The sequence below is a fragment of the Ylistrum balloti genome, unplaced genomic scaffold (assembly GCF_031769215.1).
Source record: "Ylistrum balloti isolate Yb309-2 unplaced genomic scaffold, AGI_CSIRO_Ybal_v1 Utg371360, whole genome shotgun sequence".
In the NCBI taxonomy this organism is placed as follows: Eukaryota; Metazoa; Mollusca; class Bivalvia; order Pectinida; family Pectinidae; genus Ylistrum; species Ylistrum balloti.
The window spans coordinates 70,217-142,305 of NW_026782721.1; the positions used below are offsets into that span (position 1 = coordinate 70,217).

The following is a 72,089-nucleotide window of genomic DNA, read 5'->3' on the forward strand; positions in this document are numbered from 1 at the left end:
ATTTGACAGGTGTTTGCTATATAGATTGATGGCCTTATTAGACAGGTGTTTGCCATATAGAAGGGGCTTTATTAGACAGGTGTTTGCTATGTAGAAGGGGCCTTATTAGACAGGTGTTTGCTATATAGAGGGGGTCTTATTAGACACATGTTTGCTACTAAATAAAGATGGTATTTATATGAACTGATCTTGCTACATGGAGGAGGCCTGAAGGTCAGGTTCAACTGTAATAAAGCAAATTAATGTTTGATAGTGCCAAAATGATATTGTAGTCAAGATAAATTGATTGGTATTTCATTAAATATGGGCTTTCTTTGTTTCAGTGACACATATTTGAAAGGAACAGATTGAGTGGTGGATGGCCCAGATGCATTCCTACCAACATCAATATTTGACATTCCTACCTACCTATGGACCATTAACACAATCAGATGGAGCCTACCACATTTGCTATTAACTTTATAAGATAAATTAACTACATAATATTACATTATTTTCCTGATCTTACGCCATCAGACTTTCATCTATTTCCAAAATTGAAAAAGGCCATTTCTGGTACCCACCTTCGGTTAGATGTCGACATCCTAAACGTTGGAGAAAAGGATGTTTTGAAAAGTGACATTGAGGCCTTTAAACATTACTGGTAAAAGGGTATAGATATTGAAGGGGATTATGTTGAAAACTAATGCAATATGTCTGCCATAATCAAACCCTTAGGTATGAGGCTCATATTTATCAATCAGCCCTCGGATGTGCTATATAACTCTCTGGATCATATAAAGTAGAATGATGAAATCAGAGACCTTCAGTTGACTCAAACACATGAGGATTGATTACCAGTTACTGAACCAGGTGAGATCAACAAATGACCTTGAACTGCTTTGAAGGTTACATGAGTAATATTGATTAATTATTGATGTTTTAGGATTAATGTTAAATAAAGCTTTTATATTGTTGGTACATGAGGAGCTAAGTTTTGACTCTGAAAGTCTCAGGTGTATTCAACAACAAGTGTTAGATCCGCATGAGAGATTAGTATAAGCTGAAATAACTTGTTTCACAATTATTATAAAAAAAATCAATAAAATTTAAATCATATCAACGTAAGTAATATACTAGCTACTTTGCTATCTAAATATCTATATATGTATTTATATTTTAAATCTTACATGCTTCCTACTATCACTGTACACAATGTATTTTGTGCTTTTGATATTTTTTTTTAATTATTTGAAGCTTATTTGTCATATAATTATTGAATTTTAATCAAAGTATTAATTAAGACAGTTTTAACAATATTAATATCTGTTGATTTTAAAATGAACGCTTTCTTTTTTACTTCCAATAAAATGTATACATATTTAGTGTCTTTTTTCCTTTCTTATCACAAATTCGGCACAGACAATATTATACCAAGAAACGTTTTATTTATATCTGTCCAAAATGCTGATTTTCATACCTGATGCCTTAAAGAATAAAATATATATTACGACTAGCCTATTTCGATTGTCAGGTTGTTGGGTTTATCGCCCTGACAACGGCCAGGTCATTTTAAAGTGACCTTCAATGATGACTCATAGCTACCTCACTGAAAACAAAAGGCCTGTGGAATGCCATCCAGTACAACTGTGGTAATGTGCAATGTCTGCTCAAGGACACATCCATCTCAGCACAGACCGACTTATTACTTTTCTGCATGATTTACCAAGTACTGTTCAAGAAATAATAATTAATATCTCAATCTTGTCACAGTGCAAAACAGCTGGCCACCTGATACACATTTTGTTTTCCCAGTAGATCCAATAACTGAAAACCTTGGGAAACAAGCATAATGAATATGAGAAATATACATCAAAGAAATGCAAGACTGTCAAAATCTAACACAACCATCTGTTGACCATTGTTTGTTATTTTCCTATCAGTGACCAATATTTAACAAATGCATAGCAAGGGATGAAGGAAAATAAAAATATCAAATTTCAAATGGATCCATCCAATATTTCTGATGACAAATTTTAAGTGTTCAAATCCAAGATGCTCACCCGTAAGACCATTCCAAAATTTAATCTATTTGAAATCTGAGAGTGAACCATCCAGTGCTTCTCAAACAAGAGGCCCATAGGCCTTAAGGGTTATCTGACTGCAAAGACCTACATACACAGAAAAACATTGTTGGTTCATCAGGACATTTTCTGCAAACTTGAAATCATATTCTTTATAGATGTACTACACAAATGTTGTTACTTCACACATATTGCTTGTTGAAAAGGTAAGCTACAGACCCTTGGCCTTTCTTTTGTTTAGAAGTTTCTTAAGTATTTCAACACCCTGGGCCTTTTGGTTGTTTTGAAGAAGAATTTTTAACATTTTAACACATTTGACCCCTGTGACTTTGAAAGTTGGTCTAATATCAGCAACTTGGGCATTTTGGTTAATGAGTAAAAGTCCTTTAATGATTTTAACATATTTGACCCCTGTGACCTTTGAAGCAGATCAAGGCCATTTAAACTAAGTAGGGGTCAAATCAACCTTTTGAATTTAAGAATTGATTCCGAATTCTCCGTGATGTTTTAGACTAAATATGGTTGAAATCCATTCAAGCATGAAAAAAAGTAGCATTTTAAAGCAAAATCTTGCCTTACTTCCTCTTCTTGTCCCTAAGTACCTAGGGGCAAATCAAGTTTCTGAATTTAAGAAATTATTACTCTCACCAAATGATGCATCGGACCAAATTTGGTTGAAATCTACATCGGTATAAAAGAGGAGTAGGGTTTTAAAGGAAAAGTTTACACAGGATGCATGGCGGATGGCACATGATGACTGATGAAGCACGATGGCTATAGGTCAAGATTGATGGTGAGCTAAAAAAACATACAAAAAGTCATTGTTGAAAGTTGCGTTTTTATTTCATAGGGAAACCTGCTTCAAATATATGTTTATATTACATGTAATGAAATAAAACACTGATGATGCATATCATGCGGGAAAAAAAATTCACATAAAAAAACGATGACATATTCCTGTAAGACTGACAGTAAAACAAGAAATGACATATTTACCATTCAGACCTCTTCATTTTGTATGTTCAAAGCATTTTTTTTTTACTTATACACAAATGTTTATACATCAGCCATACAAGACACAGTATATTGTCTTGGCAATTCTGAAGCAAGTGATAAAATCAGATATAAACACTGTTTTTTCAAAATACCTCAAATTATATAAGCACTGACTGTAACTTGTATGCAGTTACAATCCGTAGTGTTACAGTAACCAAAAAGAAGTATATGTGAAATATTTTTTTAAGTATGTATGGTATGAAATTACGATAAAATTAAAGATATCTTTTACATTCGGCAATAATTCACTACTAAAGACTTATTTAGCAGATAATTTTTAATGAAGCAAAGACAGTGTTATGTTCTTAAAAAATTTCAAATTATGCAGAAAAAACGTATCATTAACACAACTACAAAATTGTCAATATCATTGGGACAATCGTTTTAAACGTTCTTCCATTGGGACAAATGTTTTAAACGTTCTTCCATTGGGACAAATGTTTTAAACGTTCTTCCATTGGGATAAATCGTTTTAAAAAATTGGGATAAATCGTTTTAAACGTTCTTCCACAAATGTTTTAAACGTTCTTCCATTGGGACAAATGTTTTAAACGTTCTTCCATTGGGATAAATCGTTTTAAACGTTCTTCCATTGGGATAAATCGTTTTAAACGTTCTTCCATTGGGATAAATCGTTTTAAACGTTCTTCCATTGGGATAAATCGGTTTAAACGTTCTTCCATTGGGACAAATGTTTTAAACGTTCTTCCATTGGGACAAATGTTTTAAACGTTCTTCCATTGGGATAAATCGTTTTAAACGTTCTTCCATTGGGACAAATGTTTTAAACGTTCTTCCATTGGGATAAATCGTTTTAAACGTTCTTCCATTGGGACAAATCATTTTAAATGTTCTTCCATTGGGACAAATTGTTTTAAATGTTCCTCAAAGAAAAAAAGAAATAACTAAATAAAAAGGGGAGACATATTCTAAAGTATTGAAGATAGCCTACAGCCTTAAGGAAATATTTGAATTTACAGACACAACATTGCTCTGCTAACTACAGTGTATATAAATTGCATCGAACGCCCATCATACTGCTCTCCCATACACACAAAGTATCACAGAATTTGTGTATAAAAGATAGTAAGGAATAAAAAAACATCCAATATTTTCATAAATGTAATAAAAAAAAGGGGGAACGTACTGGACGGAAATCAAAGTAAACTGAATTAATGAAAAATTAATAACACAAATGATGGGAACAAAAAAAGTAGAAATTATCCTTACAGAGGAATTCAATTTATCTATTGTCCTCTATAGAGTGATTTATACCAATAAGATTTGCACTTTATGACTTTTTTTTACCTGGGTTTGTCTCTATAAACACCACAATTCTCATGTCATACAAAACAATACAAAATCAAGATAATTTTTCAAAGAATTTGTGGTGGAGGTGTTTCGATTAAAATCATTTCAGTTTGTGGCAAGGTGTATGAATGAGAAGTTATCACATACATTCTAACCACCTGTGTTGATCTAGGTCAGAAATCTGTCTTTTGAAATCATGTTTATAAATACATAATGTTGGAAAAATTATGAATTTGACAAGCCTACCATACAGATTTTCTGCCTTTCTTACAAATAGTATTTTATTAATGTTATTTACACCTGTCATAAGGTTATTTTCAAACAAAATTCAACATTTTATTAGCAATTTCATTTCTACAGTTAAGAAAAGTTTGACAAATGACTGTTATACAAACTACATCAATAAATATTCCTCCTTTAATAAATAGGATATCTATGTACATGACTTGTCAGCATGTGGAATGTTAACTATTTGAGCACTACAAAAATGATTTGTCTGGAAAATATTAAGACACACTCATAATAAAAGTTTTGATATGCAAAATGAAGACAGCATTTTATGTCACAAGATCTACATTGAATGTATACTGGAGCCATTATCAGTAGGAAAGTACAGTGAAAAGTTATTTTAATTCATTATTTAATGCAGCCCCCCTCTAAATGACCCTGAATTTCCCCACTGAAAACATCCTCTCCAAACTTATTGACATTATACAGAAACAAAACTCACACAACCAGCTGTCACAAACATATTCAATAGCTATACATTTAATATCAAGATATTCCCAATTTTGGAAGTAGGTTCATGAAAACAAGAAAACTACTTAGTGAATTTCAAAAAAAAAAAAAAATTCTCAAACCCTTGGTCAAGTTTTTTATGATGTGAAATTCTTATTAAAAGAAAACAAAAAAAGAGGATCGAAATAAAGAAGCAAAACAGTCAGAAATAAAATATCTTGTATGATCAATCAGAGGGATTTCAACAATCAATACTTTCAGACAAGACTAGTTGTGTATAGGATAGCCCGCTGCTTTTGTATTAAGAATAGCTGGCATACATACTTCAATGTTGGCATCACTAAGTGAGAGCCATGTGAATAAAAATGCCATACTACTGTTATCAGTAAGCCATGAACACCCCTCTCCTATGAAAATCTGCTCAGAGATGTTCTCTATGTATTACATTGAGTTCGAACACAATGAAACACAACAGAGCAGACTTGGGTAATACTACATGCCTCCACAAATGGTGGGGTCATGAGTCATTTAATCTTTTAAAGCAAGGCAATTTATACAACACTCGGAAAGTAATGTACATCAGTTCAGTATAATGAAACATTATAACTTCAATCAAATGGGAAAAAAATTGAAATGTCTTCAAATATTTGTTGAGAAATACTTCTTTTGCAAATAGATCTTTTAAGGTACTTATAGAATAGATGTTGATCATTGCTGTGTATATATAATCAAGGACCAATTGTAACACTAAGTTTTAAGCCAAGTGTTTCTAGCGTATGATAACAATTAACATGCCTAGCCAAAAACAAATGCTGCCCTAGGTGACAAAATATCAACACACAATTCAAACACACAGTACGGTGGTGTATTCTTATCAAAGCCATAAAATGCAGTACCTGTCTTTATGATTATCACAAAAAGCCAGTATTAAAAAAACAACATGGTAATGTCAGCCTGTATAGCTGAGTAGCTAGATATAAAAATAGTTACCACTAATGGTAATCACTTACAAACTCATAACAACATCTTGTACTTATATCTCTCATTTATACACTGTTAAGGTCTATTTCAGTAAAACATCTACCCTACACAAGGACTCCAGGTTTTGTTAAGGTCTATTTCAATAAAACATCTACCCTACACAAGGACTCCAGGTTTTGTTAAGGTCTATTCCAATAAAATATCTAGCCCAGTCCAGGACTCCAGGTTTTGTTAAGGTCTATTCCAGTAAAATATCTACCCCAGTCCAGGACTTCAGGTTTTGTTAAGGTCTATTCCAGTAAAACGTCTACCCCAACCCAGGACTCAAGGTTTTGTTTAGGTCTATTCCAGTAAAACGTCTACCCCAACCCAGGACTCCAGGTTTTGTTAAGGGGAACCACCCAAAGAATTTAATTGACTGTTTACCAAGAAATAATAGGTAGAAAACCGATCCATTGATAGAAGTGATGATTTTGGAGCCCTTGGGTCTAGCAGATGTTTTACTAGCTTTTCCACCCTATAAAATACACCAAGATGATTCACAAATCTGTCATACTCTCGAAGTCAGTAATAACAGAGATGTTTCAAATTGAACCTGTGTAAATACAACACCAGCAGAATTTGTCTTAATTTAAGACAATGCATTGTTGTACACCTAAACAAACACAACCAATAATACAATAAGCAGTATCAACATTTCTTCCAGGTTAAATACACAGATCACTTAAAATCTGTTGACTTGTTACAACACAATGAATCCCTGTACGCAGTTAATTTTTCCTTCAACGTACCTCCAAGATATATCCTTACATTTTCCATAGACTTTAATTCATTTATTTAAACTGTCAAGTCACTTCAAACAACTTGAATCTACCTTCTCTTGACAACCACAAATAGGTATTTCACCTGCCTTAGATGATTTTATATGTGATCTGTATTATACCATACAACAGTTTTCTTTTTTTATGCCAGGATCTAATTTCCAGAAATTTTGCCATAAGACTGCACTATGAATAATTATATACTAAACTACCTAATTTTAAATGTTAAGTCTCATTAAATAGTTTTAGTTCTTTTTCTTAAATGGCGAAAATACAACACAGCTAAAATTTGATGCTAAAATTTGGACACAAAATGGTGAAATTTGCGTGATGCAAAATAAACTTGTTATAAAGTATGTAATGATCCTATACTCCGAGTAACCAATTTGGTAACTTATTGAAAATAAGTTGGATAATTTACTTTTCCAGCAAAGCCAGCAATGATATATACCACCAAGCATACATCATCTTTACAAAACTTTCACTTATTTCATAGCAAACAGCTAATTTGAAAACAGATGCAGGTCAGACTCTTAGGTAGCATACCCCCTTAAGTGTGACTGATTACAACAGCAGTGAACACTATTACATCATTTCAGTAAATTTCTAATCATTACAGGTGGAAACTATCGTGAATTACACAACTCTACATTAACATAATAATGCATTAAATTGATGCCTGCCTAACATATAAATGCAGTGTTACTTTATTGCAAAACATCAAATGTTCATGGAATCTGCACTTCAAATTAAAGATTATTTGATATATCTGTAGCCATACTGGATCAAATTATTCACCTCTACATTGAATTTTCACCTTCTCTAACACAAACTAACCCTGTGGGTTATATTTCACCATTTTTTTAAACCATGGCCAAATATATCAAAACATATGATCGTGAAAACTACAAACAGTGCTATTAAACAGTATTAGTTCTCCGTAATCTGTAGCAGTACAGATTTTGTCAGCTATTACTTTCCTAAACACTTAATTTAGGACATTTATTCATCAGTCAGGATATCACAGGATAAAAAATCTGCATGGTTGACTACCAGTGCTACATTGCAGTCATACCAGTTGTAATAATGGAGACAGAAAGACATGGTATTCCTCCTCAGGTGGTCATGTTTACTTGGGTACAAGACCTCTTGAAGATGGAAATTCTTTTGAAGCATCTCTCTTTCCTGTTCTAGGTCTGCAAAAAAACATCATGCAAACAGTCAAACAGTTAAAATTAAATATGATCTTGTTCACAAAATGTTTTACTTCAAAAAAGATCTTAAATATAGAGAAAGTTTGTTAAACTTCAACATAAATTATATTCTCCACTGCAAGACTTTTGTCCCAAAAAGGCAACTTCATTGTTTCAGTTCAAAAATGAACACAGTAATAGGAAATATGCAGATCTGCTTATCTTACTCAAGTTAAGGTGAGAAAAACTTCAATGTACAGCTGTGTATTAAATTATCAGAATTATCACATTAAATTCCAAAGTTCAGCTGTGTATCGATTTATTTGAATTATCACAACAAATTTTAATGATCAGCTGTGTATCAAGTTATTTAATAACCTCAGTCTAGCCATTTGGTAACAAAATTCCTTTAATTCAATATTAGGACCTAACTATACATTTATTGAAAAGAATGAGGACATATTTCAAAATTCATTACATACATTTTTTTCATTATTAAACCTTAGTGTATTTGATTTACACATACCTTGCACTTTTCACGTCTCTTTTTCTGGTCTTGGCTTTGGTGCTAAATATCGATGGAGTCCTGAAGAGATATTGTTGTATAAGATAACACAGCCCACAATGCAGTTAATTTTTCAATGCTAAGTGATTAAAGAGAATCATGTTTATTTTTAAATGAGTACCAAAAGATAAGAATTTAGAGACATGGCAAGCAAGAAGTTTGCAAAATGCAGTTTAATCAAATAATTTAAAGGCTGTCACATCAAATAAAGGGTTGGAGTACTTACTGTCCTTCTATTTCAATGTCTGCCTCATCCTGAAGGGCTGCATCTAGTGCCGCCTGTATCCGTGGTGCCACTTGTGGTCCATCATAATCCCGTGTGGTGCGATTAGGCATGTCTAATTCAACCATTAATATGTTTTCACCCTACAACATGTTTTTTTACTGTAAAAAGTCTGTGTAGCTGAATACAAAGCATGAATTAAAATAACACTTTTTTACTGTAAAAAGTCAGTTCAGTTTAGCTGAATACAAAAGGATACACCTAAAATGACTATTACCACTCTAAACTTCTGCATGGCAGTTTACAAAAAATCATAACTTTATATAAGACTTTCAATGCTAAAAATCTGTGTAAATGAATACAAAAAGATAACTAAAGCAGATTTTGTACTGGATTAAGATAGTAATCTCAGAATGTTTCCACCAAGCATTACAGCCTTAGTTGAGAGATCTCTATTGATTGTTTATACCTTGAATCTGGGATTGCCTCCCATGGCTGCTGCCACTCTTGCATACTCAGACACTGGCCGTCTGTTTCCCAGGGCTGAGGTTGGTCGTTTAGCCATGGTTTGGGTGCTAAAATTACCATTAAATTCAAACTCGAGTCAAAGGAGAATTTCATTTCAAAAACTACAGTAAGAACACCCCAACCACTAAAAGACCAATTGCAGTACAGAGAAATACAACTGCTTCTCTTGACATAACATAAAACTACTCAGAATTCTTAAATGGCAACTTCCTGTTAACAGCTTGTTCTAACTTGTAAATAAATTTACAATAGACAGAAATAAGTTAATAAAACAGCCAGGCTCTTTCCTATTACATCTAAACTGTACTTAACGCATCCATTCATCACAACTTTAATGTGAAAGTAGAAGTTCCAGAAACAATAGTTTCCTAACATATCTCACTTTTTGTTGGCAAGAGGCTTAAGTTTCCACATGTCCTCATCCTCATCATACACAGCTCTGTTCATCACTTTGGTTTTATCCTCCACAGGGATGAAGTTCTCTATGATCAGCATCCTGGAATGAAATATATTAAATTCAGATGTGAGGTGATTTCTCAGTCAACATCATAAAGCTTTTCTGAACTTGATGTAGGTAGTTCGAGCCTCATTATCTCAAACTCTTATAACTCAAAGATCTGGTATAACTCAAAGTATTTCGTTGATCCCTGCAAACTTCACACTATGCATTCAAACTTCAAGATAACAAGGTTTAACTGTAGTTGGGATATATTCATTAAAAGGCTCACTTGAGCTTCAGATCCCTGGTGAGTTCCATCTGTGTCTGCTCCAGTTCTTGACGCTCCTTGGAGTGCTCCTCTTGTAAGTCCATGATCTCAGCTTTCGTTGATTGCAATTTTGCGAAAAGCTACAAAGCAATAATAAATATTTAAAAGTTTTAATCATTCAAACCCTTTATATATAATTAATGCATTTTCATACAACTTTATCTTCACTGAATATATACATAAAAGTAAAATATCATTCTCAGTGTGTTGATCATAATGAATGACTATTGATCTTATTCAGCTTTTGTTTACACATTGACTGTGACATAATAACATTTACTAGAACTTCAATCATCATATGATGGTCAACCTTCTCCAGACCTTACATCGTCCTAGCTTTACAGTGGTCAGCCTTCTCCAGACCTTACATCTCCCTAGCCTTACAGTGGGTGACCTTCTCCAAACCTTACATCGTCCTAGCCTTACAGTGGTCGACCTACTACAGACCTTACAACTCTCTTGCCTTACAGTGAATGACCTTCTCCAAACCTTACATCTCCCTAGTCTTACAGTGGGTGACCTTCTCCAGACCTTACATCTCCCTAGCCTTACAGTGGGTGACCTTCTCCAAACCGTACATCTCCCTAGCCTTACAGTGGTCGACCTTCTCCAGACCTAACATCTCCCTAGCCTTACAGTGGGTGACCTTCTCCAGACCTTACATCTCCCTAGCCTTACAGTGGGTGACCTTCTCCAAACCGTACATCTCCCTAGCCTTACAGTGGTCGACCTTCTCCAGACCTAACATCTCCCTAGCCTTACAGTGGGTGACCTTCTCCAAACCGTACATCTCCCTAGCCTTACAGTGGGTGACCTTCTCCAAACCTTACATCTCCCTAGTCTTACAGTGGGTGACCTTCTCCAGACCTTACATCTCTCTAGCCTTACAGTGGGTGACCTTCTCCAAACCGTACATCTCCCTAGCCTTACAGTGGTCGACCTTCTCCAGACCTAACATCTCCCTAGCTTTACAGTGAGTGACCTTCTCCAGACCTTACATCTCCCTAGCCTTACAGTGGGTGACCTTCTCCAAACCTTACATCTCCCTAGCCTTACAGTGGATGACCTTCTCCAGACCTTACATCGTCCTAGCCTTACAGTGGGTGACCTTCTCCAAACCTTACATCGTCCTAGCCTTACAGTGGGTGACCTTCTCCAGACCTTACATCTCCCTAGCCTTACAGTGGGTGACCTTCTCCAAACCTTACATCTCCCTTGCCTTACAGTGGTCAACCTTCTCCAGACCTTACATCTCCCTAGCCTTACAGTGGGTGACCTTCTCCAGACCTTACATCTCCCTAGCCTTACAGTGGTCTACCTTCTCCAGACCTTACATCTCCCTAGCCTTACAGTGCGTGACCTTCTCCAAAACTTACTTCTCCATGCCTCACAGCACTGCAGACCTCATGTCTCCCTAGCCTTGATTTCCTATATATAACTAAACCAGCTTACCGTAAATCTCGATGAAACACATTTTGCTCGGACTAGCTACCTTTAAGCAATTTATACACAGGTTAATTACCTTTTTGAGTTTCTTTGTTTTTATTTCTACTTCTTGCTGCATGGAATTATAGGTATCCTGCATTTCTACTGCAGATTCTTCCTTCTCCTCCAGCTTCTGTTGGATTTCTCGTTCTCGTTTCTGATCAGAATAGTAAACTTCTTTTTTAAAACAATGCTTTATTATCAAGATTTACACAAAGACAGAACACAAAGTTCACAATCGTTTGGTATAGGGCCATACTGGTCCTCAACATTTTCTTCATATCAGAGACATAACAACTTATATTACTAAATATTAAAGGTCATTAATGACATTTAAGTTCATTCATGTAAATACATCAATAGACATGGCAAGTCTACATTAAAAAAAAATCAAGAACACAATTAAAGACCAAGGGAAAGCTACAATTGAATTAATAATCCATCAATTATTTCTTAAGTGACAGAAATAACAAATAAAAATAAAAAAAGTTTGCCAGTCATCAATTTTATTTTTCCTGCTTATTCTCAAAAATTTATGGGCACTACTTGAGATTATGGGAAGCCTACATATGATTTTTGAGAAAATAGCTGACTAAAAATGTAATGATATCAAACAAAAAATGTTCGGAGCTGAACTAAATATTACCTCTGATTTGTATTGCATTCATGCAATTATAAGTGTTACCTTCTGATCAGCTATTTCTTTCCTCCTCTGCTCCAGGGCACGTTGTTGCTCATTAGTATGATCCACAATATTCTTACCGCCCATCAGCAGTTTGCTTTCCATGGCCTATATACGATGAATAAGAGTGTGTAAGTCCAGAATAGTGAACTACATGTATTACATAAAGGACATGATTAAGGTGTTGGTATTTGCCTATCCAAACTTTTCTTAAAGTGAAGCTTATATTTTTAAACATTTCTTAAGAGCTAAAGCTAAATATACTTTTAAACATTTCTTAAAGCTAAATACATCTTTAAACATTTTTTAAAGCTAAATATATTTTTGAATATTTCTTAAAGCTTATATCTATAAACATTATCTTTAACAGAAACAGAAATAAAAAAAGGCAAATTGGATGTAACAATTTTAGTTCCCTTTACCTAAACCCTTGGTTATGGGAAAAATTCCAACTTCAATTTTTGTTTGGAATTAATATAGAGCTATTATTGAACAAGTAGATCAGTTTCATTAATATTAGTCTATATCTTGCCTAAAGCTGTGGATTAAAAGACAGACTGGATTCAATAGATGTTTGTCCTCTCACCTTTATCTTGGCTGCCAATCCATCCCTGGCTTCTTGCTCTTTCTTCAGTTTTTCTTCCCTGTCCGATATTTCCTGTAGTATTCGATCTTTTTCCTGTCAAATACCATAAATAATGATCCACTATTAACTTATGTCCACATGTATGTAATGATTTCTATCAGCATTTCAAAGTCCTACATATGTGTCCACTTTCTAACATTTACAGTATCAAAACAGATAGCAATAAACAGTGGCTAAATGAACTTTTTACATTCTTTGTTAAAACAACATCATCCATCCAGATTAATAACAAAAAGCATTAAATGCGCCAACACTATGGAAGAATAACACAAACAAACAAGATTTCCGCAATGCAGTACCAGATACAATCATCATAGGTCAAATGAGCATATTGCAAAAGGAAAGGAAATTTACTAATGTTTAATGTCCAATAACACATTAAGATCAATAACTGACCATGTCAGTTGTTTAGTTGTGGAGGAATCTGAACCACCAAGTGTCAATGGAGATAACGTTCTGAGATGATCCAAGAAAAATACTGAAGTTATTATTTCATCAATATTACAAAGGCCATTACTCAAAAAATAATGTGTTAATAATTTTGGTTATCAAACTTGTCTGAACTATGGTGATAATGAGCCTTTTCTTAAGTGTATCCATTGGAAATGACTTGAGATATTGAGTGGATTTTGTGAATTACAGGCCGAAAGTTGCGTTTACCAAATTTGTTCTAACTATAACAGTAATGAACCTCCTTATAATGGAGTTTGAAGTTTCTTGGTTGAGAACTAATCAAGATATCAAGCAGAAACTGTTTTGATGATTAAACAAAGGGTCATAACCCTGTGTAAAATCAGGTCATCAAACTTGTCTGAGTGATCATGGTAATGAACCGTCAAATCAGCTAGGAAGTTGATCTTTTGAATGCAAATTGAGATGATGATGCAGACACACTCGGTAACTAAATCCGCGGTGTTAACTCTGTAAATTACTGTCCAAAAATCACTGTAATCAACTTTTTTTGAGCTATCATGGTAATGACCCTTTCTAAGAAGTTTGAAAGTGATCTGTTTAAAATTATTAAAGTTCTCGAGCAGACATCGCATGTGCCTGCCTGCTCACATGATAACATAACACAACCTGCCTTTCAATGGTCATATAAAAACTGTTTGTGCTGACACACAATCCGATCATATACTGCACAAAAATCTGGAAATGCACAATTTTCGTATAAGCATCAGACATCCTCCAAAGCAAAAAACACAAGGAAAACTTCAAAAGTATTCTCATGTGGGCAATGTTTGCCAGCAAAGAACAGCGCGGCTATGCTGTGTCACAATGGCGAGACATGAGATGAGGAACATGTGCCTACATACAACAAGGGCTCTGTTAAATCAGGTAAACAATGAAACCCCACAATAACTTAACTTGTTAGAATATGTGTTATCTTATTATCTTTGCTTATTGACAGAAACATTCTATAGGACAAATGGGTAATGTACTAGAGAGAATTGGAGTAGACAGACAAAAAATGTCAGAGACACGAAAGATTCCCTTCAGTCCGAAAGTTGTTACAAAGGATTATTTTGGGTGCATCCATTCCATCAGATATCAGATTCAAGTATAACTAAAAGACCGAGAGCAGGATATGTTTGCCAACTTTCAAACCAGCACTAAATAGCTTTTAACTACTGTTGTTACACCTTAAATATTAATAACATTATTATCTCCCCTTTAATCATTTCTGGTATATAATGTCATAATGTTGTAACTAAGATAATAATGAACTAATTGTCTGAAGATAGCTAACAAGCTTTAAAATGTTATGGAAACTTTGTCTTGTGGATATTTCCTGTTTACATACATATGTATACAGTAATACCAGACAGAGGTCGGGTTACTTCAGCTTTCTGATAACACAGGGTTTTATCACAAGATCAGTTGGTTTTCTGGTTTTTTATCCTCAATAGTAAGACAGAATATTCCTTTTACCTCCTGTATCATTGTTTGGTTGCTAAGGATAGCGTTTTTCTGTTCCTCTAACTTCGCCTCTTGTTCCCGTCTGTATTCTGCCTCATCCTCAGAATTGTTTCCTTCGTAGCCTTCTTCATTATCATCACTCTCCTCATCAGAACCACTGATGACTTCCCCTGCACATAAAAAAATTTCAATTTTTTTCCCAATTCATTTTTTATTAAAAGCAATAGAGACAACTTTTTTAATGAACTTTTTCAAGAAAATTCAAGGCCAACAAAAAAGAGTTCAGAAATAGCTAAAGGTCACAACACCATCACATACTCAAACCATTATTTAACTTTGATATAATTGTTGGATAACACTCTGATAATACCATCTATGTTGTTTTACATGTTATTTAACACCTAGGTACTCACCATCAGCATTACGTCTACTTCTCTTGCCTTTCCTGCGTTTCTTCGGACCCCCTTTTTGGTTTAAATCAGCCTTAAGTCTGCAATGACAGAGAATGTTTTTGATAAACAGTACTATACTATTAATAGTTTAAAATGGCAACAAACCTATCTGGAATGTACAAGTGTCACGATAAATAGATAGTCGTGTGAATACTATATAATTCAGTGTAAGATGTGACTAGAGTCGTGTGAATACTATATAATTCAGTTTAAGATGTGACTAGAGTCCTGTGATTACTATATAATTCAGTGTAAGAAGTGACTAGAGTCCTGTGAATACTATATAATTCAGTGTAAGATGTGACTAGAGTCCTGTGAATACTATATAATTCAATTTAAGATGTGACTAGAGTCCTGTGAATACTATATAATTCAGTGTAAGATGTGACTAGAGTCATGTGAATACTATATAATTCAGTGTAAGATGTGACTAGAGTCCTGTGAATACTATATAATTCAGTGTAAGATGTGACTAGAGTCATGTGAATACTATATAATTCAGTGTGAGATGTGACTAGAGTCTATATAATAAGTCGTGTGAATACTATATAATTCAGTGTAAGTTGTGACTAGAGTCGTGTGAATACTATATAATTCAGTGTAAGATGTGACTAGAGTCGTGTGAATACTATATAATTCAGTGTAAGATGTGACTAGAGTCGTGTGAATACTATATAATTCAGTGTAAGATGTGACTAGAGTCCTGTGAATACTATATAATTCAGTGTAAGATGTGACTAGAGTCCTGTGAATACTATATAATTCAGTGTGAGATGTGACTAGAGTCCTGTGAATACTATATAATTCAGTGTGAGATGTGACTAGAGTCCTGTGAATACTATATAATTCAGTGTAAGATGTGACTAGAGTCCTGTGAATACTATATAATTCAGTGTAAGATGTGACTAGAGTCCTGTGAATACTATATAATTCAGTGTAAGATGTGACTAGAGTCCTGTGAATACTATATAATTCAGTGTGAGATGTGACTAGAGTCCTGTGAATACTATATAATTCAGTGTAAGATGTGACTAGAGTCGTGTGAATACTATATAATTCTAGAGTCATGTGAATACTATATAATTCAGTGTAAGATGTGACTAGAGTCCTGTGAATACTATATAATTCAGTGTCACTTGGAGCCAGGAATCTTTGAAGTCATTCAGTGTATACTTGATCATTTTATAACAAGAATGCCAACACACCACAAATCTTTTAACCATGAATGATATTATACTGAAGCACTACATGTTTAATGTTTTTCAAAATCAATACTCAGGAAAACTTTCAAACTCACCTGGCAATTTCTTCCTGGAATTCTCTCAGCAGAGCATCTTTAGGATCTTCGTTGATCTTGGGTTTGTTCTTGATGTTCTTTGCACTATTTGCATATCTGTTGGCAGTAATTTCTGACAGTGGTATTCAACTGATAATATCACAACTTCACAAACCTCAAGATAACAAATTAAACTGACTACTGCTAAAGCAATACATGTCCCCACCAGCCATCAACAAGCTATTACACTGTAATTTATAAAGACAGTACTGTTTGTGTCCATTTGGATAAAAAGAAGAGTTTACCATTTGTAACTGATTCCAATGCAATAATAAGTATGACAATTTGACAATATAGTTTCATCACCAACATGTAATAATTTGTTAATGTGTTATGGTCATTTGTAAGTCTGTGAGGTTTGATCAAAATCCTGTAAAGAATGAAGCTGCAACAGCACAAAAAAGATTAATGGCGACCTTGATTTTGATCCAACAACCTTGAAACTTGAACTTGTCCAAGATATTTTGATGCTTAATAAGCATGTGAAGTTAAAGGATAATCTCTCAAAGAATTAAACTGCTAGAGGGCTGACGATGATTTCTAGAAATAGTAATAGTGACCTTGACCCAACAACCCTGAAACTTGAACTTGTCCAAGATATAAAAGTAATGAAACCACTAGAGTGCTAAAAGACTTTCAGAGATGCTGGGACAGAAGCATGGACGGACAGAGCAGAAAACTACAGTCCCCATCTGTTTCACTGGCAGGAGACTTAAAAGTATATACAGAATGCATACATTGTGGGAAGTGTGCTGAGAGTCTCATAATAATTGACCTATAGAAAAGAATGATTTTTTTAAAAATCAACCTCATATAAATCTAAGTATGCAATCATCTTTGTCCTGAATAACCTACAAACTTAAGTATGCTAACAGATTTGTTGTAATTGACATACAAACTTACCGTAAGTGTGCTAAGAGATTTGTTGTAACTGACATACAAACCTAAGTGTACTAAGAGATTTGTTGTTATTGACCTACAAACTTATGTGTGCTAAGAGATTTGTTGTAACTGACATACAAACCTAAGTGTGCTAAGAGATTTGTTGTAACTGACATACAAACCTAAGTGTACTAAGAGATTTGTTGTTATTGACCTACAAACTTATGTGTGCTAAGAGATTTGTTGTAACTGACATACAAACCTAAGTGTGCTAAGAGATTTGTTGTAACTGACATACAAACCTAAGTGTACTAAGAGATTTGTTGTTATTGACCTACAAACTTATGTGTGCTAAGAGATTTGTTGTAACTGACATACAAACCTAAGTGTGCTAAGAGATTTGTTGTAACTGACATACAAACCTAAGTGTACTAAGAGATTTGTTGTTATTGACCTACAAACTTATGTGTGCTAAGAGATTTGTTGTAACTGACATACAAACCTAAGTGTGCTAAGAGATTCGTCGTAGTTGTAGCTTGCCGGACCAATATTTGCAACCATCACAGTTTTGGCATTCCCCCCAAGAGAATCTGAAATTGACAAAATCACCACACTTAAGTAGTTAGGTAAATCCAACAAACTTAAGAAATACAGCTCATTCAAGTGTACCATTTGTATGATAAATGATCATTTATGACTCATTCCATGACAATTGGGGACATGAAACTAATACAACTGCTTCAAGTAGGCATTGTCAATCAATATAAATTTCATGGCAATATTCAAACTTTCATTGCAACTTCTTCATTCTGAATAATATGAATGAAGCATAAAGCTAGAAAATATCTGCAAGACAAGAATATCCTTCCTCCCTAGAAATCAGTATCAATTTTTGATGATTTTGATAATACAAACAGTGTACCTGTAAAGAAGATAATATGTTTGAGTAATGAGAGTAACTCAGGATGAGGCACCCTGGAACAGGATGGACTTGTATGGGTAAGTCTTCCAACCCCTAAAATGGCAATGAATGAAAATAAGCTTGTCCAATTTATTTACAGAAAGCACATCCTCCATTTTAAAGCCTACAGCATTCATATCAGCTATGCATGCCAAGTAAATTTGGTTAGATCTTATGGAAGCAATGCCGTTCAATAATAAAACTTACCTTGTAACAATCTTGTCAGTTTTGCGTCACGATATGGAATGTGGGTGCTTTTGTCATTCACCAAAGCCGCAATAACATTACACAAAGCTGATAAAGACAAGTTGATCTTTGTCGCTTCCCGCAAACGGTCTCCCTGAAGCAGAAGGATTATAGAGTATAAAAAAAGTGATACTGAACAATAATTATACTGGACCTGTGATGTCATCGACTGTACTAGCAGTTATAGAAGTCAGGGAATGTTTATACAACCTAACAAAGAATAGAGTAGGAACTAAGTAAACGAGAGCAAGGTTTATATAACCCCTCCATATTTACAACCACCAGTCTCATGGTATATAGAATTTGTTAATGGAAATTGAGATCAGTGACATAGAGGTGAATTTCTCAGATACCACAATCTACTTCCTACCAGATGGCAGTCTAGACAGCAAACTGTATAATAAACCAACACATGCTTTCCTCTACCTACCCTACCATAGTTGTCACCCCAAACACCAACAAGAGTGCCATGGACACAATATACACCGCCACAAAATATGAAGATCAAGATAAAATGTTGTCAGCCGATAGTCATACAGACTAAGACAGCATATAATAAAATTGATGTAAACATTGTTTTAGTCTAGTGCTTTGTAATTTCTTTACTACATGTGCTAGTGCAGCAGGGCTACCAGACATTTAGAAGGGCTACTGCAATCAAATAATTGGTAGCCCTTCGGGCTACTGCCTTCAAAATGTTACTGTCAACCCCTTATTACTGTTTGTATTACCATATAACCTACAAAATCCACCCATAGCCAGATTCCATAGGAAATATGAACACATCCTACGGCATGGCCTTGGCACAAGAGGCCTACTAGAATACAGAATGATGGTCACTCCTACTAAGTCTAGACCAATCAGGGGTATATTAGTCAAGAGTGATATCAACTATAGTACCGAGCCTAACGGTAGTGGACCGTGCCGTCTGAGCTGCAGAATATGTAGTCATGTGACACCAACTAAATCTTTCGTTAGCAACACGAAATTCAAAGTCAATGGACACATTGAGTATAAACGCAGTATATCTAATCACATGTAACCAAGGGCACGTACAATATGTTGGGGATAAAGGGATCATCACCAGTGGACCTGCCAAGACCACCAGGGCCATCCCAGATACAATGGACATGTTAAGGGAAGCCCTAGTTTTGAGCAATTTAACCAGCACATCATCAATAGCAAATATATCCGATATCAAGTGTGAAGTGAATTACAGAGAATTAAGATATTGTTCAGAATCATCCTCCACTGAAGGGTTGGATGACCATTTTGGATGTTGAACTTTGAACTATGTTTTATTTAATGTTACATTATGATTATACATTTTAACTAAGGATATTTATAACTTTATAACTGTGAAGGAAAATCATTTTATATGAGTGATCTTACATTATCCACAGAGTTATCAGGTATGACAAGAATAGGCTAATATAGCACGTCACAAGAGATAAGTACCTGAAATTTTAATACTTTAGGGGAAGAATTTTGTAACTAAATTGTTGTGATAGGACCCGATCTGAACCAGTTGACCAATAAATAGACATGGAAAACACTAACTTGTCCTAAGTTCGTTGCAATCAATGTACTCCTTATAGATTTGCCCTTATTCTACCATTGCTCTACATACTATTTGGTATCCAGATGACGAACACCAGGACCTACCTATCCATCACCACCCATTCTGGCGTTGACTCTACCTTTGGACTAGTTTGCTTATTCATTCAATATTTGATAATACTGATCTTAGAAGATCAGGCAAAAACTTACAGTTGCTCCAGTCTTAGACTGTCGTTCACTTCCAGCTAAGTCTACAAGGTTGAGTCGACCCACTCGGATATGGTTTTCTCCATCAGCACCAATCTACGTGTATCAAATTGACAGAACATTTATTTTAATAACTTAATTTTCTTTTCATCAAATTCTCATGAAATCCTGGGATTGTCTTTTAAAATGAATATATTCTAAACTTTCAGGATTTATGGACAACAATAGAACAAAACATTACATATATCTAATTATGGTCTTGTTTTTGTAAAAAAGGCTCTTAAATGAAAATGGATTATTCTGCATAAAACTATTAAATTAACAAGTCCCTATTGGTGGCATCGTGATTCCTTAGATCTGAAGAATGATTGTAAACCATTACAATGTAACACCTGTACTAACAACTGACTTTAGCAATACATTACACTCTAACACCTGTACTAACAACTGACTTTAGCTATACATTACACTGAAACACCTGTACTAACAACTGACTTTAGCTATACATTACACTTTAACACCTGCACTAACAACTGACTTTAGCTATACATTACACTCTAACACCTGCACTAACAACTGACTTTAGCTATAAATTACACTCTAACACCTGCACTAACAACTGACTTTAGCTATACATTACACACCTGCACTAACAACTGACTTTAGCTATACATTACACACCTGCACTAACAACTGACTTTAGCTATACATTACACTCTAACACCTGCACTAACAACTGACTTTAGCTATACATTACACTCTAACACCTGCACTAACAACTGACTTTAGCTATAAATTACACTCTAACACCTGCACTAACAACTGACTTTAGCTATACATTACACTCTAACACCTGCACTAACAACTGACTTTAGCTATAAATTACACTCTAACACATGCACTAACAACTGATTTTAGCTATAAATTATACTCTAACACCTGTACTAACAACTGACTTTAGCTATACATTACAATGTAACACCTGTACTAACAACTGACTTTAGCTATACATTACACTCTAACACCTGCACTAACAACTGACTTTAGCTATACATTACACTCTAACACCTGCACTAACAACTGACTTTAGCTATACATTACACTCTAACACCTGTACTAACAACTGACTTTAGCTATACATTACACTCTAACACCTGTACTAACGACTGACTTTAGCTATACATTACAATGTAACACAAGTGACTTTGCTATACATTGCACTAACAACTGATTTTAGCTATACATTATACATTACTAACAACTAACAACTGACTTTAGCTATACATTAACTAACACCTGCACTAACAACTGACTACATTACACTCTAACACCTGTACTAACAACTGACTTTAGCTATACATTACACTCTAACACCTGTACTAACGACTGACTTTAGCTATACATTACAATGTAACACCTGTACTAACAACTGATTTTAGCTATACATTATACTCTAACACCTGTACTAACAAGTGACTTTAGCTATACATAATACTCTAACACCTGTACTAACAACTGACTTTAGCTATACATTACACTCTTACAGTTTAGTTTATTAGTTAATGAATACAAGGATATTTCCATCGGAAAAACTATATAGAATTTTGACAGACATACCTCACTGCATTCTATGGTGATGATGAAGATTGCATGTGACCTGGAACTATGTTCGTTCATGTTGGTTGCTCTGTGTAATATATAAACAAAACACTTTTATCATCTTTACCATAATCTTGTGTATTTATAATTGAAACTGAACAAAGACTTTCAACAGGTAATGTCACCAGTCACTTACCCTACAGCTCGATTAGAGTTTCCTTTGTGCATTACTTGTTCTATCTCTTTCACGCTGTTGGTTACAAATGATGATAAATCCTAAAACAAATACAAAACATTTATAAGTAATTAAAATGTGTCACTATTATATTCTAGTAGAAAAGTTGATACCGTAACAGCCGTCCTTACATTGAGATTTGTAAACAACATGAATCAGAATTATCTTCTAGTAGAAAAGTTGATATAACTAATGCTGTACTCGTAATAAGATTTGTAAATAACATGCTTCAGTATGCCTGTAGAAAAGTTGATATCGGTTGATATCTAGTAGAAAAGTTGATATAACTAATGCTGTACTCGTAATAAGATTTGTAAATAACATGCTTCAGTATGCCTGTAGAAAAGTTGATATCGGTTGATATCGTAACTAATGCTGTACTCGTAATAAGATTTGTAAATAACATGCTTCAGTATGCCTGTAGAAAAGTTGATATCGGTTGATATCGTAACTAATGCTGTACTCGTAATAAGATTTGTAAATAACATGCTTCAGTATGCCTGTAGAAAAGTTGATATCGGTTGATATCGTAACTAATGCTGTACTCGTAATAAGATTTGTAAATAACATTCCTCAGTATAACTGTAGAAAAGCTGATATCATAACTAATGCCATACTTGTCATAAGATTTGTAATTACCTTAACATACACTCCTGTGTCTGGTCGTTCCTTTAATTCCAATTTCCTTGTGTGATCCTTGGACAATAAATCCCGTATGTCTTCCTGTATAAAATTATTGTACATTTTTTAATGAATGAATTGCTGCCACCACAGGACTCCTTGATCAATATTTCCTTTGATTATTACAAGGCAATTAACTTTATGGAACGACCTTAAAATCTGACAAATTGAGGACAAGAATTCAAAGCTTATTTAATCTTATATTTTATAAATGTCGAGAATGGAAAAATTAAACATATGTAGTTGTTACAGGTGATATTACATGTGACTTACTGAAAATATATACAACACTATATTATAACAGAGTTACAGTGGTATTGTATAATACAGGATAAAATGTATGAGTGTCTTTTTTCTGTCACCTGATAAATTTCAAGATATGAAGCTCTTATAAGGTACTGCTGATTTTCGGATCTGGAAATATGTTGGAAAATATGTTCAAAAGAGTTTGGGATCACTCCTCTTGTCTCTGGATCATTTTTCACACCTGTAAAATTGTGAAAGGCACGTACTGATAATTCTATACCAACATTGGCTAACAAAATGCTCATATAAAATCAGCAAGTAGATAACCTGTTCCCTACGAAAGGAAAGGAAACTGGTCAAACTCACAGGACTGTTTTTCCTTTAAAATTGAATTCCAGAATATCATTATTACACCGAAAAATAGCCTCCATGAAATATATACTGTAATTTTTGTGTATTGCAAGCTCCTGATAGATAGCTCGCACAAGTCTAAATTACTGTTTTTAGAATTAATGTCTATAGATAGCCAACTTCATCGTATTGCCTACCCTAGCATTTACTAATGAGATATTGGCAAGTCAACACCGTGCAAAGTTAAGTCAACTCTACCATATACCTGTAGTTCATTATGGCACATTCGATATGAAAGTGAAGAAAGTCCACTAAAATTGAAAAGGCAATGTTACACTGCTGAAGTTAAATTGTCGTTAAGGTGTACTGAAGAAAATAGAAATAGGGAGGCCGGATGACATTTTGAAATTACATAGATATCCCAAAGCCTGCAATTTTGTGTGTTTTTGGAGAACATTTCGTTACATAGCTGAGGCATTGAAATAAATAATGACCTCTGTTACATATATAAATGTAGTTAACTGGCAAATAAATGTAATTAATTCTATGTTAAATTTCATTGTTGATTCCATTAATGTACAGTTAGAATTACACACTGAAATAGTTCAATCAAACACAGAGAGGACTCACCGTAAAGTTCAAGTACTAACCTTGCATGGTGTAAGTTTTACCAGTTCCAGTTTGTCCATAGGCAAATATAGTTCCATTAAAACCTTCTATGACTGATTGAACCAAATCACGAAATGTCTCTTCGTATAATTCTGTCTGCTTGGAGCTGTAGCAAGGATCAAATGTGAACTATTAAACTAGTACATGCAACACAAGTGTAGTGATCCTAACCTTATCATCCAATAGACTGAAATATCAACTATCCTGCATATAAAGCTGAAATTACACAATAAATGAAATTATAGACTTTACAAGCTAAGCATTAAAAGAACAATTTCTTTAAATTTTAACAATGATATTAATATTTATATCAAACTGCAATTTACAAGACAAAACAAATACCATTTACTCAATTATCCAGAAGAAAAATGACAATCAGAATTGAACTACCTCAGCATTTTAGACTTGAAGTCTTAATGTAAAACGTGACTGACAAATAAGAATCTAAGAAGTCACCATTGCGAATACTCTGACAGTATGACTGTTGTGATGTGTACAATCAAGCATGAGCTTCAGACCTCTTCCCCGAAAACATGGGTCTGAGATGTTGGTTTAGTTGCAATTGTTTTCCCACCTAAGACTCATTGGTTTTACCAAATAGGTTTTCCATTATTTAAAAAAAAACCAAATGTTTCCAGTCAAAGCTCCAAAGAGCTAATATTGAACTTGTAAACTTAAATAAATATTCATCGTTTTAGAAGTACAGCGACAATGTATGAGGTTGGCATCAATCAGACTTACTGAAGGTATTGGGCTTCACTTATCCTGTTTGGTTTAAATTGCTTAACATCCAATCAACAGATAGAGTCATTTAAGTAAGGATCAATGTTTCATTAAAATCAGACTTACTCCCAGTCATACACAGCATCAAATGTGAAGTCTTTTGGTGGCTCTGTCGATAGTCCTTTGGGATTCTTAATCATTATCACTCCTCTGTTTACTTCCATTTCCACAATCCTGAAATGTAGCAATTGGATGAACATGTCATTATATCTATTATTAATTAAAACAAGTTATCAGTAATATGTCACCAAAAAAGGTGATTATTTCTGAAAGTGATCATGTCACATATTCTATATGAAGAAAACCAAGACAGATGTTTCCATCATTACCAATGTGACTCTGATCGATGAAATTAATCAATAATTATCTATGTTTTTCCTTTCAAAATTTCAGCTCGTGAAAAAGTCCACACATAGAGCTCCAAAATAGAAATTTAATCGTATGTCAAACAGGAAAGGTCAAAACCTAGAAATCTAATGGTATGTCAAACAGGAAGAGTCTTGAGTGGGATTTTTAATATATATGATGAAAGAAGCTTTTTAAAACCCGACCGCAATAAGACCAAGGACCTTAACAAGCCTCTGACTTGTGTATAAACTGTTGTTTTTATTGTTGTAACATATGCCATAGAAATCATCTTGTTAACAAAGTAACATAGTTTGAATCACATTGTACATGTAATTCAAATGTTAAACGTATATAGCATTAAACTCCATCCCAAGGTAATAATTCTAAAACCTTTTGAATTAATACAACCAAAATTTGCCACAGGGAAACATGAGACAAACTTTTACTGATTTTGATTCTTCCATATTAAGGTGTTGAAAAGAAGATTTAGAAATTTCAGGTGATTTAACCCTTTTTAGTCCTGCCCAAATATAATTCCCAATTTTGGTTTATCTTTTGCCATGTGGTGTTTCAATGAAATATCATTAAATTTGGTTCTGTATTTTTGTGAATAAGACAAAATTGTGAATTGTTGACAGACGAACAAGGGATGATGACCGACTAAAGACAACTGTAATAGATCACCTGAGAGTTTGTCTCTCATTGGGTTGTTCTTGTGGTCAATATACTCTTGCTTTTCTTATGTATACTTTGATATGTAACATCTCACAAATTCACACAGGAAAATTAAAGTGGCAAAATTTACTCAAGTTCAAAATATGTTTGGAGTAGCAAATAACCATTAAGACTATTTAAAGATTTTATATGTCATATTGAAAGGGTGCAAAATCAAGTTTCTCAAACATATGGATGGAAGTTTTTTTTTTCAAATTTCCAAAGAATATCTTTTGTTGTTGGATTGGACATTACCTTGGCAGCTAGGGAAACAGCATTTGCAGGTGGATGCCAGTAATTTCTGACTTGAAATGATAAAATTTTATTACTGTGGTTGTTGTTCTAATGAGATTAATTTCGCTATTTCAACAGGCAAACTGTATGTGTTGGGGTTGTTTCATGATCAAGGTACCTCTGTGTATCTATGTATACTTTGGTATGTATATAATAAATTGAATGCATTCTATTTATTATTCGTAACAGTCCATCTGAAGGAAATAAAATAGTTACCTTTCATGTCCATCCTTGATTTCTTTTTGATCCATGGGACGGCATCTTACCACAACTCTCACGGACTCCGACTTCTTAGAAGAACCTTTCTTAGACTGAAATAGATTGCAGGAAAAATGAACATTCCTATACATTACATATACTAAATAATGAGAAGCACATATATCAATAAATCCTAGGTCCTGATGTAGCTTGGGAAAAATAATCTTGGAAAATAAGATAGATTAAATGGAATTTTTATGAGATTTTCTATAAATTTAACTTTCTCAATAATTTTATGAAGGTATTCAACTTTTTATTAGAGATGTACTCTAAATGTCCTCTCCAGATTAAACATGCCCACATAATGTGGAAACATACTGACAAAAAACATTGTGGTATATTTTATAATCCTCTTAAGCTAAAACGGAATCAAAATTACATCAGGACTTCAAAAAAAAAAAAAAAAATGCTCAACTGGACAGAAATTCAAGTTACCTACCATTTTTCATTCAGAGTGTACCACTTTTTCTTCTGAAAAAAAAAAGATAAAAATAAGGAAAATGATGCCAAAGATAAGAATCACAGGAGTTGTACATTTGCAAAATGTCTCACTAAGATTTTTTCTTCAATAAATACTATACTTACTTGGTATCTATTACTGAAAAACAACAAAATACATATGATTCATGATCAGTTGTACACAGCTAAATTTACCTTGCTTCATTAAAAGTTTTTTTTTGTACAGAAGTCAAACACTCCTTCAACTGTTTAGGCAAGTCCTGCAAATTACACTAACTGAAAATGTTCCTCAGCGCCATGAAAAACTATTTGCTGAATGTGCAACCATGTCATTCCTATAAATAAGTCTCTATTTGCAAGTTGCAGTCATGCCAATGTTTGTAACTAATTACATCTCTATTCTAATATTTTACATTGACATCTTTTAATAACTAGCACTGTTTTGTTCTTATCAATAATTTAAAATTTAGTTTAGGCACATCAATATATATCATACAATGTTACGTCCTAAATGTACTCTTAATTTCTTCTAACTCATGATATTGATATTAGTCATTTGATATGCAATTCTTTTCATATTGGCAAAACATGCTTTATATGAGCGACAGGTGGCTAGTAATAAGGGTTCCTTCGACGAATTTATTATCATTACTTTCTTTGTTGCAGTTAATACAAAGAAAGAAAAATAAAATTGAGGATAGAATGTCAGAACCATTTGTCGGATATTACACTACATATGTAACGTATCAACTAGCCAAATTATTTTAGAAAATTGTATTATAAATGCATTGGTTACGTCCTATGACGTTATATATCCCTCGAATCTGGTGCTGGGCAAATGCCAAGTCAATACTGAACCTGCTTCAAATGTCATAATCTCTACTGACTTTTCTGTGGTACGTGAACTAGGCTCTTATATGCATAGAGGTATTTTTCCACACAGGAATGCATTCGGTAAATGTCCTGTTTACATCATATCAAACAGTGATATGCAAAAATGTTGTGCAAAATATGTTAAGTAAATTTAACCAAATATATGGCAGATAAATAGCCTTTACCTCAAGATTAACTGATGACTCAAAACTAGCTATTAAGAGCAGATATTGTTTTCAAATTTCTGCAACTGATCGCCGAGACAAGCTCAAGCCGCCATTGCTGTCAAAACTATTCGACGCATGCGTACATTCATTATCCCATCACGCCGTGTGTCGTAATATCTTCACGGTTGGTTTAGGTTTAACTTTACCTATAATTATAATCAATTTCAAATAAATTACTCTAATTCTCCGACTTTTTCTTGATAAACGTTTTTGTATATTCATATTATATGTCGTAATACTATATTATGGAGTCGCTTTACGTTAGCCGCCATTGTTGGTTGCTACAGAAAACAACAGAACAGAAGGCAGGCACCTCGCACCGACTGAAACAATAATCATGGTAAATCATTTAGTTTGCTCGGTTACAGCTTGATGACGTTCTTCAAACGTTTTCGGACGATTAATTTGATCAGGAAGAATTATATTGAAAGCAAACTGCACATTTCTTTAACAAAGCAATGTTTTCAACTGCTACTGCCAACTTAAACGGCACACCAGTCACCATCACCAAAATATTAATCGACAAAAATACAACACGGAACACTATACATTCACTAAATGTGAAACTTCTCGATTTCGATACAAGCTGTGATGAACGAATAAGACTGGTATAGAGTAAAAACACACAAAATTCAGAAGTATAACCTTAAGTTAACGTCATTTACAAGATCATCCATTTGATTACAATGTATATGTAATGGAAAGACAGACTACAGAAACAGACACGTGCACCCCTATCTCAGTGTAACCGCTGTAATAGTGTGCCTACACAGTTAAAGGAAACTACAACCCTCAGTGTATGAGTCTGTCGGTGCAATGATCAAGCTACATGAAATTTCCTTGACCATGAAGCTGGAAGTTGACCATATTTTCCATGTACATTAATAAAACGCTCTCTTCTGATGTATTTGGCTTCACAAACCACAACCCAGGTACTCTAGCTCATATGAAGCCTCGCTATATCTTGCATCAAACATAACTGGAAAGGAGTAGAGTGCCTCTGCTAGGAATCGAACCCACGACCCCTGGCTTACTGATTTCGCGAAAGATTCATTTGAATACAAAACTAGAATGTGACCACATTATCAGTACATAAGATATAGACTCACTACTTCACACACAATTATAAATTGGGTGATCATTTCTTTTTCTTTTTTTTTTTTTTTTTTTGAAAATTCAAGATATAAATATCTTTCAAAAGTCCTTTATAACAGTGACTGACTTGTAGTGTTAAGTTACATGAGGAGATAAATGAACAAACATAACACTGGTCAATTCTAATGTATATTGCAGATGGAATACAGAAAATGTTAACAAAGATATTCAGTTTATTCTTAAAAGATTTTGAAGTCTTGTGACATGCTCCTATTAACAGGATACTAATAAGAGGTATCAGTGTGATAAAGTGTGAATATTCCCCCAAAAGTGAAGATATTTGGAAGTGTGATAGTATCATCGTAAATGTAGTTGTATGATAGTTATTGATATAAACTGTGATGAACGAATAAGACTGGTATATAGTAAAAACACACAAAATTCAGAAGTATAACCTTAAGTTAACGTCATTTACAAGATCATCCATTTGATTATAATGTACATGTAATGGAAGCACAGAAACAGACACGTGCACCCCTATCTCAGTGTAACGGCGGTAAATGTAGTTGTATTGTATGATAGTTATTTTATTAAGGTATACCTCCAACACAAGTCTCAAAAATATATATGAAGGAGAAATTTATGTATAATGAAGAGAGTTGGTTATTTCTGTAGCCTCCTAAGAAGGCAGCACCTAAACTGTCCAAAGCAGAAAAAGAGAAACTTCAGCAGGAGGAAGATGAGAGAAAAGCACAGGAAGATGGTAAACTTGATTTACTTTACAGTATTGGGGGTTGTTATAGAACATCAAATATCATATTCATACAAACCTGAAGTATTATTGATTAATTAAATCAGTTTCAATTATCAATTTGATAAATTTTATCATTGAAATCTACTGTAAATTTCATAGCAAGGCAGTTCAACATTTATTAGTTTGCCTATTGGTTCATTCAAGATAAATGGATCAAAAATAGTTGATTCCATTCAAAAACTTATGATATTTGGAATAAGTTACGACTAACATGTACCATTTCCTGAGAGGGTTTATGTATGTTCATTTTGTCTCGTTATCTTTGTAGAGGAGGCTCGTGAGAAAGCTGCTGTTGAGGAGAAGGAACGAAAGGCAAAAGAAAAACAAGTTGCTGCAGAAAAGAAAAAATTAGAAAATGAGGTGAAAGATTTCTAACAGATGTACTAAGTTTAACACAATTATTTATACTGGCATATAACACATTATGAGGAAACTGTATTCAAATATGTATATACATGTACATAGGTGTTCTATAGGGTATCAGTGTTTTGATGTGGTTGGCTTTGCCTAATAAAGTGCTGATTTATCACAAATTGTTTGAGAAAGTAAATTTCTTCTTTCAAAGGCTCACAAAACAGTATATCTATTTGTTGTACAAATTTTCAGGAGAAAAAAAACAGATCAATAGAGATGAAAGAATTGACACAAATCGTGGAAAGAAATACAAATGCTTTGAATGAACTACATAACAACAGGAGGAAGAAAGCAAAGGTATGAACTAGTACAATATGTACTATACCCTTTATCACAATTCTGAAAGTGAACAGCAACTTTTTGTCCTATTGTTGCAGTAAAGATGAATTCTAATCAATTTGTACATAAAGTTATCAAATCATTTGTTTACTTTACATTTCTTAATTTGATGAGCGTTGTAAACCTGAACATTGACTTATAAAATCTGTTTTAACATTTAAAAGTGGGCCAGATATATGAGGTGTGATGGTTCCCCTGATCCCTTAATTCCTGGGGAAATAAATACATACATCAACCTACGTATGGAAGACAGAGAACATGACGATGTAGAGGCTGTCTTACAAGCCAGTAAGCTGGACATCTCTGTAAGTTTGATAAACACCCACTTAGGCCAGTAATTAAAAGCTATTTGATAAAATTCACAGGATAACAGTGTAACTGTGTAAAATATGTTTCCTCCTGTTGCATTAAATTTAGCACTTGATATTAGAATATCATAATCCATGGATACTGGTATTTGAATTTGTATCTTCAAGTTCAGAAACTTCACTGACTGAAGCTTAAATTTACACATAAAAAGTGAAATAAAACAAAAAGTTTAACATTGTAGTATTTGTGTGTTTCCTCACAACCTCATGTTGTCAAACAATTCTTTAACAAACAACCTGTTGACAAGTTTTGTAATGGAAAAGTCTGTAAACCTTAAAAATCTCAATTCTTACAACATATCTTAAATCAAGTGTTATTTGCAATTACTAAGTATGCATCAATCATGTTAAGAAAACATTTACAAGTAATATACATAACGTACCGCTAATTACCTAATTACTTCATATGTGACGAAACTAATAGGTTTGTGGTTTGTTTTGACAGTTGATCAATGAGCTAGATTTTTTACTGGAAGACACTCCCCCAGAGGAGCTATCATCAGAGGAGGTGGCTCGATACAAAGATGTATGTACTAAAGTCAGACACAATTTGTTGGAGTCATACACGTGTACTAAAGTCTCAGAGGCTATGTATTTGTGCAAGTTAGCATTATTTAGACACATTAATACTTTACTAAAGGTTTATTTTCATGAATACGATCATTTTCAAAGAATACACTTTTATCATGTAATTACTTTGTTTGAATTCACTTCTGAAACACTATAGTCCAGTGTGACTGGAATGACTGGCAATGGAGTGTTGTTATTATGAGAAGATTCAAAGTTATATGATCAGAGGGTGTACTAGTTAGCAACCTAATGTTGTCCTGAGCATTCTTGGGTCTAAAGGACAGAATCTCCATATTCAAATGAGTAGTTTGCCTCCTCCTTCTAAACCCCAGACCCACACCCCTTCCCTCCCTTCTCCCTCCCTCCACAAATCCCCCTCTGTCCACATCCCTTCCCTCCATATGTCCCTTCCCCCCTCCTTCCCTTCCTTCATTCCTCCCTCCACAAATCCCCCTCAGTCCAAACCCCTTCCCTCGATATGTCCCTTCCCCCTCCTTCCCTTCCTTCATTCCTCCCTCCACAAATCCCCCTCTGTCCACACCCCTTCCCTCAATATGTCCCTTCCTTCATCCCTTCCCTCCACAATTCCCCCTCTGTCCACACCCCTTCCCTCCATATGTCCCTTCCCCCTCCCTCCCTTCCTTCCTTCCTCCACAATTCCCCCTCTGTCCACACCCCTTCCCTCCATATGTCCCTTCCCCCTCCCTCCCTTTCTTCATTCCTCCCTCCACAAATCCACAAATCCCCCTCTGTCCACACCCTTTCCCTCCATATATCCCTTCCTCCCTCCCTTCCTCCCTCCCTTCCTCCCTCCCCTAGGGTAGGGATTAGATGTGAACCAGGATCTAATAGTGGTAGTAAGAATCCTAAAATCTTTTGTCTTTGTTTTAGCACCTGCAGGATAAGAGATTTTAGCCTAACATGGTCTGACAATGCTCCCTTAGCCAGAGGGCTTGGAAATAAGGGCAAACTTATTCAGTTTATCTTCAGTTTAACTAAGGGAATTTAACCTTACTTGCTCTTAAACGCAATGATATGAAGTTGAATTGTTACATTTAGCCCTTCTTTTTTCTCTAAGACTAAAGAAGACCTACAGACATTGATGAAGACCAAACTTGATTATGCAACAATGAAGTTATTACAAGAAGCTTCTGTACGAGCTGACCAAGAAACCTTTAACTTACAATACGCCATTAAAAATGAAGACACATGCCTCAGTGTGTGGGGAAACTTAAGTAAAAATCCCAGGTATGTACAAGCTAAGTAAAATCCCAGATATGTACAAGCTAAGTAAAAATCCCAGGTATGTACAAGCTAAGTAAAAATCCCAGGTATGTACAAGCTAAGTAAAATCTCAGGTATGTACAAGCTAAGTAAAATCCCAGGTATGTACAAGCTAAGTAAAATCCCAGGTATGTACAAGCTATGTAAAATCCCAGGTATGTACAAGCTAAGTAAAATCTCAGGTATGTACAAGCTCAGTAAAATCCCAGGTATGTACAAGCTAAGTAAAATCCCAGGTATGTACAAGCTAAATAAAAATCCCAGGTATGTGCAAGCTAAGTAAAATCTCAGGTATGTACAAGTTAAGCTAAGAAAATTATTGATGCCCATTTTGTAATAATTTAAAGTTTTTCTTTTTTTTTCAGAATTAAATCTTTTGAGTTTACGAAGCAGGGATTTACATTTGACATCCCACGTTTATTAACACTATCAGACTGTGCTATCAGAGTCCTGGATCCTAAGTATGATCACTACTCACCTACCTGTAAAAGCTTCTATCCTAGACCAAAAAAGCAGCCAGGTATGTTAGAAATATAGGGTAAACTTTTTAGTTTTGACATTTCATTAGGTCACCCACTTGGCTAGTATCTGACATATGGCACCCACTTTCTGGTATAATGGTCATGTGACTGTGTCAACAAATATAAGAAAAAAATCAGTTAATATCATGGCTAGTTTCATGTTTTTTGATTTGTTAGATATTATAAACCATATATTTTTTTCTGCCAACTCCAAAGTGATGTATCACTGATGGTCGATTCTAGTGACTAAGGAATAGTTATACTGTAAGTCATCTTCTTGTGGCATTCACAATATCCACATCACAATAAGCTTGCAAACGTTAACCTCATGACACCAATATATTTGTACTTTCACTTTACACTATGGTTTTGTGAAACATCTATAACATAAGTGTACACTTTTCTGATTTAGACAGAAAGTCTTGTTATTTCCTTTAGAAACACAATAGAACTCATACATAGACAAATTTAGTATAGACAGTACATTTTAATTGTAATACAAGACTTTGGAAGGATTATTATAATGGCTTGTACATCATTCTGCAACCTCCATTGATGGTTTGTTGTTGGCCTGACAGAACCTGAGGTGGTGCCAGAGGAGGAGATCCCACCACCCGAGGAGGCAGCAGCTGTGGAGGAGGAGAAGGTAGACGGGGAGGAAGAACAGCCAGTAGAGCGTGAAGAGACGGTATGCTTCACTGATTATCATAAATAAATCTGTATTCAAAGCTTAGAGAGTGTATTGAAAAGATGTGCTTCTCTGACTATCATAAAAAAGTTGAAAACGAAGAAAAATATATTTCTAATCTTTATGAACTTTTAGAATCCATTACAGTTGAGATGTTACAGAGTGTTTATCTGAGGTCATCAGTGAAAAAAATGTAAATAGAACTAAAAGTTTTATCGTAATAGTGATATCTTTACAATATTATCATGTCAATTTTCAAACAAATTCTTTATAAAAACTTGCATGCATGCACACACACACACACACACACACACACACACACACCACCACCACCACCACCATCACCATATACACATATACACACACAAGAGGTACAGTGTGAGATGTTGATCTTGTTTATGTTCGGGGACTTTGCAGGAAATTGATATTTTATCAACAAAGTTTTAATATGACCATGACCTTGACTGACCTCCTACTTTAATTATGCCCTCATTTTGTCTATTCGTCTTTTCTCCTATGAACACCTGTGTTTTTACCACCTGTGTAAGTATCCACTGGATGTTGACTTATAATGTTATTAACTCTTTGTGCATGTTTACTGTATATCAGGAAATTATGTCAAGTCAGAAATGAAATCCATATGCTCCATATTAACTTTGAATCTCAGTAAAATTCTTCCAGTTTTAACTAATGAGTAAAATCCAAATCCCCCCAGTGTTAACTTCCCATTATAATGCACTTTCCCTGTGTTAGCGTCTCAGTAAAATCCAAATCCCCCCAGTGTTAACTTCCCATTATAATGCACTTTCCCTGTGTTAGCGTCTCTGTAAAATCCATCTCTCCCTTTGTGTAAGCTTCCCAGTGAAATCTGTATTCCCCCAATGTTCACTTTCCAGTAAAATCCATCTTTCCCTTGGGTTAGTTACTTACCAGTAAAATCCATTTTCCCTCAGTGTTAGTTTCCCAGTAAAATCCATCTCTCCCTTGGGTTAGTTACTTACCAATAAAATCCATTTTCCCTCAGTGTTAGTTTCCCAGTAAAATCCATCTCTCCTCAGTGTTAGTTTCCCAGTAAAATCCATCTCTCCCTTGGGTTAGTTACTTACCAATAAAATCCATTTTCCCTCAGTGTTAGTTTCCCAGTAAAATCCATCTCTCCCTTGGGTTAGTTACTTACCAATAAAATCCATTTTTCCTCAGTGTTAGTTTCCCAGTAAAATCCATCTCTCCTCAGTGTTAGTTTCCCAGTAAAATCCATCTCTCCTCAGTGTTAGTTTCCCAGTAAAATCCATCTCTCCTCAGTGTTAGTTTCCCAGTAAAATCCATCTCTCCCTTGGGTTAGTTACTTACCAGTAACTTCCATTTTCCCTCAGTGTTAATTTCCTAGAAAATCCATCTTCCCATGTGTTTCCCCAAGTAAAATTCATATTCTCCCATTGTTACATAATTGTCACTATCAATTTTTGTATTTGTTGTACCTGGTACTTTTGGTAATTCCGTTCTGATGTTTCTGAGAAAAGTCTGACTGTGACATACATTTCCCACTATACAGTAATACTTCAGCATACAGGTTTGGTTACATGTATGCAGTAACACTTGTCTTCTGAATACATATGTATTTATACAGCATGAAATATTTGTAGCTGACTTTAACGCTATCAATATGCAGCTATACATGGACTGGAATGAACCCAGTATCACTTGTAATTAACTGAGTGGCTTTACCTATCACAGCATGAAAACATCTATAGATTTAAGAATCACTGAGTCTAGAAGTACATATGTACTTTACAGGACATTGTGTCCATTAAGATTTCCAATGAGTAATTGTTAACAAACAGCTTCATGGAACGCTCACAGAATTAGACCTGTGAACAAAAATATTGAGAAAATGATTTTAATAGTTAAAAATTAATATACATGCCCAGTGATACATGAATGATAAAAAGTACAAGGGGACATGTCAGTTGACCAGTGAATACCTCATCTTTATCTTAAACTTACTCAGATATAGTAGGTGTTTAAATTTCACTCTTACCACAACTTCTCGAAATAGACTCATCCTTGAGGAAATCATTTTTCGTTTCTTTCAAACATAGATATGGAATGATTGTTATAATGTACATACCCCATTGTTCGTAATGATAGAGAAACTAGAATGAGACTGAGACTTGGTGGGAGGTTGACTTTTATGAAATATAGCCTTTAATTTTGATATGAAGACACTAGGTCTCTTTTGGTCATATGCTTAATGTAAACAGGCCAGGTCTGTTCAAATAGTTCTAGGGGCTTGATGAGGATGTACATGTATTAGAAATAAGATAAGGTTGAAAGAGGCAATACAATTCTATATAATTGTAACTCTCTAACAAATATGTTTGTCTATTAATTGTGAATCAGGTTATTGGTGGTTTGCATAATTGACTACTTGGTTATACATTTGCTAAATTTGGATTTTTACAGATTACTGGTTATAATATGAAAATTAACATTGTGTTTGTGTGACCTTATTATTTGTCTGCCAACTAAATATAGAAACAAGAGCAGCTCTATATCGTTATGTAACAGATTGTGTTTTTGATGTTACCTAGTTCTACAGTAAATATATCTTTTGTTTTTGAAAATGTCATGTTTTCGCAGGTTCTGCTCATGAAAAAATCCAAATGCCCTTTCAGAGCTATAAATACTGTTGGTGAAAGATATCAGCCCATGATTTTATTGTGTTTTACTAATAACATCACCATAGTAATTTCATTTTTAGAAATAAGGAAAAGTTGGATTAAAACTTTTGATGATTTTAAACTTCCATTTCAAATTTGCAGGATTTAATGGCTGCTTTGAAGGAGTTAGAAGACGGACCCAAAGATGAAGAAGAGGAAGAGAAAAAAGAGGAGGAGGAAGAAAAGGAAGAAGAGGTAGAGGAGTTTGAAGAACGAGCAACACCAGGTAAAAAGAAAATTAGCAAATTGAAACGGATAATCTATTTAGATTTGATGATTTCCAAGAGGAAAACTTACACTTACTAATTATAGCACTTCTTACCATTAATTAGAAAACCATGTAGGTGACGGCGGTTTCTCTTTATTCTCATTCTGTGTAACCATTTTTGTGATGTAACAGAACCACAGGAGTGGGAAGACTTCGCTGAAGACGACGACATTGTCGACCTTCGAGCCAATGATATTGTTGGAGGTGTGTTACACTTTGATCTGATGCACTTGCCACCACAACCTAAAAGCATGGCCTCCTGGACAACCACTTTGTGTAAGTACACAATGTTCACATGTGCTTCTGTCTATCATGGCTCTTCTTATCTAGAGCTCACTTGGCTTAAAACACTACATATGTCATGGAAATATCCTTTATCTGATGACAAATATTTATTTTCTTTTAAACACTTCCACGGAAAACAATGCAGTGAAGACTCATCATTTCTGGTTACCAGATTTCCTTCATAGAAGTTACTTCAATCATTTTCATAAGAGCTTAAATATATTTCTCTGTAACGTACATGTTGTTAACAACAGAAAGACTTAGTATTGTCTGGTAGGTCTAGAAAGTACAATTCAGGTGTCAAGCATAACAGTTGCTTTGATAACAGATTTGTTGTAAAGGAAATGACCTCAACCAACTTTTAAAACGTAAAAATATTTGAAGCTATCCAAGAAAGACTTTCAGAAATTACATAATGGTAGTTAGTTTTTTACTGACATCGACTAAATCTACCTGATGACATTTTAGACGGAACTTGGGCAATGTCATTTACAATCCTATTAATCAAACATATCTCAAGACATATATGGTGTTACAGTGGTAGACCCACCAGAGATCCAGTACATGGACTACGTTGCGGACATTGCCCTGGCACTGCCCACTAGTACGGAGAATGAAACTCCCACTCAGGAAAAGAAGGAGAAAGAACAGACACAAGAAACTAAACGTGATGAAAAACCGCCAATTGGAGTCACCATGAAGTATGTACAGTTGTAATAATATAGACTGCAAAATGAACATTTTAATAACTTTTATATAATTTTTTTTATGAATTATTATTTTCTTGAAAAAATATGAACTCTATAAATACTAATCTGTGTTACAGACTCCCAGCTGAAGTACTGTTTTCTGAGGAGCCACTCATTGCCAGATGGGACTACACAAAGAAGCACTGGAAACAGGATGGCTTCTCAGACATGAAATATGATGAAGGTTTGCATTCTTGCTTTCTGAATCTTATGATTTCTATAATGAATATATTTCTGTAACAATTCAAAAATAAAATTTTTAACAAATATTGGTGAATTGGTTTTAATTTGACCTCAATATAACTTAAAAATCTTATGCAAAAATATGGACCTTACTATTCTGAATCTTGTATTTGCATCAATGTTTTGCAGACAAAAGAGAATTCTTTTTTAAGACGGCCTACTTTGGAACATTTGCATTGATGCAGGATTCTCACTTGAATATGCCATTCCAGTCCTGGGAACTCCGTCCCCACAGCACCAACGCTGCCGTCCTCACCATTATTGCGGCCATTGTAGAGATAGAAATAGAAATCAAGGTAGTATAATCAGCTGAATGTTAAACGTACATGTTTGTATAAATAACACGCTGTCATAGGGATTCAGAAATCAGTAGTCTTAAGGTTATGTGAATTAAAAGTTCTATCAACATTGAAGGGGTGCTTGGTTTGTTCTAGCATCCTAACTATATGTAACTCATAAAACAGAAATAATTGATGATTATCTGCTTAATGTAGTAGAAATTGGTACAGGAGTTCAAGTTCCTAAAATCATTGTTTCTTAATTGTAATGTCCAGGATTCTGTCTGCTGTCTGAGTAAACCAGAGGACAGGCCGGAGCTGGATAAGATCAGGAATGTTTGGGTCACACCTAAGGAACTTGTCAAGGTATTTATGTAGTCATTTTTTTTATCAGCATACAACATTAGGTCAATTATTGTATGTTTAGTAAGATCTTGGGAGAGGATCAATGCCAGAATTTTAGTTTGAAACATAGCATTTCCTTGAAATTCCCTTTTCTAATTTATTTTTTTCATCAATGTAAATAAAAATGTGGCCAGCTTTTTGACAGTCACCTATTTGGTGTGATTTATCTTTGCCTTCCTCTAATCTTTGTTATTGGTGTTTTATTGCCTAATGCCTGAAGTCTTTAAGTAAAAATGATTTCCACTTTACAATTTAATGCAGTATCCATTTTTTGATAACAGACAGAAATTCTGTAGTTCCTGGATCTGACGTCTCAAATGACAATAATTATAAACATTATCATTGTATCACTGAGACCGGTATAGAGGATCGTTACGATCCTGCACTGGTAATAAACTAAACTAAACTAAACTAAACTTATCTTTTTAACCAACCAAACTTATTGAATTTCCCATTTCTTTGTTTTACTATTACAGATGTTGAAGCTAGCAGGAATAAATGTGTTCCCAGCTGTAGATTCGTCTAAATATGTTAGCATTCAGAACAAGGTAAGTTACCATGGGACACAGAGTAACAAAATGTGTTATGTTGCTGTTTGAAGCTTTACAAAGGTCTATTGTACCATGTGAACAATATCTGTAATGATAAGGGTTACATTTCAACATCTTTGTCTAAATTAAGTTTGTATTTTCTTACAGATGAATACAGGAGGTTGATATCTTATTGTAATTGTGCTTTACCGTATCTAACAATGAGAGACAAAGAGAGAAGTCTATAGCAATCTTTTACATTTTTACTGATAGTGGAACCATGCGTTATTGGAATGGATTCAACACAACTGATATATATATAAAAAATAAAATAAATGTAATTAAGATTTTGATGTATTTCCATGTAAAAAGTTTGGAGATTTGATGTATATATACTTTTTTAAAATGGTTTCCCAAGCCTAAGGTGGGTATTGAACACAGTGTGAATTTATTTAAGTGTGCATTGAAATATCATTTACAGCTTTAGATACATTTCTGGAAAACAAAAAAGAACAGTTTATCAAGGAATCACATTGCTTGTTATTTTGAGTGTGATGTTTATTTTTTTGTATTGCTATAATTAATTGTAATTATAGTATTACCATTGACTTTGACTCTGTTTGACACTCCATTGACAGTTGGTAAAATCTTATGTTTGACACTCCAATGACAGTTGGTAAAGTTTCATGTTTGACACTCCATTGACTATTGGCCTAGGTTCTGTTTGACACTTCATTGACAGTTAGTAAAGTATCATGTTTGACACTCCATTGACCTATACTCTATTTGACACTCCATTGACATTTGGTAAAGTCTCATGTTTGACACTCCATTGACCATTGGCCTAGACTCGGTTTGACACTCCATTGACCATTGGTCTAGACCCTATTTGACACTTCATTGACCATTGGCCTAGACTAGGTTTGACACTCCATTGACCATTGGTCTAGACCCTATTTGACACTCCATTGACCATTGGCCTAGACTCGGTTTGACACTCCATTGACCATTGGTCTAGACCCTATTTGACACTCCATTGACCATTGGCCTAGACTCTGTTTGACACTTCATTGACCATTGGTCTAGACCCTATTTGACACTCCATTGACCATTGGCCTAGACTCGGTTTGACACTCCATTGACCATTGGTCTAGACCCTATTTGACACTCCATTGACCATTGGTCTAGACCCTATTTGACACTCCATTGACCAATGGCCTAGACTCTTTTTGACACTCCATTGACCATTGGTCTAGACCCTATTTGACACTCCATTGACCAATGGCCTTGACTTGGTTTGACACTCCATTGACCATTGGTCTAGACCCTATTTGACACTCCATTGACCAATGGCCTTGACTCGGTTTGACACTCCATTGACCATTGGTCTAGACCCTATTTGACACTCCATTGACCAATGGCCTTGACTCGGTTTGACACTCCATTGACCATTGGTCTAGACCCTATTTGACACTCCATTGACCAATATTTGACACTCCATTGACCATTGGTCTAGACCCTATTTGACACTCCATTGACCATTGGCCTAGACTCTGTTTGACACTCCATTGACCATTGGTCTAGACCCTATTTGACACTCCATTGACCAATGGCCTTGACTCGGTTTGACACTCCATTGACCATTGGTCTAGACCCTATTTGACACTCCATTGACCAATGGCCTAGACTCTTTTTGACACTCCATTGACCATTGGTCTAGACCCTATTTGACACTCCATTGACCATTGGCCTAGACTCTGTTTGACACTCCATTGACCATTGGTCTAGACCCTATTTGACACTCCATTGACCAATGGCCTAGACTCTGTTTGACACTCCATTGACCATTGGTCTAGACCCTATTTAACACTCCATTGACCAATGGCCTAGACTCTTTTTGACACTCCATTGACAGTTGGTTGTATTCTTGTTTGATACACTCCATTTATAGTTGGTTTAGACACCAGATCCTGGTGGTTCAAAGGCATGTTAGAAATAGCTAGTGGTTAATGAAAAATTCTAAACAGGAATTAAACAAAATTGGAAGCATTTTTTATCATTTCACAGCTGCTTAATATATTTTGAATTTTAATTTTGTTTTAAAACTCTGGCCTGTTCAGTGGCAGTAGTTTAATTTGATACACAGTTGACAGTAGATAAAGATCCATGCTTGATACATTCCCTTTATAGCAGGATAAAATTCACACTCACATAACATCAGATCAAACTTAGTGGTTGACACTCACATAACATCAGATCAAACTTAGTGGTTGACACTTACATAACATCAGATCAAACTTAGTGGTTGACACTCACATAACATCAGATCAAACTTAGTGGTTGACACTTACATAACATCAGATCAAACTTAGTGGTTGACACTTACATAACATCAGATCATACTTAGTGGTTGACACTCACATAACATCAGATCAAACTTAGTGGTTGACACTCACATAACATCAGATCAAACTTAGTGGTTGACACTTACATAACATCAGATCAAACTTAGTGGTTGACACTTACATAACATCAGATCATACTTAGTGGTTGACACTCACATAACATCAGATCAAACTTAGTGGTTGACACTCACGTAACATCAGATCAAACTTAGTGGTCAACACTCACAAAACATCAGATCAAACTTAGTGGTTGACACTCACGTAACATCAGATCAAACTTAGTGGTCGACACTCACGTAACATCAGATCAAACTTAGTGGTTGACACTCACAAAACATCAGATCAAACTTAGTGGTTTACACTCATATAACATCAGATCAAACTTAGTGGTTGACACTCATGTAACATCAGATCAAACTTAGTGGTTGACACTCATGTAACATCAGATCAAACTTAGTGGTCGACACTCACGTAACATCAGATCATACTTAGTGGTCGACACTCACGTAACATCAGATCAAACTTAGTGGTCGACACTCACAAAACATCAGATCAAACTTAGTGGTCGACACTCACGTAACATCAGATCAAACTTAGTGGTTGACACTCACATAACATCAGATCAAACTTAGTGGTTGACACTCATATAACATCAGATCAAACTTAGTTGTTGACACTCACAAAACATCAGATCATACTTGGTGGTTGACACTCACGTAACATCAGATCATACTTAGTGGGCGACACTCACGTAACATCAGATCAAACTAAGTGGTTGACACTCACAAAACATCAGATCAAACTTAGTGGTCGACACTCACAAAACATCAGATCAAACTTAGTGGTTGACACTCACAAAACATCACATCAAACTAAGTGGTTGACACTCACAAAACATCAGATCAAACTAAGTGGTTGACACTCACAAAACATCAGATCAAACTTAGTGGTCGACACTCACGTAACATCAGATCAAACTTAGTGGTTGACACTTACATAACATCAGATCAAACTTAGTGGTTGACACTCATATAACATCAGATCAAACAGTGGTTGACACTTACACAACATCAGATCAAACTTAGTGGTTTACACTCATATAACATCAGATCAAACTTAGTGGTTGACACTCACGTAACATCAGATCAAACTTAGTGGTTGACACTCACGTAACATCAGATCAAACTTAGTGGTCGACACTCACGTAACATCAGATCAAACTTAGTGGTTGACACTCACGTAACATCAGATCAAACTTAGTGGTTGACGCTTACGTAACATCAGATCAAACTTAGTGGTTGACACTCACGTAACATCAGATCAAACTTAGTGGTTGACACTCATATAACATCAGATCAAACAGTGGTTGACACTTACACAACATCAGATCAAACTTAGTGGTTGACACTCACATAACATCAGATCATACTTAGTGGTTGACACTCATATAACATCAGATCAAACAGTGGTTGACACTTACATAACATCAGATCAAACTTAGTGGTTGACACTCTATTTGGATGGTCAACTTCAACGCCCTGGACAGTTAATTGTTAAAAGGAAGTTCATTCCTATCAGGACACAAAACGGATATTGTTTTAATTCATTTTCATTTTTTTTTTTTGTAGAAATATTGCTGTTTTTTGTTGAGATTTTCTGTTATATATTCATGTGCTATAAAGAGAGTGCATTAGAATGTTTGTGTTTTTATATAATTAATGGTTTTCTGTTGGTAGTAAAACTTCCTCACTATCTTTTAACATTAAAACAAACATTTCAAAACGTTTTACTTGTCAGTCATTATACTATTTATTGTATAGACTTTACATATATTGGTGATAAAAAGCTGACATACCAATTTTAATAGATGATTTTTTTTTATTCCCAGAAATATTATTCCTGATATTGTTAGAGAAACTATCAAGTGTATTAAAACCACTATACTTAACAATCTTCAGCACCCAGTTGTGGCAGAGATGGCCTATGAACAGATGGCTCTGACAGCATCATCCTTTGCTTACTCCTGGTCCAAATGGAATGGTGAGATCCAGGAAAGGGATAAAATCTACTTCCAGGTATCCGAGTGCCTTCAGGATGAACCTCTTCTCGAGGTAAGATGTATGATCACTGCACGTCATTCAATTCATGTGTATATATAATGTCTTGTTTCAGTATGATGTATGTGATATATTAAATGTACAAATTGAAAGTGTCAGTCACTGAACATTATTTAAAAATAAAAGGCAAGTAAAATGCTATGGAGTTCAAATTCTCTTTTCTTCATGTGTAGCATAGTATTGTGAAGCATGGGGAAATGAGCCGAGGTCAAAATACCATAATGGTAAAGTCACCCCACCCCCCTGCCCCCCCAACCCCCAGCCCTACACCTCAGCTCCACCCCACCTATATTTCCCTGCCCCAGACATGTGTTTAGTAATTTATGTGTGTAGAAAAAAGAATTTGTGAAAAAAGTGAATTAGTAAGAAAATAGTGAGCTGCTTCACTTTACTGGTCATGGTGAAGTGAACCCCTCCTGCCCCAAACTAAATTTCCCCACCCCAGAAACGTGTTTGTTATTTGTGTGTTAATTTGAGTTATTAAGGGTGATTAGGAAAAAACAATTGGTGAAGGTGAAAAAAAAGTGAATTAGTAAGAAAAAAGTGAAATGCTTCACTTTACCATGGCCATGACTGCAGTTCACTTTACCATGGCCATGACTGCAGTTCACTTTACCATGGCCATGACTGAGGTTCACTTTACCATGGCCATGACTGCAGTTCACTTTACCATGGCCATGACTGCGGTTCACTTTACCATGGCCATGACTGCGGTTCACTTTACCATGGCCATGACTGAGGTTCACTTTACCATGACCATGACTGCGGTTCACTTTACCATGGCCATGACTGCAGTTCACTTTACCATGGCCATGACTGCGGTTCACTTTACCATGGCCATGACTGCGGTTCACTTTACCATGGCCATGACTGAGGTTCACTTTACCATGGCCATGACTGCGGTTCACTTTACCATGGCCATGACTGAGGTTCACTTTACCATGGCCTTTACTTTACTATACTTCACCAGGTATAAATAGATTACAAATGAGTTTGTGTATTCTAAAATGAAGTCTTTTCTAATTCTGAGTTGTCTTCATGTCCTAACTCTGAATTGTACTGAGTTTTCTGTCCTGACACTGAAGTGTCTGTTCCGATCCTGAGTTGTCTGTCCTGACACTGAAGTGTCTGTCCTGATCCTGAGTTGTCTGTCCTGACACTGAAATGTCTATCCTGATCCAGAGTTGTCTGTCCTGACACTGAAGTGTCCGTTCTGATTCAAAGTTGTCTGGTCTAACACTGAGTTATTTGTCATGATCCTGAGTTGTCTGTCCTGACATCCGACAGTATATACTGAAACAAATATGTTCTTTACTTGACCTACAGGAAGACTGGGGCGTGTTCCTTATGACCAAAAGAAGATCAATGAAACTAAACTTAAGTGACTTTGATGAGACCTACAATGAAGAGATGGCAGATGGAACAGTGGTAAGTCCAACATTAGGCATTTACCAGTCTCAAATGACAGAAGAGTCGAATAATATATGTTTATAGGCCTCTGTTAGGCAGTACATTCCAACAATAGAATTAATCAGCCACTGTTAGGCAGTAAAGTCCAACGATAAACTTAATCAGCCACTGTTAGGCAGTAAAGTCCAACGATAAACTTAATCAGCCACTGTTAGGCAGTAAAGTCCAAAGATAAACTTAATCAGCCACTGTTAGGCTGTAAAGTCCAAAGATAAACTTAATCAGCCCCTGTTAGAGAGTACAGCCCAACGATAAACTTAATCAGCCCCTGTTAGAGAGTAAAGATAAACACGATATTAGTTAGTACATGAAGTAGAACCAATCTTTACAATACATTGTACTTCCCGTATCAACAATAGAGATAGGAAAATGTCATACAATTTTCTCAAAGGTAAATAATTTTCCATTTAATATCTTGTCATACCAACGACATAATTTGATTTATATTTTGATACGTAGTAAAATGATTTATTTTGTGTATAATTGATAGTTGTGTGATTTGTGGGTACTCTAAATCAACAACTTTATATATCCACAAAATTAAAAAAATGGATTAAAGTGGTCACAGATAATAACACTAGCAGATTGTTTAAGCAATGTTTCACCACTAACACAGATCATAACACTAGCAGATTGTTTGAGCAACGTTTCACCACTAACACAGATCATAACACCAGCAGATTGTTTAAGCAACGTTTCACCACTAACACAGATCATAACACTAGCAGGTTGTTTGAGCAACGTTTCACCACTAACACAGATCATAACACTAGCAGATTGTTTGAGCAACGTTTTACCACTAACACAGATCATAACACTAGCAGATTGTTTAAGCAATGTTTCACCACTAACACAGATCACAACACTAGCAGATTGTTTGAGCAACGTTTCACCACTAACACAGATCATAACACTACTACTAAGACCTGTGCAAACAAAAATGTATGTTTTTCGAAAACCTTAAAATTTCAGCCTCATGAAAATGTATAATTTGTATGACATAAAAACCACAAATTTGCAGCCTCATGAAATTGTATGATTTTTATGATGTGAAAAAAATCCCCCAAATTTTCAGCTACACAAGAATGTTTGATATAAGCCACATGAAATTAAATAATTCTTACATGATCTTGTAGGGAGGTTATGATATCTGCCGCACAGGCTGACTACAATCACTTACAGTACACAGTACATATCATAATGGCAAATGATCTATACATTATTATTGTTTTTTTTTCAGTTTAAATCCAACTTGTACCACATGGTAGGAGATCTAGCCACTCCAGCAGCCAAAGAAAGAATTACCAACACCAGTTTCCAGTTTGTGGATTGTGTGACCCAGATTCTCAAGTCTACCAAACTGTTAACCTTTGCTTAAGTCTGCACAGTTATTTTGAGATTCAGGATTTCTATATAATTACACATTTTAAAGAGTATTGATGATCCAACTGGTTCTTAAGTTCTGCCAATATCTTTTTGAGAATTGGAGAATGAATATTTACAGATACAACACTGTGTGTTGAAAAGATGATTATGGTTGCCTCCCTTTGCTGATGGGTTAGAAAGCACATGGTAAATGTATACAAAGGACTGCAGGCTGTATCTACATGATCATCATGTTCTAAAAGTATAATGATGAGAACATCTTTGTTTATGTGAATGTGACACTTTAAATATAACATTTCAGGTATAAATCAGGACGGAACTGCAAATATTAACGCAGGCCTTGAAAGAGTTCAGCTCTTCAGAAATCAATATAAGATCAGTAGGTCTGCCTTTATTTCATAAACCAACGACCTTGGTCTAACGGATCAGACTGATCAATGAAATCCGACCTTGATAAGAAATTGATATTTTCTGATGCAGTACAGATTTCTGTTTTCTTAGCATGTTCTGAGGACTTCTGTCAGCTCCGTGGCTGATGTTGATTTCCTGGGAGATCACTAAATATGTCATAATGATAATGTGAATTTGAACATTGAAAATATTCAGTGATATTTAACAACCTGTATGTAATTAAACTTTGTACATTATCTAAACATGATCTTTTTTTACATTCAAAATCTTGTACATTCCTTGTTCATAATGGGTAATGTTTATCTATAGATGAAAATGCCAATTGTAAATAAATTGTAAATGTTTGCTATATCAAACAATTGTTTGTTTTTATTCATCAGTTCCAGTTGTTGAAATGTTTTGTATCTATGGTAACATCAATTCAATTTAATACATGCATTGTAAACATTCATTAAAGTAAATATCTCTAGTTTAAACGTCCATTAACATGAATATTTGAAGTGTAAAAGTAAATATCTGTAGTGTAAACGTCCATTAAAGTGAATATCTGAAGTGTGAACGCCCATTAAAGTGAATAGCTGTAGTGTGAACGTCCATGTAAGTGAATATCTCGTTTCGAATGTCCATTAAAGTGAATATCTGTAGTTTAAACATCCTTTAAAGTGAATATATGTAGTTTAAACGTCCATTAAAGTGAATATCTCTTTTCTTGAACATCCATTCAAGTCAAAATCTGTAGTTTAAACGTCATTTAAAGTGAATATCTAAAGTTTATTCGTCCATTAAAGTGAATAGCTATAGTGTGAACGTCCATTAAAGTGAATATCTGAACTGTGAACGCTCATTAAAGTGAATAGCTATAGTGTGAACGTCCATTAAAGTGAATATCTGAACTGTGAACGCTCATTAAAGTGAATAGCTATAGTGTGAACGTCCATTAAAGTGAATATCTGAACTGTGAACGCTCATTAAAGTGAATAGCTATAGTGTGAACGTCCATTAAAGTGAATATCTGAACTGTGAACGCTCATTAAAGTGAATAGCTGTAGTGTGAACGTCCATTAAAGTGAATATCTCTTGTCTTGAGCATCCATTAAAGTGAATATCTGTAGTTTAAACATCCATTAAAGTGAATATATGTAGTTTACACGTCCATTAAAGTGAATATCTGTAGTTTAAACATCCATTCAAGTCATAATATGTAGTTTAAACGTCCAGAAAAGGGAATATCTGTTGTGTAAACGCCCATTAAAGTGAATATCTGTAGTTTAAACATCCATTAAAGTGAATATATGTAGTTTACACGTCCATTAAAGTGAATATCTGTAGTTTAAACATCCATTCAAGTCATAATATGTAGTTTAAACGTCCAGAAAAGGGAATATCTGTTGTGTAAACGCCCATTAAAGTGAATATCTATAGTTAAAATATCAATTTAAGTAAATAACTGTAATGTAAACGTCCTTTAAAGTGAATATCGGAAGTGTAAAAACGTCAAATATAATGAATTTGATCACTTGACCATCTTTTTGAATGAAGTTATGTGATGTAAACATCTATTTAAATAATAATTTGGTGTTAACGTCCATTAAGATAAATATATCCGGCTGTGATGTGGGCACCATACATTTTTTGTATCTATTAGGTCGGAATTCATGAATTTGGAATCTGTGATTTGTGGCAATAATTCATGCAAAATTGAGTTGAAATCTGCTCTTGGCTTTAAGAATTCAATGATATTCAAGAGAAGTACTTTATCAAACGGAAAACGTTGAAATTGTTGACGCAATTAACCGAATCTGGCCGTCAACGACATCGTCCAAATGTAGTCCACGCGCGAGATTTCTTCAGAACGTAAAATCGCCTGTTTTCTATTTATACGTAAAAATCTTTGATGACAAAGTATATAAAAAGGCAAAGATCAAAGAAATGACGTTGGAAATAATTTTCTATCGAATAATTTCTTACTTCACGTCCGGTCAAAACATCAGAGCTTCCACGGTTAAGAATCCCAGTCAGCATTTCACAAGTGAATGAAAACTGCCCTGGCAGTCTACACCTTCCCACTAACCACCATTGCTCGCAGTTTTACGGTTAAATTTCGTCACAATTCCATGAAGTCACAATACACAAAGCAAGCTTTGATCCAACCAGGTAGAGCCATGGCGAAATGCCAACCCCAACCCAAACAAACAAAATATCTCGTCTTCTTCATCGGCCACTTTTAGGGTAGAGATCGGTAGCTACATCTATACATGTATGAATTTCCCTTAACGTTCTGAATTATTCATTTCTTGACAGATGAATGTTTCAGTGCATCAGCTTAAACACCTTTACATGTACATTCACTTGTTGGGCCGGATTTCATTTACTGTTTTTTTTTGTCCGTATGCATAATTCTCATAATACGTGTATGCTAAAGAAACCCCAAGCAGGTTTGCAAGTCAAGATATTGGAAGATTCAAAGTGTTCTGTGAATGATATGCATTCCAAAAGGTTATGTTGCCACTAGACAGTTCTAACCTTTGATGTGTACATGGGATTTTATGTCAGATTTTGCTACAGTTAATGAGTGAACGCACGAACGAGAGACAGACGTGCGGACTGACAGAACGATCACACGGTACTTTCACCACGTCGCATGCATAATTCATGGGATGTGGAAAATGGGGAGGGAGGAGAGTGACTCGATCAGTATTACTTTTTGTCTTAGTGACAGAGACATTTTTAGCTTTAAATATATGTACTGGTGTGCATTTTAGATATGTGCACCAAAGTCACAACTGCATAACACAGCTTTTGCCTTAATAGTAAGTTCTGGCAAAACGACTGTTTCGATCGGAATTTTTAATGGTAAGCACACCGACATCGATATATCATATGCTGTATTTTTCACGATTTTGAATATGACTATGAATTTTCTTAAATTAATGTTATCTTATTTTACATTATTATTTCCAATATTAAGTGTGAGCGTGTGTAACAACGAAGTGTCATTATTTGCAAGGATATCACGACCCTTCTTCAGTGTGATTAGAACGCTTTGAACCTTGCAAGCCTAGTATCAAACTTTTGAACGACTATGATTTAATATGACACACGGTGAGCTGTCAATCTGTATCCGCAGTCAACAAGCCTTTGCGTCCTCAGTTATATGGTAAACATTTTCACTTTTATGTATATCACTTGATGCCAGGAAAGAGTCTCTATATCTTATCACGATCTCTTCGTTTGATAAAATGCACTAGTCTTGAAAAAAAAATGATGTTGAACGACATACAATCGTCAATATGATGACGGCTTGGCTTCTTAAAATGGATAAGAATGTTACTGAAAGTGCTGAGTATTGTTGTGGCGTACAGCCTTTGGTATGAGACACACAATTTACGTACACGGCATATCTTTGTAGGAATTATTATGATATTATCTTTGGTAGCATACCAGACACCTATGCTTCTTGACACATAAATGAAATTCGGACTCTCAAATTCTTGAAATTGACACTTTAAGACATATTACCTCTATCAGTCTTGAGTATGAAATGAAAATAAACCTTTACTTTACCTTGTTTACAAGTTTAACAATCAGACTTCAATAATTACTTACCTTAGGAATATGTCGGTATTGCTATAGATATACCAGGGACGTCCCTGTATATACCGTAGGAAGGAGTAATGAAAAACACACTGTCTCTGGCGGGGATTGAACAAGTGACCCTTTGGTCTCTAGCTGGACACTCTTTATTCATCGACTTAAGGGATATTCCCACTTGCAACAAAGTCTATGATCAAGATGACAACAACAGCCTAGGTTTTATATCTCCAGGGAAGCATCTCGATCTCCTATAGCTTTTTGGTATACCTTTAGAATGGTAAAGACACTAAAGCTGTAATACAAAGAAGTCATGAAAAACATTCTGCCTCTGGGGGTTTGTACAGGAGACCCTTCAATCTCTAGCTGGTCATACAACTTGACTTTAGGGAAATCCCCACTAGCCAAGGCTAGTAAGGCAGACTGTCTGCTTCTACAATACAATTTACATCACATGATAGCAAGATAGAACATGATCTTAGATATGTGGATAGGTACAAGCATTTCTGTGTTTGTACACTGTATCAAATGCATCATCATAGCTGGGCAATTCCCAGGAGTTGAAAGCGATGTGTTTATATATATTTCAGCATTTTTTTGTGCTGTTGACACCTCAAGGCTTATGTACATCTCAAGATTCCAAATATTCTCATGTCTAATACTCCTGGTAATATATATCATTATGTCCATTAGATGAATGCAAGGTAGTCTTTTTTCTATATATCATGACTTCATGGTTATATGAACTTAAGTTCATACTGACTGTAAGTGTTTAGATAAAGTGCCAATTTTGCTTGCTATCTTATGTATTAATTACTTTGTATGCATGGGCTCACGTTCACCTGGAAGTTTGGTAGCTATAAGTTTCCTCTAAATTCATAGCCACACAATGTTATACTATTCTGAGGATTCTTTTTGCTGTCCTTAACCAATTGCTAATTGTTTTAGGAAGTTTTTACACTTATCCTTACACATGTAATAAGTCTGATTGCTGCGATATAAAATACAGGCAAATTATGTAAGAAGGCGGCCATACAAGTATCTGTTGTCTGATTGGCTTAATATGCCTGACAGGGTTTAATATAAAAATAGCAGGCAGGAGAGTTCAGAAGAGGGTGTTCAATTTTGAGATGCCTACATGTAGTTGGATTGCGAGTTGTGTTGTCATAATCAGAAGACACTAATTAATGGCTACAGGTGTAAATATGGCTGCTAACATGTCTTTCTGAACAAAGCAATCTCTTATGTGTAAGCATCTGTGGGTGTTATGCCATTTGATAGCAAGAATAATTATGCTAATGGGTGGTCAGTTGGCACAGTTGTAATGCATTTGCTTAGAGTTTCACCTAGGTATCTTGGATTTGATAACCAAAATGGATGTGAATGTATGGATGATCATGATGATGTTAATGATGTATGTGCAAGTATGGATGATGAACATGATATATATAATGCAATCATGATGATGATGATGTATTGCATGATGGATGTACATGTATGTATGATGATAATGATATACATGTATGATGTATATATATGAATGATGAAGTAGGTGCATCTATATAATGTATATGATGATGATGTATGTACATGTATGGATGATGATGATGATGTATGTACATGTATGGATGACAACGACGACGATGATGATGATGATGATGTATGTGCATGTATGGATGATGATGATGATGATGATTATTATGATGATGATGATGTACATGATGATGATATGATGATGATTATTATGATGATGATGATGTATGTACATGTATGAATGATGATGATGATGTATGTGCATGTATGGATGATGATGATGATGATGTATGTGCATGTATGAATGATGATGATGATGTATGTACATGTATGGATGATGATGTATGTACATGTATGGATGATGATGATGTATGTACATGTATGGATGATGATGATGATGTATGTGCATGTATGGATGATGATGATGATGATGATGATGATGATGATGATGATGATGATATTGATGATATTATGTATGATGATGATGATGTATGATGTATGATGATGATGATGATGATGATGATGATGATGATGATGATGATGATGATGATGATGATGATGTATGGATGATGATGATGATGATGTATGTACATGTATGGATGATGATGATGATGTATGTGCATGTATGGATGATGATGATGATGTATGTGCATGTATGGATGATGATGATGATGATGTATGTGCATGTATGGATGATGATGATGATGATGATGATTATTATGATGATGATGATGTATGTACATGTATGGATGATGATGATGTATGTACATGTATGGATGACAACGACGACGATGATGATGATGATGATGTATGTGCATGTATGGATGATGATGATGATGTATGTACATGTATGGATGATGATGATGATGATGATTATTATGATGATGATGATGTATGTACATGTATGGATGATGATGATGATGTATGTATGATGATGATGATGTAGACTGTATGATGATGATGATGATGTATGATGATGTATGATGATGATGATTATGTATGATGATGATGATGTATGATGATGATGATGATGATGATGTATGTGCATGTATGGATGATGATGATGTATGTGCATGTATGAATGATGATGATGATGTATGTACATGTATGGATGATGATGATGATGATGATGATGATGATGATGATGATGATGATGATGATGATGATGATGATGATGATGATGATGATGACGATGACGACGACGACGACGATGATGGTGATAACGATGATGACGATGACGACAATGACGACGATGACGACGACACATGTGTGAATGTGTGTATGGTGGTTGATTTGTATATGTATAATTTGTTTTAAAAAATTAAAAATTACAAAAAAAAAAAAGTCTATGTAACATCTCTGACCCTAGATAATTACTGATTTACATAGGTGTTTTACTATTTCAGGGACTGTGTATTGCTATCCCTGGCCCTACCCTGATAGACCTTGGAGAACGAGTACAGACTGACACTACGCACATGGCATTAGTATTCACAGCCCGTTCTGTTGGTTACCTCCTCGGCGCTCTTGTTGGGGGATTCCTTTTTGACATATTTGACAAACAACTGTTACTTTGTGTAACACTGTTTCTGGCCTCTCTTGCAACCTGTGTGATTCCCTGGGCACTAACGTTGGTGGTGCTAGCTGTGATGTTTTCCCTACAAGGCATAGCGATGGGTGTACTGGATACAGGTAAATATGTTGTATTTTTTTATATGAAAATATTGATATTCATTGGATGATATACACTTATGTATATCAATACAACATTACAAAATATAATGAAGAAGAGAATTCCTTGATATCATATAAACATACCATAGTACATTTGAAAAACATTGTAACTGTTTATAATTGAGATTTTCAAACTCAACCATCAAGCTATATTGAGGATAACTAGGTGAAAATTAATGGAGAATTATCAGGAATTTTTCTGAAAGGCAATTTGTACTTGGTAAAATTTAATATCTGACATACTTTTAATACTTTCAATAGCTTCTTATTTAATTACATAATTATCATTATCATATGCACATTACATTTGTTGTAATATTACAGATCTGAAATTAACAGAAGGTTCTCGATGTTTTCATTTTGATGTTAAAACTTTCATATGCAATGTGATGTTACCGGTGAATGAGACGTAAAGTAACAATATTGCCCATTTAGATTTTGTATTCAGCAGGGGTCTTGACCTTTGGTAGATTACTTGTGATTAAATGTGTACACAGCTGCATATTTGCATAAAGATGGCTACATATCAGATTAGTCTTATAAAATGCTTTTTTGCAAATGTTTGCAAAATTATACCAATCTTATGATACTTGAATAATCATATAAATATGTCACTTTTATGATACAATGTGATAGGTTTTGTCAATCATTTACAGGTGGGAATGCTTTGTGTGTGAGAATCTGGGGGAAGAGGAGTTCACCCTATATACAGGCCATGCACTTCGCTTTTGGAATTGGAGCTTTTATTGCACCACTTCTGTCCCAGCCTTTTCTCCATGAAGTTTCACTTGCCAACACCACCAACCCTATCACGGACAGTAGCCAGTTATTGAAATTACTGATAAATAACAAAACATCTTTACGAATCAGGCGTGAGGATTTCAAAAGTGATCAGAATTTGACAAATTTTGTTAACGAGTCTTCAAGTTTTGTGATGTCCCTTAATACAAATACTTCAATGGAGAATAACACTAGCATGCCAACTTTACCCCCGAGTACCACCACCACCACCACCATGAAAGCTAAAAAGCCAAATGCCAGTGATAGAAATCTGAATCCAGTTTGTGCTGATGGCGGATGTGCAAAGCAAAAAGATGGTTCTTCTGCTAGTGAAAAAGATGCTACACCTTCTCCTCCTACACCATCTCCAGTCCATGGGAAGTCAAGCACTACCTTAACACTGACTACAGTAAGTCAGGATTCTGACAAACCTGTGATTGAGAATGACAACAGGTCATCTGTTGTTAGTTCCAGTAAGGAATCTACACCCATTATGTCAACTGCCACTTTGCTGCCTCTTGTCACTACAAAACGCACTTCAACTACTGTACCAACTACCACTCCTAAACCAACTACTACTACTGTGCCAACTACAACTCCTAAACCAACTACAACTCCTAAACCAACTACCACTCCTAAACCAACTACCACTCCTAAACCAACTACAACTACTGTGCCAACTACAACTCCTAAACCAACTACAACTCCTAAACCAACTACAACTCCTATATCAACTACAACTGCCAAAACGACTCCAACTTTTAAACCAACTACAACTCCTCCATCAACTACTACTCCTGTAGACATAGGTTGTTTTGCTTGTGATGGGGTGAGTGCAAGTCATCTTCATATAGACATACAGGAAACATCTAGTGTTAATCAATCCACTGTGACAGACATCACTACGGTATCCATGGAGACAAGTACAACCATGAAGCCTCAGACAGTTGGTGATATGTTTAACTCTATGGTGCAGTCAGTCAAGAACATGTCCAAGATTCAATTCTCCTATACCATTATAGCAGCACTTTTGCTGGTGAATGCAGTCATCTTCCTGGTTCTATTCTGTTATGATAAGGGCAAAGGGGATCTGGACCTTCTCGCTCAGAGGGAGAAAGAAAACTATGTCCAGAACTCCTGTGTACGACTTGTCATACTCCTTGTCATGTTTCTCTTCTTCCTGTCCTACATTGGCATGGAGACAACCTATGGAGGTCTCATCATGACCTTCACTGTGGAGTATATGGACTGGAATAAGAATCAAGGAGCGATTGTGACCGCCATATTCTGGGGTTCCCTGGCTGCTGGGCGAGGTTTTTCAATCTTTATAGCGGGGTGTTGTAAACCTCACTGCATGCTCATCATTGACCTCTTCCTCATCATTGGTGGAGCCACAATGCTAAGTTTTGTTGTAAAAAAGTACAGTTTTATACTCTGGCTGGGGACATTATTCCTTGGTTTGGGGATGTCCTCCATATTCCCTACAGGACTAGCCTGGACAGAACAGTATTTCCGAATGACTGGAAAGTCTACTGCAGTGCTAGTGACTGGTTCAGCTCTGGGACAAATGATAATTCCTGTAGCTACAGGGTACACATTTGACAAGATTAACAAAATGTACTTGATGTATGTTGTGTTAATTCTGAGTGTATTCTGTACAGTGCTTTTCATAGTGATGCAGTTACTGGCATCCAAATGTAGTAAGGCGTCCGTTTCGCAAAATGGGTTTATGCCTTTACGCAGCGAGGACAGTATAGAAATGGATGGAATGTCTTACGGTACCACTAATGAGTCGACACGACGAAGACTTCTCCCAGCTTACAATGATGTGGAGTATGATCAACTACCACAAGATGGTGATTTTGAATTAGATTAAGTTTCCAAAAATAAACTTATCTTCTCGGAAGGGATGAAACATATACTTATCAACTTATACATTTGTGTACACTGTTTCATGCAAATTTTCCATGAATACTCAGTGAAGTTTGTTTTGAATTCTACGTTTTCTGAGAGTAGTAGTACATGTTGTATGGTATAATGTAGTGTTTTGTGTCTGTGACACTAAGACACTGACTCACATGTGTACACTTGTAAATCAAAATTTATATTTATGACCAATAAGGTGATGGATGAAATACACTTAATGCATTCAGTAAAAAATTTTATAAATCCTTTGAAAATGTGGTTTGAGGGGGAAGGGGTATACCAGTATACAATGTACATGTGTCTTAAACACATCATTATAATGACAGGTAATTCAAATCTTAAACCTTTGACTCAATTTTAACATACATAATAATTTGACATAGAAACACAAATGACAAAGGCCATTTTTGATTCATGCCCAGACTTCTAGCTGTGGCTTTGCCTGTAATATACACATATCACTACACACTGTCTAGTCAGTGTATCTCCCACATCAAGGGTGTAACTTATTGTTACCTTAGAACATTGTGAATGGATAGGTTTAACTATGGTATATGTGTGTAAAGTATTGTTTTGTGTCGTTTATGTATACATCCATCAAGTGAAAGAGAGATTGGGTTGTCCTTATCAAAATCTACAGGTTAGTCCAGTGTGCTAGAAAACACATGAATGACTTAGAGGTCAAATTTATCATTTGTTTTGTATACTGTCTTTGTTTTTCTAATAGTTTTTAGTGATTACAGGTGATTTAAAACATTTATATTGTATGTTTTAAAAAAAAAAGGGTTCTCATTTACTTTATCTGTAGTTGTATCAAATATTAAATGTATTCGTATGGGTTTCTGGTGGTATAAATTTAAACAAATTATAGATACAAACATCATACAATACTCATCAATTTCCCACCGTTATTTTAGCCCCTGGTGTGTCTTTTTTTAAATAATTTGTATTGAAATCCTGTAGGAAATTCAAAAGATTTAACATCAACACTGATTTTTAAATCACTTGAAGTTCTACAAACAGAAGACTTTGTTTGTGTCAATACACAGGATTATTTATATTGACAACTTAATGCAATTTCCAACCTTTGTTTTTATGTTTTTCTTTTTAAAAATCAGATGTAGGATATTTTGTTGTTTTAGAGAGGGGAGATAACTCTGTAGTTCCCTTTTTCATCTCATAACAAATTCTCTGATATTATTGTACAAAAGACACTGTATTTTACATGTAAGTTTTGTCTGTGATACTGAAATATGCCACTCCATTCTACTCTAGAAATGGTAGAGTTTGTTATACCATGTTGTAATCTGTATCATTTCATCGAGATGTGGTAATACTCCTATAAATATCCAGGAGATGACTACACAGTAGAATTAGACCCATGTTATTATGGATGAAAATGTTGCAGGACAGTTCAGCATTACAACATTGGTCCTACTCCACATCAATTGGATTTATTAGCCAATTCTTATGGAACATATTTATATGCCTCTGATAATACCATGTAGAAAGGAGAAAAAGTTTTAAAGCTGAACACATCATTATGTTTATTATTTGAAGCATACATATTACTTCATTATCGTTAGCTGCTTGTCAGTGCCTCAGGTGCATGTCAGCACAACACTTCAGATAACAGGATACATACTTGAATCAAGGTAGGATCATAGTATTGGAGTACATCTTGATAATAGTGAAATACAGCTTTCTATTGGCAACACTTGGTGTAAGACCTAATGCAGAGTTTTGGCCCTTTAAGACAATGCAGAATTTTGGCCATTTCAGACCTAATGTATAGTTTTGGCACTTTAAGACCTAATGCAGAGTTTTGGCCCTTTAAGACCTAATGCAGAGTTTTGGCCCTTTAAGACCTAATGCATAGTTTTGGCCCTTTAAGACCTAATGCATAGTTTTGGCACTTTAAGACCCAATGCAGTTTTGGCCCTTTTAAGACCTAATCAAGAGTTTTGGCCCTTTTAAGACCTAATCAAGAGTTTTGGCCCTTTAAGACCTAATGTAGAGTTTTTTGCCCTTTAAGACCAAACGTAGAGATTTTAGCCCTTTAAGACCTAATGTAGAGTTTTGGCCCTTTAAAACAAACCTAATGTAGAGTTTTTAGCCCTTTAGAACTTTGAAGATTGAAACTTTGGATTAGTCACACTACTCTGCTTCTATTACTAGTTACAAATTCTAGACATGTTTCTTATTATACTGTTTAGTAGAACTCACCTGGTATTTTCATAACACAGTTAATAACTGTCTGAATGTTTGAAATACCCTGTTAATTAATCCACTGAAAGATGATAGAGAATTTCTCTACCATTGTTTTGAAAGCTGTAAGAAATTAAACGCTTGCAACAGATATTTTTGATACTGTTTCAGTTAGAGTTACTTAAGAAAAAATGCTGTACGTAAATGTTGGCATAACGTAAACAAACACTTATACGAATTATTTTTGTTATGTTACATTATGGTACAGGTTGTTTTTATCCCGTGATTACCTCGTCATATTGATTCATAAACCTGCTCATTCATTTTTCTGATTGTACCACTATAAGACAGCTTAAATGTTCAGATAGGCCTACGCAAACACATTGATCATATCTGTTTCTGTTGTGTTTTACTTGGTTTCCTGATGAAATAGGTGCATACTTTACCTTTTATGTTAAACTGTAGAGTATGATTTCTTCTCTCACAGCATATATTCATAGCATAATCTGTATTATATTTGTAGTATGTACATAGTATAGAATTTTTATAGCACATTTTTATTGAATGGTGATTTTATCTTTCTTTCGTATACCCTTTATTTTGCAATAAATCATAAACCTTATTTAACCTCTGACTGAAAGTTCAGAGGTCATGGAAAGTGCTCCTTACAGGACAATAGAATAGCATGCTTGGCATGGGCTTATTATGTGACAATGAAATAGTATGTTTGGCATAGGCTTATATGTGAAAAAGAAAACAGCATTTTTAGCTCACATGGTCCAGTAAGCTTATGTGATGTGGTGTGGTGTGGTGTCCAAAGTCCAGTATCAGTGTGTCAACCTTTACCTGAATTCACTATGAGTTATGAACAACTATAAGTCATGAATGACTGAGCAGATTTTGACCAAATTTGATCAGGAGCATTCTTCAGGGGAAGGGGGATCTAATTTTGTATAAATGGAGGTCATAGTAGAGTCCAAAAATAGGGAAAAAATTTTCTTACGTAGAATTATTTTTATTTTGTCCGGATGTGGTCTGAAGCATTATCTTTTGGGGAAGATGCATTAAACATTGTTTGGTCCCTTCACCCTGGAACACTCCAACTTCAAAAATTCCTTCTTCTGCTGTTGGATTTTCTTCAAATGAAAGGTCTGAAACATTCTTTTTTTTTAAATGGGCTCAATCTTGTATTGGTATATACATTGAAACTCCTCACTGCTTAGAGGCTCAATAAGGTAAATAGTCCCTCTTCTCTTATTGCAGGGAAAGGATTTTGTCAAATTGGTTTTAAATTTCCTTGAGTGAAGGGGCCTCAATTATGTATAAATCTAGGGTCTGGTCCCATTTGGGGCAAAGGGACAGAGCCTAATATGGAAAGTAAGAGGTGAAATCATTATGTTTCTATGTGGATAAAGATGTTCTGAAGCTTTAAAATTCCTCATCTCTTGGGAAACACCAATAGAATTATGACTAAAAATGATTATGCTTTTGATGTGAAGGCTAAGAGATCAAGGTAAGGGATACAGGCCTTAAGGACCTTTTGTCTTCAAATGTTTTGGCAGGATCCTTTATGTAGGAATGAGGGTGATATTTGTCACTGTGAATAAAACTTAAAATGAGAGCTGTACACAACATGTTTCCTTACCAGTGATGATAACAATTGACAATTATAATTTCTTGGGATACCTTAACCCTGATCTCATTACTGGACATGTGAAGGCTAGTTAATGGCACTTTTCCATTGCATTTAAATAATTGTTACTGTGTTTTGTCTTCCGTCCGTATTTTTATTTTCTGATACTATATCTTTGCCAAAAATATGGTGATATAAACATTAAACAAAAGAACAAAAAGATTTGACAGAATTTAGGTGGAATTCTGTGTTATCAACAAGCTTGTAAAAATACTGACAAAAAAAATGACACCTGGAGACAATATCTGTTTTGATTACAATCCTTTTTATGTACCTCAAGATTATTCTTAGTCCCTGAAATGTCAAGACTGCATTGTCTAACCATTCAAATGTACCTGTACTGATGTAGAATTTAAACAATACTTTATTGTGTTATATTGTAGTTCAAATAATACTTGTGAAAAAGAGACAATTGTCCTCAAATGTACCTATTACATTTTTCATTCAATTTATTTTTGTATATTTTATAAATAGCTTTGATTATAAAGTTCACGACATAATGAAACTTTGACCTTTCTGTATATATGGTTTTTGTCGCTGTAGACTTACTATCAACAACAACTTGACGGTGTTATTATTCTCTGCCATTGCTTGGTAAACCTAGAAATGCTCCCTATGTGAAAAGTTAGAATTAATACAGGTGTACATTGAAATGTTTTAGAGAACCATTGAGATTTAACAAGATATGTGCTTTAAAGTGAAATAGTGCTTTAAAGTAATATACTTCTCCCTATGTGTGCTAAATTTTTTCTGTATTTTGTCATTTGTTTTTAAGAATTTTTTCCTATGTGTGATAATTTTTTTCTGATTCAGTTTGTCCCCAGTCTTTGTGATAAAACTGTGGGATGATGTAGCATTGGCTATTTTATATACTACACAATCAACTCTGTTAATCATATCATTGAGGTAGTCTTCAGAAGTACTTGGATTATTTTTGTATTCCACATATGCCAATTAAAGAGTTAAAATGGAAATGAGTATTAAGTTGTGTGTAAGTGTGTATAATGAAACAAGAGAATGTATGCTTCCTTTAACCTATTGTCTCACTGTCCTCCTGTTTACACTCCTCTGTAATCATTAATAATATTCACTCAGTAATTCTGTGTCTGTGTAGTGTGTAAAAAGTCTCGGTAAACTCTATTGACTTTATACTGATGTATTTTGTTATCATGTCCACCCTGATATGGTTTTTATGGTGTTATAACATGCTAATGGACTGTAGCATCACAAACAAAACATCAAACATATTGCTTATAGTGTTAAATGTCCGATAGTTAAAATGCTATTTCTACATTATTTTATGTAATTATATCTTCATAATGCTTATATTCTCTGTCATAATATCTTTACCTTGTGTCTTTGTAACTTCTCAGACCTTTGATTTAAGGATTGGTTCTTCTGTCAATTTCATGGAGTGTTTGTTGAGTAAGTTGTTTGATACAGATTTAATCAAATCCATCATGATCTCATACATAAGCATTTTTTTTAGCCCACCAATTCAAATCGCCTTGCGTCCGTGGTCTGTCGTCTGTCTGTAAACAATTCTTGTTACCGCTATTTCTGGGAAAGTACTGGATGGATCTTTCTCAAATTTCATGTGCAGGTTCCCCTTGGTCCCTAGTTGTGCATTGTACCTTTTTTTGACCGATTCAATTTCAAGATGGCCGACAGGCAGCGATCTTGGAGTTTGAAAGTAAAAGTTTGAGTTTGAAAGTAAAAGATTAATTCAAATTCAAGATGGTTGACAGGTGGCCATTTTGGAGTTTGAAAGTAAAAGTTTGTTACGGCTGTTTCTGAGAAAGTACTGGATCTTTGTCAAATTTCATATGCAGGTTCCCCTTGGTCCCTAGTTGTGTACTTTCTGGGAAAGTACTGGATGGCTCTTTCTTAAATTTCATATGCAGGTTCCCCTTGGTCCCTAGTTGTGCAGTGTACAATTGTACAGTTTTTTGGACTGATTCAAATTGAAGATGGCCCTACAGCTATGAGTCAATAACCACCTTCAGTTTGAATATCATGCATAACTGGTATATGCAACGCTTATTTCACACAAGCATATTTTCTTCGATATTCTATCATATTGATTCAAGACCATGTCCATTATCCACCTGTAACTGACTGCTGTCTAATAATACTTTGGGATCTTTTTCAAATGATATTTGCCAATAGGTGTTTAATAAAAATATCTTGTGCCATCATTTAGTACATTCAATGAAGACCAGTTCATGAACATTTACAACACCTGCAACATAAAAAAAAAAAACAATAAACAAATCTTCAAGAACTGAAAACAGATCCTCAAATGGTGGGCGCCAAGATCCCACTGGGATCTCTTGTTTTTTACTGATATTTAATTCATAAAAGAAAAAAAAAATTGTCTGCTGAAATTTCCAACTGGTGAAATATCAGAAACCCCTGCCAGTACACAGTTTTGGTGTAGCACCATACTACAGGATGTGCTGTTTATTTTCACATTGCTGTATCAACATACTTTAGTTTACAATTTATACCATCTATGTTGTGGGTGGAAATCCATGTAGTCATGAAGATCTTGCATGATCATGGAAGTTACCTGGGACATAGGATCACTATTTTCACAACTTCAGTCACTGAATGGTCTACTGGTCCGAGTATCAAAGATCTTTCTTAACTTAAGTCACTGCAACGGTCTACAGGTCCCAGTTTCACAAATCTCCCTTAACTTATGCAGAACTTAATTAATATAGAAAAGCATTACGTTAGTTAAGGAAAAACTTAATTTTACAGAAGTCACATTAGTTATGTAATGCTTTCAAGTGGGCAATTTCAAGTTCAGGTAAATCCCTTAAGTTAAAGAAGATTTGTGATACTGGAGCCAGGAATAAAATGTTGGTGTGGATGGGTATAAATCCATTTGTCTTAATGTCTTATGAATGATATTGTAGGACCAAAGTCATATTTTATAGGAAATTATGGTTTAGAAGACCAGTGTTGCATCAGATTGTCATTTATAACTACTGTATGTTCTCTATATGTTAAAAGTATAAAAAAAAATTCTGTATGTCTTGAATTTTAAGGAAATCTTTTGTTTCTGCGTCAATAAATAATTCCATGACATCATCTGCTTTGCCTTTTGAATATGAGTTTGATGGATTCCTCTGTAAGGCATTTGAAAATTCTTCTTAAGAAATAGTGATTATAATCTTAAATCGTCAAATCCAAGATGGAAGGCTTTTTTTTCCCCCTCGATCAGTCCCAAAATTAAAAGGCACAACAGTGGACCAAGGATAAATTAAATATGAACTTAATGAAAAAATCTATCTCCTAATTCTCAAGATCAGAATTGTTTAAGGATGCATGAGGGGCAATAGACCACATATGTAGGGTAATTTGAACGACCCAATTCGGAGGTCTAATAATAAATTTAGATAAACAAAACAATAAGTTTGATCCATAACTTAAGTTTTATGTTTTATTTACAAGTATTTTATATATAATTACATTTCAGTTTCGTTCTGTCTTTGACAGAGAAACTTTACAGGTGAATAGATACAAAAACATAGTCATCTGTTATAAGAGGCCATCCAATCCAGTGTTTGATTTGTTAATGATAGCGATACAAAGTACTTAACTGTACTTGTCCCACAATGTTGTTTGATAAATATAAAATATGCTGTCCCACACAGGGCCTGCTTTCTACAAGTACAAGATTCCCAAAGATAAATAAATCTTATATTTCACTGAAATAAGAAATGTTAGGACATTTTATGTATACAAATTTTGTGATGAATCTGAAACAATTACTAGTTCTCTTCATTGGTTAGATTTAATATCCAAAACATGATACAAGAAAACAGGTTTCCAGATACATGGATGGTCACAGTGTATAGGGATTAATATCTTGTATCAAAAACAAGGTTTTTACAAACCAAACTTATCATTTTATACAACATTCTTTTATTTATTTATCATTGCACAGAAAATAAAATCATTAATATATGTAAAGTATTCCACCTACATATCACCCACCAGGAATACACCAACTAAACATAAAGGTTACCATAGTGACAACCTCTGAAATAAGCATGTTTACAGCTCTCACACAGTAGAGCTTACAGGATCAAGTAATACTGTACTGTGGAGATAATGAAAAATTAATTTAATATTGATGAATAAACTTTACAAATCTCATCATCTCTTTTAAAACACAAAGTATTCTTCTGGTTGCATAGATATGCATATAGCTTGTGACATTACATGGTGATTTTGGACTCCTTACAGGTCAGACTTGACTTTCTGACAGGTGAGTCTTGAACTCCTGAGGGGTGAGTCCTGGCTCCTCACTGGTGAGTCCAGAGCTCTTAATAAGCTAGTCATGAGCTCCTGACAGGAGTCCAAAGCTAATGATAGATGAGTTCAGAGCTCTGAATTCCTGACAGGTATACCTCAAGCTCTTGACAGGTGTCACAAGCTCCTGAAAGGTGAGCCCCTAGCTCCAAACACAAGAATGGAGCCTCTGACAAGAGAGACCAATGTTACTGACAGTTGAGTCATGAGCTTGAGAACAAGACCTGTTGACAGGTATGTCCTGAGATCCCAAGGGGTGAGCCCTGAGCTTATGTCTTTGAGTCCTGAACTCCTGAAATGGGTTTCCAATGATGAGTACTTTGTAGATTTAGAGAGACATCAGTTATCACAGAAAGACCTTGCTGGGCAGTCTTCAAATGGACGCTGAAAAAGATATACAGAAACATTAGAGACCACTTTCATAATTGTTTAAATATAAACCTATAACACCTTAATTTTCTTATAATAGTACATATGATTAATGTTTTTCGCTTTGTCTTTATTTATCCCCTGATAACCTAAAGTATATCCTTGCGTATGTATGTATTTACATATTTCAACTCTATTTCCTTTTTCTATACAGCAATCGAGTAATAGTCTCATTAACATAACTTTTAGGTAATATGGAATCCTATCATTCATAATGATATACAAAACAACACTCATTATTTTCTGTTGTTCTCTTTCTGACATGATTATGGTTCAAATATATATGAAAAGAAAATAAGGATTTCTTGTTTAAGTTCACCAAAATCTGCACACTTGTGTGTACCAACTACAAAAAAGATTTTTGGATTTCCTGTGAAGCTAGGCGAGTTCAAATAAACTGTCAAGAGATGCATCTCTTTTAGTTTACTTTCTTAATTATTCACTAGTTATACTGCCACTTGTAACTACATTGGTCTTTTTTTTCCAAATCTATATAACTAGGATAAGGGAGGGATGGGAACCATGCATAGATACATTATACATTATGAGTGCTGTTAAAAACTAGGAAATGTCTGTGAGACATGCTTGCATTTTTTCCCCATGCATATTAGTTTTATTATCTAACAAATTCCTATAAATAGTAATGATGACCTTGAACCCTGAAATAAAAATGAACTACCTTACTTAAGGAACAAAATATTTTCTTTTAATATCCTTTGTTCAAAAGTCACTAGTGTGATGGCCCTGATTTTTAGCTGGGTCTATCCCCCGTGAACAGCCCAGGTTATTGTGTAGTAGCTGTTGGCTAATCACCACATCACTGAGTTACATGTGGGAGGACTGTCACATTGTACCGAGAACAATTGGGGTAAAGTGCTTCACCCAAGGCACAACCACAACAGCATTAGACAGTTTGTAATCTCAGTTTCCAGAGATATACAAACCACCCTGGATAGAATCTAACCGCAAATCTCGGATCTTCACCTGAGATTTTAAAGTCAGTTTGTTTATCTGCTGAGCTGATGATTTTCTATTAATAGTAACAGTCCCCCTGTCCTGTCACACTGCAGTAGAAACTAATTTGAGGTATTCTCATGCATAATTCTTTTGATGTTTCCTCATTGTTTACCTTCTGCATTTGATTTCATCAAAAAGATGCTGAAGATGTAAGGATGAACAAGAGAGTCAACAGAATCTTCAGATTTAAAAGAGATATACAAGATTCACACGCAGAAATCATAAGATTAAAGTCAATATACAAATTCTTAAAAGAAGAAAAAAAATAAAACCTCTAAAATAACAATCTCCAGAAAGTCTAAATACCTATTACCTTTAATATCCAGGTAATTTAAGGTTTAAGGAAATGATCCTTCACCAATGCATTGCTTGAACAACAGATAGAACTGATCAATGTACTTCTGTATGTTAATTTACTACATACATGTACAATATTATAACAGACTTCAAAGATAGAGTTATCACAAAGCTCAAAATGCTAATTTAACAACAATCACTTAGATATATGAAAGACACCATGGAAGATATATGTATCATATGATATATGTCCGATTTTTCAACACCACTGCCAATACAGACCTACATACGAAATACTGTAGAAGAGAAAGCTCAAACCTGGCAGTGCTTTTCCGGTTAAATTGGCAGCAATTTTTATAAGGCCTTGTTGACCTGCTGTATTGACGAGTTGTTTAGCCACACTGGGCATGCCCAAACCTGCTCTTGTGACATCTGCAATGTGATACCCAATTAGAGTGACACTAAACAAGCTGGTGAACAACAGATCTACCCAGCTGTAAACACCATCTCCCATCATGTCATTAGTAATTAATACTGAAGTACAAAGAAATGATAGGAATGTTACAGAAAAAAATACAAATCATTCCAGAGTAATATAAAATGAAATTCAGCAGGGGCTCGTATAGATATACCCCAACCCCAACCTTGTACTCAATGGTTTTATTTGCAAAATGGTGTAAGGTGACCTTTGACCTCAACCTTGATTAATAACCATCAAAATCAAAGGTGTAGACTCTGTGTTGTGATACTTTGGTGTGAATCTGAACTATATCACTTCAGCGGTTATGATATATCTTATACACAGACTTTTTCGTTTCAAAGAGATCCAGTGTGACCCTTGACCTTTAACCTACATTGACACAGTGTTAATATGAACTTAACTTATTTAGGGCCTATGGATGCAAATGATCTTGAACAGACACACAAAGTAATAACTATATATCCCTCTCTCCCTTCTGTAAGTAGGTGGTGTGGTTAAAATATTGGTATCGAAGACAATTATTGGACCTACATGTATGTAGAGAATGAATCTATTAAAAGATTTAAGATTCAATTAGCAATGCTCTGGGATAACTTTGTGAAATTTCACTAAATATTTTGTTGAGGTACAAAAGAAAAGCACATTGTGATGATCATTCTGATTCAGTAACACAATCACATGTTGACACTGGTCTAAATATTTTGTTGAGGTACAAAAGAAAAGCACATTGTGATGATCATTCTGATAAACTGAACAGTAACACACTATCACACTGTTATGATCACTCAGATAAACCTAACAGTAACACACCACACAGTGATGATCACACTTGTAACACACTATCACACTGTGATGATCACTCAGATAAACCTAACAGTAACACACTATCACACTGTTATGAGCACTCAGATAAACCTAACAGTAACACATTATCACACTGTTATGATCACTCAGATAAACCTAACAGTAACACATTATCACACTGTTATGATCAGTCAGATAAACCTAAAAGTAACACATTATCACACTGTTATGATCACTCAGATAAACCTAACAGTAACACATTATCACACTGTTATGATCAGTCAGATAAACCTAACAGTAACACACTATCACACTGTTTTGATCATTCAGATAAATCTAACAGTAACACATTATCACACTGTTATGATCTATCAGATAAACCTAACAGTAACACACTATCACACTGTGATGATCACTCAGATAAACCTAACAGTAACACACTATCACACTGTGATGATCAATCTGATAAACCTAACAGTAACACACTATCACACTGTTATGATCACTCAGATAAACCTAACAGTAACACACTATCACACTGTTATGATCACTCAGATAAACCTAACAGTAACACACTATCACACTGTGATGATCACTCAGATAAACCTAACAGTAACACACTATCACACTGTGATGATCACTCAGATAAACCTAACAGTAACACACTATCACACTGTGATGATCACTCAGATAAACCTAACAGTAACACACTATCACACTGTTATGATCACTCAGATAAACCTAACAGTAACACACTATCACACTGTGATGATCACTCAGATAAACCTAACAGTATCACATTATCACACTGTGATGATCACTCAGATAAACCTAACAGTAACACACTATCACACTGTGATGATCACTCAGATAAACCTAACAGTAACACACTATCACACTGTTATGATCACTTAGATAAACCTAACAGTAACACACTATCACACTGTGATGATCACTCAGATAAACCTAACAGTAACACACTATCACACTGGCTTGCTGTCCTGGTATGTGGAGTTCATTATAGTGCTACCAGTGAGTACCATTATTAACATTTAGTTATGCAGTGTGATGTTCTACATAGTTAGGAATTCTAAGATCTACAAACTCATTCAGAGAGATGTAATTAAATTGTTACAGAAGGAAACACAAAGTGATGCACAGATCAACAGAAGAGATAGAATTAGCAGGAAATTGATATGAACCAGATAAATAAACACAAGAGAGAGGCGGCACGGCTGAGTCATTTAAAATAAATGTTGTGTGTAAATATTCATATACTCAATTGCTGCTATTTTTAAAACCAAGAGGCCCAATGAACCTACAGTACTTACCTGGTATATATATGCCATCCAAATATCAGACCTCTCAGCCTTTTATTTCATGAGAAGAAGACGTTCAAATGTTTTTATAAAAAATTTGACCCTCGTGACCTTGAATATAAGTCAAGGTAATTTTTTTCCCAAATTTTGTAAGCCTTCATTCTAGGAATTTCCAGCAAAATGTCATGCCTCCAGGCTTTTTAGTTCATGAGAAGAAGTTGTTTAAATGTTTTAACAAATTTGACCCATGTAACCTTGAATATTAGTAAAGGTAATTTCTTTTCTAAAACTTCGTTGAGCTTCACCCTGGGAACATACCTGCAAAATACATTCCTCTAGGCCTTTTAGTTAATGAGAAGAAATTGTTTAAATGTTTTAACAAACCTGACCCTTTTGACCATGAATATAAATCAAGGTCATTTCTTTTTGCAACCTTGCAAGGCTTCATCCTAGGGACATACCAGCCAAATATCAAAACATTTGGTGAACCTTTAGGTTGCTTAAATGAAAAAGTTGACCCAGCACACCGGACTGTCAGTGGACGGCCAACGAACGCCACAGCATAAGCTAACTCTGTCCTTTGGGCCAGGTGAGCTTATGATGGAAAATGAACACTTCAGTCCACTTACAGAAAAGTTTTTTTTGATATGTTATGAGTTAAAAAGTCAAGGTATATCATTTTTTTGATGAAATGAGCTTTGATATTTTCATTGTTGATATTAATGGAACAAGGAGCATAAGCCTTATGAATTGAACTGATTTGCTGGACTACTATTTAATCAAAACAGAGTATTAATGGCATTTTTTGCTTAAGAGACAATCTGATGAACCCCAAACCACAAATTAAAGAAGGTACCCATTAACATTTCATTTTATATAGCCCATAAATTTTTCATTTGAGGCAACATTTGTATCTCTAAGAAGTGCCTCCTGTCTTTTATGCTTATTTGGGTGTTATGGAGAAAGATTGAATAATTGTAGCAGCAAAGTTTTCGAAAAGATGTTGTTGAAGTTACTACAATGTGTTATACAGGAGAGTTAACATCAGAATTAACTAACAATTTGGTATTTCATTTTTTTTCTGAATGTAATCTATTATTAAGCAATTAATTCTTAAATAAATATATGGAAAAAAAGTACAAGAAATTTTCACATTTTGATCTCAATGATTTAGTATAAATAGCATGGTTCAGCAGTGTGTTAAAGAGGAAACTGAACAATATAAGGATGAAACACTAAAACCTCTAAAATCTACAGACATTAAAAAGACATGGTTAGTAAAGGCAAGCTAACACATGCAAGTACAAACCTAGCACATCTCACTACAGTAAACTGTAGCCCTACCTTTTACTGCTTTGCCTAGGTCACCTGCATTAGGTTTAATGGCAGCTGGCACTTCTTTAATTGGAACCTGTACACCTCCACCACCGAACGCTTGCGATAGATCTGCACAGACATAAAATTACAACTATTATCACTCTAATGATGTATAAATCATCTGTAAAATCAATTAATATTTGCAGATAGGAACACATTATTGGGAGTAACATAGCACTAATATTTAATTTATCAATTTGGAATATTACGGTTAAAATTTGTTTATAATTTGACAGCATCATATTGTAATGATGAATCCATGAGGAACATCATCAAACAGTGTTCTGTTATAAATATCTTACAGTTAGTTAGAATTTGATTACCTTCCACAATTTGATGATAAGCGAAGTGTAGATAGAGGAGGAAGAGGAGATGTAGGGTAGCTACTGCAGCACAAACAATAATTCTTTGTGTTTGTCCACTTGTCCGTGTCACTATGATACCAACCTGAAACACAACAGCAATCAGAAAATCATTATTCATGAGACTGATCCAGCGATATAAAATATAGCATTGGAAATAACAGCTTTAAATGCATTATAATTCCTAAAACTTCGTCTTTCAGTGAATTTATATAATTTTTATCAATTCCTTACTAAAGGTGGATATTACAAAACTGGGTACCTTGTTAACTTTTTCACAGACATCCAACTCAACATTCAGAAAATGATTAGAGGCTCAATAATATATAAATGATATAAAAATAGATTCACTGCAAATGTGCAATTATATTTATTTTGAAACCACAGAAAATCTTGCAGTCAATTTCTTTGGTAAATTAACCTATCAAGTTATATAGCACTTACATCTGAAGTGTTGTAGTTCAATGATTCAGTAAAATAACCTAACACCCT

At 34.8% G+C, this 72,089-nt stretch overlaps 4 protein-coding genes and 1 long non-coding RNA gene across 6 annotated transcripts in view; 3 read left to right on the forward strand and 2 right to left on the reverse strand.

Moving 5' to 3' along the window:
• Window positions 1-3,636: 3,636 nt before the first annotated feature.
• On the reverse strand, window positions 3,637-28,398 carry LOC132562175 (kinesin-II 95 kDa subunit-like). Its single transcript, XM_060226907.1, has 24 exons — window positions 28,319-28,398; window positions 27,241-27,272; window positions 26,760-26,854; window positions 25,254-25,361; window positions 24,386-24,510; window positions 23,501-23,625; window positions 23,097-23,180; window positions 22,419-22,498; window positions 22,241-22,310; window positions 20,627-20,719; window positions 18,818-18,950; window positions 18,152-18,239; window positions 16,729-16,824; window positions 15,393-15,469; window positions 14,992-15,149; window positions 13,000-13,092; window positions 12,417-12,521; window positions 11,769-11,888; window positions 10,208-10,326; window positions 9,862-9,975; window positions 9,421-9,526; window positions 8,955-9,094; window positions 8,690-8,749; window positions 3,637-8,166 (listed from the first exon to the last, which is right to left on the reverse strand). Exons 2-24 carry the CDS (start codon window positions 27,241-27,243, stop codon window positions 8,100-8,102), a joined length of 2,259 nt encoding a protein of 752 aa, XP_060082890.1. The 5' UTR covers window positions 27,244-27,272; window positions 28,319-28,398; the 3' UTR covers window positions 3,637-8,099.
• A 778-nt stretch (window positions 28,399-29,176) lies between these two features.
• On the forward strand, window positions 29,177-47,383 carry LOC132562190 (dynein axonemal intermediate chain 7 homolog). Its single transcript, XM_060226922.1, has 19 exons — window positions 29,177-29,236; window positions 30,131-30,218; window positions 30,538-30,629; window positions 30,876-30,980; window positions 31,187-31,327; window positions 31,836-31,916; window positions 33,039-33,208; window positions 33,610-33,764; window positions 34,344-34,453; window positions 37,276-37,399; window positions 37,574-37,717; window positions 38,265-38,427; window positions 38,553-38,659; window positions 38,848-39,014; window positions 39,273-39,362; window positions 39,878-39,949; window positions 44,295-44,447; window positions 45,780-45,881; window positions 47,164-47,383. The coding sequence occupies exons 1-19, from the start codon at window positions 29,177-29,179 to the stop codon at window positions 47,299-47,301; spliced, it is 2,262 nt and encodes a 753-aa protein (XP_060082905.1). The 3' UTR covers window positions 47,302-47,383.
• A 5,301-nt stretch (window positions 47,384-52,684) lies between these two features.
• Window positions 52,685-57,295, forward strand: LOC132562191 (uncharacterized). The gene is made up of 3 exons (XM_060226923.1): window positions 52,685-52,735; window positions 54,251-54,536; window positions 55,235-57,295. Exons 1-3 carry the CDS (start codon window positions 52,685-52,687, stop codon window positions 57,232-57,234), a joined length of 2,337 nt encoding a protein of 778 aa, XP_060082906.1. The 3' UTR covers window positions 57,235-57,295.
• A 5,615-nt stretch (window positions 57,296-62,910) lies between these two features.
• LOC132562173 (uncharacterized) lies at window positions 62,911-64,281 on the forward strand. Its single transcript, XR_009554745.1, has 2 exons — window positions 62,911-63,017; window positions 63,090-64,281. It is a non-coding gene; the product is annotated as an uncharacterized LOC132562173 (long non-coding RNA).
• A 341-nt stretch (window positions 64,282-64,622) lies between these two features.
• LOC132562174 (protein YIPF3-like) overlaps window positions 64,623-72,089 on the reverse strand; it is a 16,648-nt gene continuing 9,181 nt past the window's right edge. Inside the window, exons 9-11 of one of the 2 annotated variants that reach the window (XM_060226904.1) lie at window positions 71,559-71,682; window positions 71,203-71,304; window positions 64,623-65,895 (exon numbers count right to left, since the gene is read on the reverse strand). In XM_060226904.1, coding sequence (XP_060082887.1) covers window positions 65,885-65,895; window positions 71,203-71,304; window positions 71,559-71,682 — 237 coding nt within the window. In that variant the 3' untranslated portion in view covers window positions 64,623-65,884. Of the gene's footprint in view, window positions 65,896-67,511; window positions 67,687-71,202; window positions 71,305-71,558; window positions 71,683-72,089 lie in introns of those variants that run through there. The other variant, XM_060226906.1, reaches the window with a different exon arrangement.

Bases quoted from the DNA above. Each gene is read 5' to 3' on its own strand.
- LOC132562190 (XM_060226922.1), top strand. From the start codon at position 29,177: ATGATCAAGCTACATGAAATTTCCTTGACCATGAAGCTGGAAGTTGAC. The intron at 30,981-31,186 runs GTATGAACTAGT...AACATTTAAAAG, and splicing joins ACAGGAGGAAGAAAGCAAAG to TGGGCCAGATATATGAGGTG. The intron at 33,209-33,609 runs GTATGTACAAGC...TTTTTTTTTCAG, and splicing joins AACTTAAGTAAAAATCCCAG to AATTAAATCTTTTGAGTTTA.
- LOC132562191 (XM_060226923.1), top strand. From the start codon at position 52,685: ATGGATGTGAATGTATGGATGATCATGATGATGTTAATGATGTATGTG. The intron at 52,736-54,250 runs GTATGGATGATG...TTACTATTTCAG, and splicing joins TGTTAATGATGTATGTGCAA to GGACTGTGTATTGCTATCCC. The intron at 54,537-55,234 runs GTAAATATGTTG...AATCATTTACAG, and splicing joins GATGGGTGTACTGGATACAG to GTGGGAATGCTTTGTGTGTG.
- LOC132562175 (XM_060226907.1), bottom strand. The intron at 22,311-22,418 runs GTAAGTGACTGG...TATATTACACAG, and splicing joins AACTCTAATCGAGCTGTAGG to AGCAACCAACATGAACGAAC. The intron at 9,976-10,207 runs GTGAGCCTTTTA...ATTTCATTCCAG, and splicing joins ACCAGGGATCTGAAGCTCAA to GATGCTGATCATAGAGAACT.